Here is a 72,089-nt window from a genome sequence, read left to right on the forward strand (position 1 = left end):
ATGTCCTGAATTACTTAATCTTTGTATGGCTTGTGAATGGTTTCCTAGTAATTTCATGAAGGGATACTTAACAACTGGACACTGTTTTTATCTTCAGTTGTTTCTCCTCTTCGTTCTCCTCTTCCTTCTTCAATTTGTTTTCTTTATGTGTCCTAAATTGAATATTGAACTTTTTGCTGACTTGATGATTCAATACTGAGGCACAGGTAATAATTGGGAAACCCTGGACACACTTGTTTCTTACCTACTTGGAATTGGAAGATCTCTTAGAAGAGCTTAAAACTGTTTAGATGAAACTTACCATACTATCTCCTGGTAAGAGAATTGAGCTGCATAGACTACTGAGTTTTACAGAGAATAAATATACATTTTTTTATTGTAATTGTTTTTGGAAATAATGCAAGTTATTCCTGAGAATAATAATTCCTGTTCTTGAAGAACAATCTCTGTCTGACTATCTTCAACATTTTAATGAAAAAGGCTGGGTTGGAAGGAGGAAATAATTTTTTTTCTTTCCAATGGCAATTAAAAGCATATTTTCAGCTCCTTTTCCAGAGTTCCGGAAAGATTTCTGGAATCTTTTTAAAACTCTACTTTTTCTGAGCTCTGAGCCTATAATCTTTTACTATGTTTCTTATTATCTGCTTATCTTTGGGATTGCTGGTTTGGGGGAACTGATCCAATTCTATTACTGTTGTTTCCAATTATTCCCGGAGCCATCTCTTATGCTAGGTAGATACTGTAGAAATAAACAAGTTTCTTTTTCCCTTTTAAAACTTTTAATCAATGTATGATATCTTGTAAACAGCTTGCCAACTGCATTTGTGAATTCTTGGTTTTTTAAACCATGAGATACCCCATAGTATCTTGGGGCCTTAGGGGTCAGCCATTTCAATGAAGAGGCAGTAAAGCCAGGAGCCAAATCTCAGTTTCTACAACAACTGAGTAAACAAAGATTTAGAACATTTTAATTAGCTAAATGAGAAAGTTAAGTTATGAATAATGCTTCTATTTTTGAAGCCTCATCAGTTGTGTTTGGTGCTAACTGCAGTGGCACAGCAGTTCCAGTTGTTAAACGTTGAAATGCATTTGTATTGGTTAAGTAGTCAGCTGAGGCTATGGAGCCCAACAAGTGTCAGTTTAGGCTGTGTTCAGCTGGGTGTTTCTTCTTCTGATATAACCAGAGTTCCTGCATATAGCCACAGTCAGCTGGGAGGTCTGCTCTTGGCTATTCTTCCCAAGGTGGCCTCAAACACATGCCCGGAAACTGATGAAGTGACCAAACCACATATCTCCAGCATCCAACAACATAACTTGGGCTGCTTCACAGGGCAGCTGGGTTCCAAAGGCAGCAAGAGAGGGTAAACATGTTCCAAGTACTTTTCAAGCCCCTGTCTACATACTGTTTGTTAATGTTCCATTAGTCAAACAAATTACACAGCCAATTCCAGATTCAAGGAGCGGAGAACTAGGTTTCATTTTTTTGATAAGAGAAGCTGTGAAATATTCGTTGACATTTTTCTTCAGCTCACAACAACTTTTTGTGACCATTTTTCTTCTCATAAAGAAACTAACCCAGAACAAATATTTTAAAGATAGCTATTCTTGTATGGGGAAAGTATGCATGGGAAGAAGGTGAAATATTTTAATTTATCCTGGTTTTCAAACTTTCTTCTGCCTGATCAATCTTGGGACATTTATGGACTCTAGATTATATGTGTTTGTGAAGGTATTATTTTATAAAATATATGTTAAAATTATTTCTCTCTATTAGGTTTTTCTTTTTAAATTTCTTTCCTTCCTGAACAAATTATAAGTTTCAAGAGACAAAGGATTCACTGTTTCTTTTGGTGTTCTTCCCTAGCCTGGGGCCTGAACATCATTGTTATTTGCTAAACTCTATGCTCCACTGGCTGTATGTAGATGATAATTTCACATTAAGCATGATTCTATCATTTTGTTATATTTGCTTGTGATTCTTTGTACTTTTGAGTAGTTGTTTAAAGCAAGTATTTGAAAAATATAAATCTTTGCATTAATACATCTCTACTACCTCTTTGGGCCTTGAATTTTGGTCAGTAAGATTGCTTTCTCTGGTGAATTTAAAGCTCATCTTGCATCAAATTTTATTAGGAAGTATGTATCCAACTTTGGATCTATTTTTTCATTGGTGGAGCACAGGAATTTCATCGACCAGTAGACTGGTTCTAGTCTACTGCCTATGAAACATCTAACAATGCTATATCACACCCTACAAGCCATTTGATATCTATTAACTGTAGTATCAATCTTATAACAATTTTTTAGGTGATTCCAGAGCATTCATATTGGCTAAATGCTGATGTTAATAATAGCTGTGTTATACTTGGTACTTCTCTTGCCATGTTCATTATATATGTGTTGTACTTATAGGACAAAAAGGCTGGTATTTTTTTCTAGTGTACCTATGAGGAAATGACTTGAGAATTATTATGTTCTTTCTCCTTCCCATGGTGTAAAGTTATTTTTCCAAATGCATTTGATAGTATTATATATTAGCAAATTATTTATTTTTCAGGAGCTCTGGAAAATCATTGGTGGAACAGACAGATCCATTTATTTAGAAAGCTTCTTATCATTACCCATAGTCACGTAGTAATAGTTGCTTAATTACCTCCTTTGCTGTGGTTGTATCAACACATATGTGATTGTTTCTTGTTCCCCATGGCTCAAAAGTCTAAATTCTTTGTTCCTATCCATAAAAGTTTTTGAATGCTTCTTTTGTTATGTTTAAATTTCATACCTGAGAATTGCCTATTTATTTCCAAATAGCTATTCGGTGGCAAAGTCAGTGCTTTGGGTAGCGTCAGGGTTATTTAATAACCAAAGGAAATCCTTTTTTGTGTATACTTTCATCGGTTAAATTTCTCACAGAACCACCTCTCTATACATACAATGTAACAGAATTCTCTTAGTGTTCTCTGGATGTCTATAAAGTTTGTTTATTTTATTTTTATTTTTATTTTTTTGAGACGAGTCTCCTCGCTCTGTCGCCCAGGCTGGAGTGCAGTGGCGCGATCCCTGCTCACTGCAAGCTCCGCCTCCCGGGTTCACGCCATTCTCCTGCCTCAGCCTCCCAAGTAGCTGGAACTACAGGTGCCCGCCACCACGCCCGGCTATTTTTTTGTGTGTTTTTAGTAGAGATGGGGTTTCACCGTGTTAGCCAGGATGGTCCCAATCTCCTGACCTCGTGATCCACCCGCCTCAGTCTCCCAAAGTGCTGGGATTACAGTCGTGAGCCACCGCACCCCGCCATAAAGTTTGAATAATAGTTAGAATAAGTATGTTTTCTAAACACTTGTTTACTAGATAATATGCATACTCATTGCTTGGTGCGAGTGGCTTCATTTAATGTTCCATTTTCAGGGATTCCTAGGGGAAGATAATGAAAGTGTAAATTTTTATTTAATGAGAGAAGAGAGTAGTAGTAAAAAGTTACTTCATAAATTTCCCTTCTGTTTTCTTCTTGAACGTTTGTTTAGCTTTTTTTTTTTGTTGCCCAGGCTGGAGTGCAATGGCACTATCTTGGCTCACTGCAACCTCTGCCTCCCAGGTTCGAGTGATTATCCTGCCTCAGCCTCCCTAGTAGATGGGATTACAGGCATGTGCCACCACGCCTCGCTAATTTTGTTTTTTTTAGTAGAGATGGGGTTTCTCACTGTTGGTCAGGCAGCTCTGAAACTCCCGACCTCAGGTAATCCGCCCGCCTCAGGCTCCCAAAATGCTGGGATTATAGGTGTGAGCCACGGCACCGGGCTGTTTAGCTTTTCATAAAGAAACAAATAGCATACTTATAGGCCACTTCTTGTATGCTCTTTGCCCAGTGATGTGGCAGCCAATATTAGTCAGAGGAAAAAAAAAATCCAGGAACAAGAAGCGGTGGGGATGACAATTGAGGGATCTAGAAGACTTTGCAATATGAAGTATTTGTCAAAAACAAAACAATTGGCCAGACTTAGACTTCTCTTCCGTGTCCTTTACCATGTTGATGAAACCTTTAGTTATATCTCTTTATATCACTGTAAAATGTGAATGATCACATTCTACAAGTAAAACGGGAGCAAGAAATTGTTTTCTTGGACTGCTTATTGCTTATAGGGCACTCATCTGCACTGATTGTCCTGATTATGAGGTCTTCTATGCCTTGGTTTCCTCCCTTCTGACAGTAGGGATCAGTGATACTTGATCCTCCCACTTCCCCAATGGGTGTGAAGTAGTAGAAATGACAGTTGAAGCTCTAGAAATACTGGCCACACCATGCAAATTCAACCTATTAATTCTATTATATTTACGTTTCTTAAATAGCCTACTAATTTTTCTTGGAAAATATGTCAACATCAGATCCAAACCATGTTTTAAAAATTATTTCTTCTTTTAAAATCATCTTTATTGAAGTATAAATTATGTACAATAAACAATATCCATTTAAAGTGTATGATTCAATGAATTTTGACAAATGTATACACCCATGAACTAACCACTACAATCAACATACAGAATTCTGTCATATCCAAAGTTTTCTTCTCAGTCCGTTCCTCCCTGGCTCTCAGATCTCTGGCTCTAGCAATCAATGAAATCTTCATTTTGTCACTTTAAAATAGTTTGCAATTTCTACAATTATGTATAAGTAGTTACATGTTCTGTAGACTTTTTTGTTCCTGGCTACCTGGCACAATGTTTTTGACCCATCCAAGTAGTTATGTGTATCAAGGGTTGGTTTCTTTTTGTTGCATAGATATACCACATTTTGTTTATCCATTTACCTTTTGCTGGACACTTAGTCCATTCTGTTTTCATATTTTTTTTTCCACCAAACCTTTCTCTATAGTACCACCTGCTAATAGTTCTATGTCCTTAAGCCTACTTTTATTTATATGTTGTCATTTACCATACTACATTGATATATAGTTTCACTACACACTACTAAAGAACCAATATATTGTTAAGAGTTTATATAAGGCATGTATATTTATGTGGAATTATTTATAATTAAAAAAATGAGTTCTTGATTTTTTGTCCCAAAGTAAATAGTTTCTAATCAAGAATGTATGATCTTTTCTTCCAGAGAAAACTTTTTTATCTCTGGCCCATTTTGCCACTTTGATGGCAGCAATGATGAGGATTCCTGTAGAAATGTATGCTGACATCTAAGTAAATCAGCAGCCCTTCAACATAGCACTTTCTTGGTTCAAAGAAACCGTACATGACAAGTAGGGAGATTTCTGTTATAAAATTTGGTAAATGAAATGAAAGGTTTTTTATATTCCTAATTCAAAATTTAAGCTTTTTGAGACTTTTGTTACTGTTCCTAAGGTGACAATCATTTGAGCTGGGAGTTGCATTCACCAGGAGAGCAGCAGCCTCTTCACTGAGGCAGATTTAAGAAGACCGGTTTTATCCCTTCCAACCATAGCACTGCTACTGAAGTTAAAAGCAATGCGAGTTTAGGGAGTTGTTCTTTTAAATCTTCAGACTTAACCTCCTAAATCTAATATTACTCTCTAAGTACATTCACATTTTTAATTTCTCGGAGGCAATTTTCCTTTCTGTCTCCTCTTTTCTGTCTTCAGTTTTCTTCCTCCTTCATTTTCCATCTGCATTTGCATTTTTCTCTTCCTCTAATCATAAAGATCCTCCAGGGAAGGATTGGCCACTAGAAAAGAAATTCTTTTTTCAGCTCTGCTTTGACTATCTTGCTTATGAAATTTTGCTTTCCTAACACAGAAATCTCAATGATATTGCTGAAGCAAGTTCTGTATCCTATACCCTGGCAAGGTTCCTAGAACTGGTCCCAGTGGGATTTCTGTTTTAGAAGCTGCCTTAAGATCTTTGTAGCATCATTTAGTTTGCTCTCCTAAAAGAATTCCAAATGCATCTCCTTAAAATGTTTTGCTAAACTACTTGACCACTGCATCAGTGTAAAGATAGTGTATATACACACACAAACATATATATGTACACACATATATATATTCTGCACACACACACACACACTACACACCTCTCTAAATAACTAATTAAGCTTCTGAAAGCACCTTCCTCTTCTACCCCAATAGCATTTCCTTCCTCCTACTCATAGATGCTTTGACTGCACTGACTGTATGAGACTCCTGGGATTCTATCTCATTCCATCTCATGCTAAACTAATCACAGCATACCGTGGCTTAGTCATGATGACATACCAATTAGGCGGTTCTACTTGTGCTTCTAAATACAGGCTGGGCCCCTGGCGAACAAGTTGGCTAAGTGGGTGAGTGCATGAGCAGTGGGAGAGGTATTGAGCAGAGGTATTGATAGGCTGTGGTGAGTTGATTTTGAGCATTAGTAACAGAAAATTGCCATTTATTATTTGATTCATACCGTATTAATAGTGACTCTTCCATTAGGGAGAAAATACATCAGATGGGCTAATGGACAGTTATGGGTTTTGTAAAATTATTATAATTTGATATGTGTCACTTATTTTAAAATTCAAAACACCATTAATATATGGTATAATCATTTCTTAATTAGGTCTTTAACCAATATTTAGTGAGCCTGTACTGTATATATAGAATACTCTACTGTGCCAGTGATGATGATACATTTTCTTGATTTGGGTATCATTTAGGTCTTTGGAATCAATTTATTAATTTATCATTCAGAAAACTCAGTGAGTACCCATACCACTCCTTTATGAGTCAGCAAATGTTCCGTATTGTGAAGATAAACACAAATCAAGAAGACACTCATTCCTACCCTTGAGTCTTGCAAGGAAGACAGACATGGGAACAAATCATGATAGTACATTGTGAAACACACTAATGAGAGTACATACCCAGTGCCATGGGAACCTAAATTTCATTGTTACTTGGCATGCCTTTTATACCAGACCCTTCTGGAAAACTCATGGGGGTGTGGGGGAAAGAAAACTAATTTAGTCAGCTAGACCAATTTCATTGCTTTAGGGGTCCTTCTCTTTAGGGGAAAACACACAAAGTTTGATCTTATGCTTATTTTTCAAAATATTGTTGGAAATATGTATTTAGAACTGTTGTTTTAGTATTCCTTAAATAGTGTTAATTGTGTTTTGTCATTTGTCTTTGGAATAATGTTTCCTACTGGAAAAAAGTATTTTATAGCCCATATTTATAAAGATGCTGGGGAGCAATGAATTAGAATAGAGCAAAAGCAGGGACATTCTGACAAATGATGATATATTTTCTTTGAGGATTATTCTAAATTCAGATATTAGTGTTTACAATTGGGTTGTGTCTATCTTTGCTGGTCTTCATGATTTCTTCATGCTATCACTAATGTGGTATTTTCATGAACTGACAATTTTGTTGCTCATAGTGGGTTTTGGTTGTTTTCCAGCATCTACCTCTTGCAAAGAATAGCCTTGCAGAAAGTTAGTAATTGATCATCTTAACAATAATGGAATTCCACTTACAGCATTTTGCTCTTCTGGGTAATTGAATTAAGTGAGACAGTACCTAGTTCATTCCTGTGTTCTCTCTTTCTCAAAACTATGATAGAATGGACCCCAGTTAAGTAATAATATAATTCTTCTCACAGGAGTCCCAAGGTAAGCAGATATATTAGTCATTTATGTCTACATTTCTGCTTTTGGCTTATGAGGGATGGCTTTCATACAAAGTATTTGTATGTTTGAGTCTCAGATGGAAGAGTAATTATCAGATGCATTGTAGACTAGTGTCTGATTGGTCTAAAGTGAGTCCAATAAGAGGGCTGTCTCATATTTCATGGTTGTAACTTGAGTATTCTCCCTGAAGTACTGCAGAAAAAAAATAACCTCAGTCTTTTTTTTTTTTTTTTTGAAGAACATTACCTAGTCCTGACTAATCTTACCTTGCCTTCCTACTCCATGGTTTCTATCTGCTGGTGTTGAAGGCTGATTTTGTGGAGCAGGTGAGAAGGCAGGGACAGAAAATCAATGAAATTAGAGCAAGCCACAAATACAATAACACATGTTAAGTGCCTACAATGGTACCTGGCACATAGTAAGTGCTCAATGTTTGGTCATGATCATGATTATTATTCTCATTACTCCACTTTACTTTTGCATGAATGTCTCATGATTATGTCAGATTGAATAATTGAAGTATTTCTCACCATTCCCCATAATCATTAGCAACAGAAAATGTTTACCTTTCAATATATCAAATTGACAAATAGAAGAATGATAACAGAAAATCTTTCCAGATTTTTCTTTTTGTGATTAATCTATGTATAAGTCACAATGAAACATATTCAGGCATTAGTTTCCTATTGCTACTTCTAAAAAGTACCACAAATTTAGTGGCTTGAAACAACACGATTTTATTACCTTACAGTTCTGGAGGTCATAAACCCTAAAATCAAGGTGTCAGCCAGGGCTACATTCCTTCTGGAGGCTCTAGGGGAGAATCTGTCTTTTGCTTTTTCTATCTTCTAGGGGCAGACTGCCTTCCTGGGCTCCTGGCCTTCTTCCATCTTCAAAGCCAGCAGCCATATCTCTCCAACCCCTGCTTCACATCTCCTTTTCTGACTCTGACCCTCCTGTTATAAGGACCCTTGTGATTGCATTAGGCCCATCTGGATAATCCAGGATAATCCCCCTTCTCAAGATCCTTAACTTAATCACATCTGCAAAGTCCCTATCACAGGTCCTGGGAATCAGGACATGAACATCTTTGAGGTACATTATTATGCCTGATGCAAGATCTGGTGAAAATCATGATCATTACATGTTGGATGGAATGATAGAACTTTAGACCTAATAAATATTTCAGATCATGCCTTTGGGGGATTAAAAAAAACTAAAACAATGGATAAAGATTATACCACCTAGGACTAAAGCCCAGGTCTTAGATCCCTAATCAAATGACTTTTCCACTGTCTTTATGCAGCATTTCTTTAAACTATGCCCACTGGCTAATTTATCAGTTTTTATTAAGAGTCCACATTATACAATTCCAAATAGTATTTGAAAACTGAATTTGAGGCCACTTTGAAATGTGACAGTCTACCCTCTTGGACTTCAATTTTGACACACTTAACAGAGGAGCTGGATACTTCAAAATTAGGTCAGTGACATTTTTTAAAAGGGAAAAGTACCTTAGGGCTTCCCCAAGAAACCTATAAAATTTATAACTGTGGCTCCAGTTGAAATTGTGCAGCCCAGAATTCTTCCTCCTCAGAGGGGAAATATAATCCTTGTGAATAATTCTCATTCAGGCCCCAATTAAGAGACATTCATACTAATACTAAAAATGGTAAACAATTGATTTTTATGAACAGAAAGCATGATTAGACTTGTGCCTTGCTTATTTTGAGAGACTATTTAATGGGCTGTTGAGAAAACTTCTGGTACCATTTGATTTCCTACGTTTCATCTGTGTAGTGTATCAGGATGCTATAGTCAATTAGAACAGCATGTTTTTATGTACAAACATATGTGGTTTTTATGGAGCTCACCCAAGGATAAGTTAGAAACTGGCTCACTACCTCTATTTCCTTTTACTTTTTTACTCTTTTGGCAGTTTGAATTTGTACAGTCTATAGAGGATATAGTTGGTCACTTTGATGCTGCTTTATTTTCTGGGGTGCCTTTCAGGTGACCTGAAATGTAGACAAATGATCTTGTCATTTGTATTCACAAAACATTTGTGAATTAGCTAACCCAATAAGTACATTTTTATTGAGCATAGTCTATGTTCAAAGAACCACGCTGGGGATACCAAAATGAATGAGACACAACCTTTCGTAGTAGGAAAGCTATCAACTTAGGATTCAACTTTAATTCTTATCTCCCTTTTAGCCCATAGCAATAGTGAGACTGTGGCAAATACTTAACCCCTTTGATTTTGTTTCCTTGACTTCAAAAGTGGAAAAATGAGACACACACCTCACAGGGGTGTTATAAGGATTACATTGAGGTATTATCTGTGCAAATATGAAATACAATGTGTGGACAGAGCAGGTGCTTCCTAATTGTTAGTTTCCTAGTTCAGAGATCTCACTGTCTAGTAGGAAAGATGAGATGTCTATAAATAATTGTAGTACAGGGTGAAGGTGATGAGTGGAACAAGAGCCATCCAAATAAGGAGCTGTTGGAGTTCAGAGATCAACTATGTTATAGGGATCAGAGAAAGCCCCTTAGAGCATCTTCATGGCGTTTTAGCTGGCCACTAAAAAAGGAAAAGGATCTAGACTTGTAGAGATGTAGGACCTGTATGCTACTGGTCCTATTTATGCTACTGTTTCCTGGTTGATCTCCCCACTGGATTACCTTCTATGCCATATTGTGTGCATTGCCTAGTGCTTGGATTTTCTGGTTTTGTCTCTTTCAATATAGCTTCTGTCTATGCCTTTGTGTCGTCAAAGATTAATTGCCTTTCCTGCAAGGGCACTCTGGGTTATTGCTTTTCTACACTTCTCAAAGGTATATGTAATGCAAATACAATAATTTTATTTATGTTTTAAGAGGCAAGTAATTTTTTCCCCAAAATAACTTCTGGTAGTGAGATGGATCCAATTAATCTCTTGTGCGTGGTTTGCAGAGATTTAGGGCTAGTTTTGGGGTATGCTCTTGCTGGGAATTATTCATGGCCTGTGGAATCAAGATTTTCTGAGAAAATAAGCTATTGTCTTTTTTTTTTTTTTTTTTCTTTTGGATTGTGTGGTGCTGGAAATCCTGCCCCTGACGTTTGCCCGCACAGCTGGCTCCACCTGTGTGACTCGGCATCACAGCCCATCTTAATCACAGTATGACCTCCATTGGCCTCAGCAGACCTAATTTAGAAAATTGACTCATTTTGCACAGGCTACCGAGCAGCTATTTGGAGCTGCTGTCTTTTAGTGACTTACAGCTTGAACTAGTTGAGAATCTCAAATTGACATTTTCCTCTTACTTACTTTAAAAAACATACAACCTTTACCAAATTCTATGTATTTCACATACCCACACTTTTGCTAATGTTAGAATGGCCACATTTTCTGAATCAAACTTGGAATATATTATTTGACATAGGATACAATTTTGAGGCCTAATATATCCAATGTGTATGTGTATATACATACATATATATGTGTATGTGTGTATGTGCATATGCATACATATATATGTATATGTATGTATGTATAAATATAGCTTAAACCTACTAAATTGTAGCTCTATTACTAATAAATATATCATTTTCTCCTCTTTGGGATTTAAATTTAAAAAAATTAGTATCTTTTAAATTTCAGCACTGACTCTTTGGTACCAAGATGGGTAAATCTGATTACAGCATAAAGTATTAAGGGTTCTTAATAGTTATTTATAGCTTTTAATAGTTATTAATAGGTCTTAGTGATGTAAGAGGATGAGGATGTGTTTATATTTGGGGGAAACTTCGGCAATGTGGTTGTGGTTTTGTTTCTTCCTGGCTCATAATAAAACATTCCCAGGGCCTCTATTTTTGATTTGGGACATAGCAATTGTATGCTGACATGGCTTAGTCCTCCATTCTTGGATGGGAATTCTCATTAAAGATATCCTCTACCATTAACTCACTGTTTGTAAGATCTTAGTGATGAAGATTCAGAGAGGAAAATCTGCCTTCCCAGAAAGGAACCCATGTCATTGTTTTGTTTCTGTCTCTGCATTTGGACTTCAACAAATAGAAGTTTGTGAGGAGAGAAAAAGAGTTTATGCATGATCCTATGATCAGGTGTTGCTCATCTGAGCAGGCAGCTGAGTGATGCATGGGTTACAGATACAGAATTCCCCTGGGGGCCCTGGTTACTCTTAACAACAGGCTGAAGTTTTGCTTTAGGCTAAATGTCTAGAAGATAAAAGTAAAAGTCAACAAAATATTGAAGCTTTGTGAAATTTTAGAACCTACTCAATATGTCTTTTGGAAGACATGGAAACTGGGAATATGATAAGAATATGTGTGAATCCATCTAACCAAGTTTTGACATGCGTTGGGGTGGGATGATTTGTTGGGAGTATAAGGACCTGGAATTTTTTTTCATACTATTGTCAACCCAGTTTCTCATTCAGCTGTGGCTTTACCCTGTTTAAGTTCTATCTGCTTTCTTTAAATATATGAACGTGGGTGTTATGGGATGGTTAGTCCAGGTGAGTGTTGGATCATACCCTGTATTTGACTTATTTATTTATTGCAGTTTTCAGGGAGTAATTGATTATGAGTTGTATCTGTGTCCCCACCCAAATCTAATCTTGAATTATAATCCCCACATGGTGAGGGAGGGTCCTGGTAAGAGGTGATTGGATCATGGGGACAGTTTCCCCCATGCTGTTCTCGTGATAGTGAGGGAGTTCTCACGAGATCTGATGGTTTTAAAAATGGCAGTTTCTCTCACGTACACCCTCTCTCACCTGTTGCCTTGTGGAGAAAGTGTCTGCTTCCCCTTTGCTTTACACCATGATTGCAAGTTTCCTGAGGCCTCCCCAGCCATGTAGAACTGTGAGTCAATGAAACCTCTTTTGTTTATAAATTACACAGTCTCAGGTAGTATCTTTATAGCAATGTGAAACAGACTAATACAGCAATTATGTTCTTATTGTGAATGATAAAAAAGTCACAAGGGCAGAATTCTGTTCTCAGTATTTGTGAATCATCTTGAGCAATACAATCACTCCAAGAACTTCTAACTCTCAAGCATGAGCTGAAGGCATTAAAATCTTTTTTTAGGATGTGCTGCTATATTAAAATGAGTCAGTTTCAAACTCTAGGTCCCTGTTTGTACTTTGACTCCAGGCAAATATACAGGAGCCTTGTGAATACCATCTAATGTAGCAAAAATTGTTTGATACAGGTAATTCTGGAGCCCTAGCCAAGATTTTCATTTTTCTTTTGCCTTTTTAGTTTTAACCAGATATAGCAAAAGGACTTCACTGTAATTCTGTCTTTTTATAATATGGATCCCATGGATGAGGTAGTACAGGTCTCTGTGTGCTGTGTGTGTGTGTGTATATATATCCTGTTGTATATATATAAAATATATAATTATATATATTATAATTATAATTATATATCTATATATAATCTTATTATAATTATAATATATATTATATATTATTATATATAATATATAAAATAAGTATATTGATTGTAGAATCTCCAAATCATTTCTATATGTCTTTGGGCTATAAGTAGGCATAAAATCAGATGATAAATGAGGACTATAATATGAAATATATAATTATATATATATAGGCTACAAGGAATTAGTCTGTAGCAGTTTTCTCAAAGGATCTCTGTATGTAGTTAATAGTAGTTGAAAAAAGGAACTGTTTTTGAATTTTTGAGTCAAACAGTAAAACTAATTTCTTTGTGGTACCTCTCAGAGCCTACAATCTGCTAATGTGTGTAGTGAATTTCCATGAGGATGATGTGCGGACTTTCTCACATTTTTAAATATAACCCCTCCTCCTTTTATTTTTTGGCAGAGTATCTTATTGGATTTTTGTTTCACAGAATTTGGTCAATGATATTTACAGGATTAGAAATAAGTATTTTTGAAATTTTTTGTTGAAATTCTATGAAATAACTCTTGGATCTGGGCTTCTAAGAGTACAGTTAATGCTTCTAAAACTTTCGTATGCCTGCACATTTGCTGGGTATCTTGTTAATATGCAGAATTTGCTTCACTTGCTCTCCACGAGGGCAGTGATTTTGCATTTCTAACATGTTCCCAGGTGATATTGATGCTACTCGTGTTTTAGCATTCTTTGAGCAGTAAGGCTCCAGATGTACTTAAGTGCATTCCTAGGTGAAAAGTGTTAAAGATGGTCTGTGCCACCTGGAGCCTGGAGTTAAGGTGTTTAGAGAGGCTTCACCTTAGGGCGCTGGAAGTTGGAGCTGAGTAAGTAGTTATACAAGCCAGATGATCTACTTGTATATTACTAATAATCTGTTTATTTTTCATTATATTTTTTCTTGGCTATGAGAGATACACAAACATATTTTCAGAATAAAATAGCAAGTACCTATATGCTTTGACACTTGCTCTGTGTGTCCAAAATATCCCATGGCCTTTTGAGAGGTCCTTGGTAGGAGAGTTTAGATCTCTGTTCCATAAGCAATAATATTGAATGGGAAATACACATGTGGAATGCTTAGTTAGACCTCATTTAACGCCTTGCCTATCTCAATATTCATGTCCTCAGCTGAAGACAAAGATTTAACTGACTTTCTATGTGAAAATGTGTCAGTGATTCAGAAGAGGTTTTAATTGCTTAAGGCTGGGATAACAATTAAGGGTTGCTTTTTGTGTTAACTATATACACTTGTTCTTTAATATCTAAAGGGATATCCATAGAAAGATTCAAGGCTGTGGTCTGAACTTGATGAGAAAGAGTGACACATTAGATTAACAATCTCTCTCCTGGGCATGGGAAGGAAAATATCCTCACAGGAGCTGAGCTGCTTATTTGACATCCCTGATAAAGCATTAGGTTATGCTGACACCACATTGTTAACAGATGATCTTTGCACCTTCTGATTTGCTTAGTATCCATTGTCAAACACTTAAATATGGGGTAAGGCTACTATAAAAATTATTTGCTTAAAATGCCATTTTATTTTTTTAGTACTAAAATTGCATTTTAGGCTGTGTGCTCAGAGTAATTGGGCCAAGATTCCAGTGAAATACCTGAATGGTGCTAAAATAAATTCAATGAAATTCCTTTAAGTCTTTTCTCAGTGGTTAGATTGTTTACTCCTCAAATTCCTTGCTAACAAATTCTTCCTAATAGTGGTCCCATTAGAGTCAATTAGTAAGACTTATTTATAGTTAGAAACTCCTATTTGCATGCAATTGAATCATTAAAAGTCTTTCAGTCGGTTGTTTTCTGCAGTTTTGATTACAAATACTTTCTTCATTTTTGTTACAAAGTTAAGCTTTAGTTTAATTCTTGGTCATATCAAAAATTTTAAATTCACTGAGTCTAAATCATGAGTTGATTATATAAGAATTGTATAATAAAGCATTAACAATCATAACAGTTAAGATGCTTCTTTTATGTGTTAGTTCATCGGGGCAGAAGACAGTCAGCATAATACAGATGCCAGTGTAAAAAAGTTAGCAGATTCAAATTATCCAGTGGTTCACTCAACTATAAACTCTAATTTTTAAAGAATGATGTCAAATTTGCTGGGCACTTGTGTGTAATCTTGTGCATATGTGTTGTTGGTGTGTATCGTTTTGCTTTGTTTTGTTGTTCTTTATATACATTCAAATAAGAGCTTTTCTGACTTGGTAGTAGTAGGTCAGGATAAAGAGCTGGGCTGTCCTATCCCCCACTTGTGAGTTGTATATAATTTGTTAGGCTTCTTTTGTGTCCACCTTTTTAAAAATTTAGATGGCTGGCTCTGACTGCTATAACAAGGTATGTATCACAGCTATGTAATATAAGAATGCAAAATCTACTATAGTTGTCCTACTGTAAATTCAGCACCTGTTACTGTATAATTAAGATACTGCATTTGAAGACAATAAAAAAGCCAATTCAAATATGTGTACAGAATATTGTTTTCTCATTATATTAGGAAAGATGAGAATGTAGATTACTAGGTAGAAAAATAATAGAGAAATTTGTGTCAGAGCTATTGTAAGCTTATTTTTACATTTTTAACGTTTGTGTATTTGCCTTCCTGTAGCTTTATACAAATCATTGTCATTGTCGAATGCATGGGACAGAAGAGATCATAGCATGATGGATAATCCTCTTTGAGAACAGGGACTGGGTCTTCTATATTTCTTTCCCTGCATGCCCTGCGCTGTGCTCTGTACAGAGCAAGTATATTGATTGTAGAATCTCCAAATCATTTCTATATGTCTCTGGGCTATAAGTAGGCATAAAATCAGATGATAAATGAGGACTATAATATGAAATGATTAGAAATGTCTATCAAAAGCCATTTATGGGGAAGGAAGAGAAGACTCAAAAGCATTAATTCAGTCAAAACAGGTGATAAATCAATTATTATAATAAAGTGTTGGTTATTTTGAGTTTCTTCAGATTTTTTTTTAACGTACATATAATTCCATTCTTGTTAGTTTGTTAGCTACTGATACATAATTTTCTCGAGTGTGTTTTTCCCGTGTTGTGAGTCACTTTTCCAGCCTTAACCTTGCTGCTGCTTGGGAAGCACAGAGAATTAAGTTTAGGACAAATGAACTATCCTCTTGTGCTCTCAGCAGAACTGGCTCTGTTACCCAGAAGTCATTAGCAATTGTCAACAACATAGGAGTTTTTAGCCTTAAAGAGAAATAAGAGTTTTGGAATTAAGTATCAATATATAATACTTTATACAGATAGGAAGTTATTTTCACAACGCAGCCTGATGCCAAACAGTTTATCATGTATATATAATTGGTGCCTGCTGTCAATGCATAACATGGCTGTCTTCTGTTTGCTTCAAGAGCAGGATGGGACAATAAGATTAGAATGTGGAACTTTAGCCATGAATCTGAATTGAGTTAGTTTTTGCAGTAGACTTCATTTGCAAAAATGAAGTGCCACTTATTGAAACATAAAACTCAGTCATTTAAGCATCTTTTTCCAAGGTCAGAGAAAGATTTTAATGAGTTAAAATATGCATTATTCACCATGAGTTAGTGAGGATTATGTATTTTACTCTATGTACAAAATAAAGAGAATACAAATTGTGATTATGTGCTGTAAAGACATTATGCTGGACTTAAATTTACCAAGCGTAGACTTTTCTTCTTGATTAGTCACCAAATCCCATTTTGTGGAGTGAAAATTAGTGTCCTGGGAGACTTCATTAGTTTGCCCCAAGTCAGTGAGTGAATCTGTGTTAGTAGAAATCAGATTCGGAATCCTATGCTTGGATCAAGCTGTTCCTCATGGCCACAGTGTGGTTATCAAGTTACTAAAAATAGTTAACATTTATTAGTGCTTGTTGTGTGCCAGGAACAGTGTAAAACCCTTTGCATGCATTATATCATTTCATTCTCACAACAATATAATGTGGACTATGTTATTAGTATTTACATTTTTAAAAGATTATAAACTGAAGTTCAGTAATTATAAAGAACCCATCTGTATTAGCCCATTTTCACACTGCTTATAAAGACATACCCAAGCCTGGGAAGAAAAAGAGGTTTAATGGACTTACAGTTCCACATGGCTGGGGAGGCCTCACAATCATGACAGAAGGCAAGGAGGAACAAGTCATGTCTTTCATGGATGTAGCAGGCAAAGAGTGTTGTGCAGGGAAACTCCGTCTTATAAAGCCATCAGATCTTGTGAGACTTATTCACTATCATGAGAAAAGCATCGGAAAGACCCACACCCATGATTCAATTATCTCCCACTGGGTCCCTCCCATGACACATGGGAACTCAAGATGTGATTTGGGTGGGGACACGGCCAAACCATATCACCATCCAGAGTCACATAGGTGAGAAATGGGTGGAGATGGGGTATGAAGCCAATGTGTCTGCCTCCAGGGTCCTTGCCCCAAAACAATATGCTATATATCCTCCAATATATTCATTGAGAGCAAGCCAAAAATTTAAATTTTCCTCACAGAACCAAAGGACTTCGTTTTCATTGTGGTGGTATTGAATTGTTTCATAACATGATATGTGGCGGTGTAAAATACAAAATATTGCATCTATTAATATATTAGGTAAAAATTAGTTTTAATCCAGAAAGTTTATGAATTAGTAAAGAGAGGTTTTTTTTTTTTTTGTTTTTTATTTCAGCTTCTGATTCTCTGGTGGAAAGTAGTAAAAACAGCTTAGTTGAAGCTTTCCTTAGAACATATTTCGATGTACTTTACAAATAGAAAAACAGATTTAGTTCCAAATTCAATTCATATCCAAATAAATACCTATTTGTCTCTCCAGATGAGTTCATGGAATATATATTCAAAAGGAAACAAACTATTTTGAAAAATTTTTATATATTTTCCCAGAGGAACCCAGAAAGCAATGAATGTCTCAATGAAATACGTTTTTTTTTTTTCCTTTTTCTATAAGCAGAATGTCTTAGTGGGAAAAGGGGGCTTAATTAATTTGAGAAAATGCTGCAGCACATTTACTGAAATGCCACTATAAGTAATTAAACCAAAATTGCTCTTGTCAAAATAAATGAATAAATTTGATGAGGTATTTTCCTTTACTTTGCAGATTTGTTCCACTTTATCACTAATTCATAAAATCCACAAAGGGTCTCTAGTCATTAGTGTGATTAGTTAAAATCTGCTGCTGTTACATTGTCATGAAAGAGAAATAAAAGCCAGAAGTGCGTATCAGGCCACATGAATAGGGTGATAGCATATTTCTATAAGTACTTTAAATGAGAACATGTAAGCCCATGTTACATCTGAGGCCAAGGCAGGAGTCAGTAGTAAACATTTGTATGTAAATACTGATTATGGTGATTTTTTTTTTTGGACAAAAGGAACATTTAGAAAGTATTCAGAGCAATACTTTCATAATTAGAAAATAAGAGTAGCCTGTTGTCTCATAGTACAAACTATAGAAAATAAAGCTTGACTACATGTTGTGTTCTTTGGCAGGATATATGTGGGCACTAGGGTGAGCACTGAGTGAAGGCAGATCTGTATGGAATGAAAATATATCACATATTGCATATCAGATTTGCTATGTCAAAAGAGCTTCAGTTAAAAATGATGATAATGTCACCGAAACTATAAAGAAAAGAAAATAATATTGAGGGGGTCATCCTATAACTAGTAATTTTAATTTAAAGCAAAAATCCAAGCTGAAAATCCTCTGTTGAGTACCTGCTATGTTCAAGGCACTGATTTAGATATAGGTGAAACAAAAACGAAACATCTGTGGGCTTGCCTTCAAGCATTCTGTATTCTGGTGTAGTTAATAAGATATTTAAATAATTGCAGGAAGATACCAGGTAATATTTGTTGAGAAAAGTTCAGAGATTTCTTCTGGGAGATTAGATTAAGACTTTGCCTCTGACTATGGAGATTAGGGTGGTGCCTAAGCCTGACTATGAATGACAGGCAGGCTGATAAGATTTCCAGAGGTGCAGAATCATGCTTAAGTTTGGGGAATATTAGATTTTTCTCTTTGGCTAGAAAATAGTTATAGAAAAGGGTATAGACTAGCCTGTTAGTTTAGAGCCTAAACTTGGGAGGCAGGAGGGTCTTAGATGACAGGTTAGGAGTTTTAACTATTTTTGCAAGATAATTGGTTGGCAGGGATCAGGGGCATGTTAATGAGCAGAAGAGAGGCATTTTACTTTTGTTCTTCAAAGAGAAATTGAGCAGTGAGATAACAATCAGTAGGGAAGGTGTTTAGAGTTGAGGACAATGGGGAAAAGCTATTGCAATCATCCAGGCAAAAAGCATTGAAATTCTGAAATAAAGTAGTGATAGGAATGGAAAGGGGGTAGGTTAAATGAGGGGGATATTGGGTCATAGAATGGACAAGATTTTGCATGTGATTTAGTGACAGATAAATGGGGAGTCAGTTATAATTCTAGATTCAAGTCTGGATCATTAGGAGCATGTACATGCCATTGATTGTAAGAGAAAGAAGGCGAAAACCATTTGAGAAGGAAGATGGTGAATCTCTTTTGGACATAATGAATTTGAAGTGCCAAGGGATTTGTAGATGGGGATCTTCAGCTAACAGTTCCAAAGGCAGTGTTTGGAGTCCAATAATGTACATGTAAAAGGTTTTATAAGTATTAGACATCAATTTATAAGCTTGAAATTGAAAATAGGGTATTTGTTTTCTTAATCCAGAAATTCTCTGCTGAAAGCCAGGGCTTTATTCTTGAATATGGGGCAAAATCTGTTGAATTAAAGAGATCCATATTACTATGAAGCAAAGGAAACAACGTTTTAATAAATAGGCAAATAGCCCAAAATCTTACGATGTTTAAAAGCATTTCAGGCCATTAGAAGACCATAATGACAATGGTAGCTACTCTATACTGATATTTCCAACATTACTATTACTTCTATTAGGAATATTAAGAGCTATTACACTTGTTAACAGCTCCATAATATTTCATAACATATTTCATTAGTCTTCTGGTGCTTGTTTGTCTTCCTGTTTCTCATTATTGTAAATACTGCTCTGGCAAACATCCTTGAAAGTAAGCCCTTGAGTATGTATGTATGCAAATATTTTTGTAGGAAAGTTTCTAAAAACTGGAATGGATAAGTCAAAGAGTATCCCATTTGAAATTTAATGGGTATTGTCAAATTGTCCTCTAAAAATGTTGGTACAATTTTTATTCACATCAGAAAATGTGTAACCGGGTATTTCCTTCAGAACTTCACTAACAACAGTTATCGATCTTTTAAATTTTGACCTATTTGAAAACCAAAAATCATATTTGCATATTGTTCAATTTGCTTGAGTCCCTTTTCACATTTAGTAGTACTTTTATCTTTTTCCTGTTGGGAATTAGGAAAGAGTCTTTTCTTTCATTTTCCTTAGAATTATTATAATTATTACCATTTGTTGATTGGGTACATGGGAGCCCAATGAGCAAAGAAACCTTGAAACTGGCAATAACAGCAAAGTTAGTGATGTTATAATTAAGAATTCCTAGGTAATAGTAATTATTGCTGGCTAGTAAGTTCTTGTGATACTGAGTTCAAATCTGGGTTCAACCATTTCCTGATTTGGTAAGGGACTGAGCACCCTGAATATCAATTTTTTCATCTTTAAAATAGAAGCAATGCTAAAACCTTCCACAGGGTTTTGTGAGTATTAAAATTCAACAATAGGAACAAAGTAGGTTCTCACTAAGCCAAAGACTGATTATGTTGAAATTGTTTGAAGTTGAACTTCAGGTTTCCTATAAAGCTTTTATTGTAGTCCTGAAGTTTTCACTCATACTACCATCCTCTGTGCATATAGGCCAAGACAGTGATATCTCATGAGAACAGAGGCAGTATTCTACAACCATGTCTCTGGTCATCCCATTTTTAAACATGACCCTGGGGCGATAGGGCCAAAAAGACATAGAAAATGCAGATGGTCTCTAAACTAATAAACAACTACAAGAACAGAATTATTTAAAAGATGTGTGGATTTGAAACTCGTGTCTCCAAGAGGCCACTGAAGTGCCAAGCTAAACATATACTTTTCCTAGTACAGAAATTCATATGTCAACTTTAGAGATTACTTGTTTTATGAAATAGTCATAGGAAATCTGTCATTTTGACCTGAATTTCTCAAGGTAAATAGAATGCTTTAGAAGCCCTACAAAGGGATGTTTTAAAACTCATGTCTAATTAGGAAATATGATAAACCTGTAAAAATCCATATCATGTATTTTGAAGTTCAATTTAAGCATTTCCTTATTCATTCCAGTCATGTTGTTGAACAGTCCATTGGGTGGCAGGCACACTGCTGATTATTGGTAGTATGAAGAGGAAGAAAACCAGTAGAGACCTTAGGAACAAGAAGATGCTAAACATAGGTGATAAGGGCTAAAATAGAGGTATAAAACATCGTGGAAGCAGTAAGGAGTGATTGTTGGATAAAGCATCCTGGAGGAGGTGACCTGTGATTTGGGTAGGCAGTCCACCAAGGAGTAAAGAAGGCAAGAGAGGTTCAGACGAAGGGAATAACCCATCTAAAAGTATAAAAGAAGCATGATATTTTCAGGGAACATTTTCAGATGTCGGAATTATGGAGCACTGGAAGTGAATACTAACAATGCACTAAGTGATTTGAATTAAGCGCTGTATTCTATCTCTTTTCTGCTTCCCTTTCCAGGCCCACTGCCATCAAGTTAGTTCAGACACGATTTACTCCAAAAACTGACGGTGGTATAAAAGAGCATAGATTATTTCCTCCCAAAGCTGGCACTATTTCAGAGATTATAAACAGCTATCTTCCCTTTTAACATTCCTAAACACAGTATTGATTAAATTTGGGTCTATTTTCTTTTCCACTGTTGCCTAGCACAGAGCTTGATTTGATAACTTGTTCTGGTCAAACAGTCGACTGTGAGATGTAGAAGGATAAGCAAAAATAAAACAACAAAACACTGGACAAAGATTCAAACTTCACATTTAACTCAGTGAGATTGGCAGTGGCTTCCTGGAATACTGTTTTGAGATGGCATTTTAAGTCATGTAGAATCAACAGAAAGAATGGTAGTCGATTATGGAATTCTGCTATGGACAAAGAAGAAGGCAATGGTGTCATCTGCTATTCTCAGCACTTTCCTTGCCACCTGCAGCTGCCACCAATCTCTAACAGCTTTATGATTCTACAATTCTATGCCATGTGTATACTGCGATGGTGACCCACCTTTGCCCATAATATTAGGCATAACATATTTATTGTAGTAATCGAGATTTTCTAACTCCTGGACATTATATAGTTTTCAAGTGTCTTGCGTCAGTTTCTCATATGGACATCTAATAATAAAATTTCTGTTTTGACCCAAACTTCTGAAAAGTCACTCATCCTTTAATATTTATCACTTTGGCTACCTACTTTGGTAGCCATCTCCAGTCATCCAGAATGATCGCTAACTTAGATGTTCTATTGCCTTTAATGTCCATATTATCAATGTAGGATACAACACCGTTGTCTTTTTTATATGGTTAGTTGTATGTGTATTTGCCTTACCCCCCACCCTCATTATAAATTCCGTGGGATTTTGAGATCCATGCTGTAATCACTTTGTATCTTATATTATCACTGGACACAGGTCCAACACAGAGATGCTCAAGAAGTATTTGTTGAATTAATGAATGCATGAATGGTTTTCTATGCTTTTGTTTTTATTATACATATGATTTTGTTACATCTACTTTGTTGATATCTTACATTTTCATGTGGGTAAAATATGTTTTATAAAAATTAAAATACCTGGGAAGTTTTTCTCAAAATAGGTATTTTTTTTTTACTCACAATATGAGAATTCCTAACTTATAATAATCGTTTTTTCTCCTTCATTTTTAAAAATTAGATCCTAATTAGCTGAATTTTATCTTTATTGATCTTTTAAGAACTTGATTTGATTTTAAAATATACATATTTACATGGAGAAACTGATAATTTAAATTTCAATATTTATCTTTGTCTTCAACTATTTCTCAAAATCTTGGTTATATTGGCAGCCTATTAGCAAAAACTTATTTCTGAATGTAAAATTCTAGAGTTTTTTTTATATTTTATGAATGCAAAAAGAATTTTTGAGGGTAATTGGTTTCCTGTAATTACTGTAATTGCTGTTCATGTTACATACATTTTATATTTGGGATAAATTTATCTTTACATTTTTTTCTATTTGATACTTATCACCGGTCAGCACCACTATAATAATGATCATTTGGGTTTAGGCAATGTTTGAAGTTTTAATCCTACTAACACTTGGATCCCTTTCCCCCTTTTTCTAAACCAAGGCCTTTTGTTCTTTTTATTTTGTCATTGTGCTCCAAGAGAATTCCATTTCCTGAAAACATAACCTTCCAATTAAATTCAAAATTCATCTCTATTAAAATGCACTGTTTATATTAACTTAAGCAACAAAAGTCAATTCCTCTCGAATTTCCCCCAATATTACTAATTATAATGTCTGAAATATTCTAAAACTTTCCATTGTCTAAAATATTTTTATATTTTTATTCATAAAAAATAAATTGATTGGGTACAGTGACTCACACCTGTAATCCCAACACTTTGAGAGGCCAAGGAGAGAGCATTGCTTGAGGCCAGGAGTTGGAAGCCAGACTGAGTAACACAGCAAGGCCCACTCTACAAAAAATAAAAATAATTAGCCAGGTGTGGTGGTGCATGCCTGTAGTTCCAGCTACTCGGACTAAGGCAGGAGGATCGCTTGTGCCCAGGACTTCCAGGCTGCAATGAGTCATGATTTTGCCACTGCACTCTATCCAGCCTGGGCAACAGAGCAAGATCCTGTATCTATAAGTGAAAATTAAATTTATATTTTACTTTGTTTGACTTATAGAATAAGGCAGTGGCTAAATTGAAATTATATCTTATATGAGAAATACATACTTTGTTTCATCAATTTGATCTATAGTAATCTTACAATTAGATAATATTCTTATCGAGGGCAGGGATGATGTTTTCTTATTCTGTGTGACTTGCTCTACCTGAGAAGGGATTAAGCCTGTGGGGAATGTTTAATAAGCACTAATTAAATACAGAATCAGAATTGTACAGGTCTTGAGGAGGTCTACAAGGTTTTCTGCTTCAACTTTTCATTTTATAGATGAGAAATCTTTCATTTTCATATTCTTCCCCAAACATCCATAACTTGCTGTTGAATATGAAATCATGCTAACACTATTTTTTTCAGTATGTTAACTGTTTTTGATAATGTAGCATTTTTGCTGCTTATTGAGGTGCGTTGAGACACAAAACAAATACATCTCTCTTGTGTATTTAAATTGAATTTTAATTCAATTATTTTCACTGAGTTTTCTGTTGATGGAAACATATCCCTAAATCTTTCTATTCAACTCCAACTACCACTTTAATCCCAGCTAGCAGTTTCTAGCTGGGATTTTGTCTGCTAGCGTTAATTTTTAATTATCTACATTCAGAACACAATATTGTGATCTGTTATGGCCAATCCAGGAACAGTTACCACAAAGCACAGGTTCTGGCAATCAACATCATATCAGAAATATTTGTTATATGAAGCTATTTCTTAGGCCTGGTGGCACATCTCTAAGTTACATAAAACACAACAGTATGCAGCTAGTTCCAGCTCCAGTTTGACAGGTAAAGAATCTAAGACCAAGTAAGAGGTGAAAGATTTACTATGGTCATATAAATAATAAATGGAAAAGAGGGGGTCTGATTCCAGTGTCCTTGACTCTGCCCATTTTCTTTCCATACTACTCTGGCTGCCTCTCAAGAACAACTCCCAGACAGCACACCTGGGTCATCTTGGTTGCTTGGTTACATTGAGAAAGATACTCAAATTGCATATCTTCACATCACTTACTCTTTTGATACAATTTTCTCCATATCAAAACTAAATATGTCAATTTCATTTTCTTCATCTGTAAATGGGGATAATTGTGTATCCCACTGGGATTTTGTGAGGTTTCAAATTACTTAGACACACACACGCTTAAGATTGTGTTCAGACAGTAAGTAGGTGGTCAGTAAGTTTTGGCGATTCTTTCCTGCAAATTAAATCGCCACACAATTTCACATGCTTTTGGCTTGCAGGTCCTGGAGGTGGAGTTGGAAAGATTTATAGGCTAGAAAAAAAAAAAAAGAACTTTCTCAAGAGTTTATCTTATGCCACAAATATTATATGGAAAGTTCATTGTGTGTTTGCCACTGTGGTGGGCTCTGGGACATAACAGTGATCAAGATGGAGATGGTGGTTGCTCTTAAAGGACTCACATCCCAGTGTAGGAATCCAGCAAAGAACAGATAAATAGGAGTATAAATAAATAGATGCAACTATAAAATTGGAAGAAAAAAAGACAAGGAACAAGAGTTAGAGAGCAACAGAAGGAACCTACTTTAAGTTTTTCAGAGAAGGTATTTTTTAAAGCTGATTTCTAAAGAAGATGGTAGGAGCTAGCCATGAAGTGGGTGGGTGTGGGGGTGGGTAAGCCTTCCAGGCAGAGAGTAATGTGTATCGGCCCTAAGGTAGGAAAAAAGCTTGCGATTTGCAAGGAACTGCAAGTAGAGCAGGGGGAGTAGAGTGTAATGCACAAGTGAGAGAATGACAAGCAACTAAGTAAGAGGACCAGGCTGTGGGTAGGTTATGTAGATTCTTGTAGGTCATAGTAAGTTTGTTTTTTATTCTGTAAGTTTTGTGGTAAGTTTTTGTTTTGTTTTGTTGTGTTTTAATTCTACAAGTTTCATAAATCAGGATGATTTCTAAACAAGGGGCATGATCTAGTACAGTCAGGTATAAGGAAGAGGGGATAGACCCTTCACATCATTATTTTCTGAGTGAGGCTCATACTCTTTTTTCCCTCTCCCGCCCTCCTCTCAACTCTGTTTACATCTTTTTCTCTTTGCTGAAAGGGAGGAGAATCACTTCTTGGCTCAAAATTCTTCTCACAGGTTTCCTGCAGAATAAATCCCTGTTCATCCCTAAGAGAATGTTAAACTCTCCATGGAACAGCTTTTTATAAATGCTTTTCATTGTGAAATTATATCCATTTTGTTACAATTTAAAACTACCTACCCCATGTTATATATTCTCGATTTAACTAAGGGTAGATTTGTTCCCTAGAGCAATGAGGTATTTTGTTTCAACATGTATTTATTTTCTCTTGCCTGTTCTAAAAGTGACTCACTTCTGATGAGAGTTCTTTAAAAATGGCATTCCATGTGTTGGGGCATTCAGGCTTGTGTTCTTAGAGTCTCACAGACTTTTTTTTGTGTGTGCTCCTATATTTTTCTCCCTCAGAAGATAAATATGGGCCTCTTCCCTGTGCTAAATAATCGTTTGGAAGTTGACTGTGCTGAGAAAGATTCAAAGTAGGTTTTTCAGCAAGAAAGAAAACTATTATCATATAGTGATGTCTACTGCTGGCATAGGCTGAGCAAGTAGGTCCCATGTGTTGGCCAAACATTCTTAATTTAGTATGTTAAACATTGCACATGGTGAAGATGAACTGGCATACTAAAGGTATGTAATTAAAATGTTAGAATTGAGTATTAAAACACAGACCCTCAATGTTATGTATATTAGGACAACTATATTAAGGAAAACATGATAACTGAGAAATTGGAAGTATTTCTGAATATTTTGAGGCATCCTTCTCAATAAGTTTATAGAATAATAGACAAAACATATTTGTGGATTAGTGGAGAGGAATCATATTGAATACTACATTTGTCATCAAATAGTTACATGGTTTTAAAAATTCTTGGAATGCTGAATGCCACTATGATCAAGATCATAGCTTTGACCTATAGATATCTGGATAATTCTTGCTCTGGCACTAGCTCACACTATAGCAGATAACTTCAGGTTTGCCTTTTCATATCCACGTTCTTCTAATTTCTGTTTTATTTAGTAAGTACTCCAGGAGGCTGATCTGTATGGAATGCATTAATAGGCTCTCTTGGCTGATTTCTAGTTGTTTCAGCCAATGGAAGCCCTGGCAGGAGATCAGAGAGAAAGTGAACAAGGATCGTGTGTGTTTTCCTCTAGCTCCCTCCTTGTAAGGTTGCCTAGGGCTAGCTGTGCCTTTCATCTATAGATTATATTTTCTCTTAAGGTGGTCCTTTCTACATGATTCTCTTGTTACAAGTTTAGGCCCTTTCTCAGGCCTAAAAAACCAAGTCCACGGTACTGCACTATCCATTATTGGTTTTGGAAACCCTGCCCTTACCTTTGTAAATAGTCTCTCTATTTACTCCTCTTTAAATTATCCAAATTTGAGTGTGCCATCTGTTTTCAAAAGAGACTCCAACTGCTGCACTAGCTGTATAATCTTGGCAACAGATTTTAAATTGTGCTTCAGTATTCTCGTCTATATAGTAGAGGTAAAATCATTTTCTTACCCTTTGCATATATAATATCAGGGTGTGGATTAGAATAATTACGTTCAAATGTTATTTTCTGAAGCTCTAGATATTCTGTCTCTACTGCTTTCCATACTTTCTCCAGGAGTAACTTTTACTTGCTCAGTTATACTGAACGCCTGAAAAATTTTTACTTGAAGCAAGAACTCCATGACTAAAACAGGTTGAGAACCACTGGTCTTAGATGATTATAGGGTTCTTTTAGTGCAACAAATTCTGTTATTCTATCTGGCTGTTATATACAGAAACTAGTGTTCCTTGCATCATAGCCTCTGGCCAGTGCTGGAAATTTGGTAGGTTTAAATAGCTGTAGGCCATCTAGTCACATGATTTACTATCTGGCCATGGGGAAGAGTCTAGTTAATTTTCCCGGATCATGTTCCCTTTTATAATTTTTTTTCAAGGCTTAAGATAGAAGGCTGTAGGGGCCAATAAATACACTGCAAGTAGGGGATCAAAAAGCTATCTTCAGTGGTTTCACTGTGGCCATCTCAGTTCTCAGAGCCCTTGGACAGTAATTGCTTCTCAGTGTGCTGGGTGGGCACTAAGAACCCAGTTCAGAGTAATTGTGAAACTTTGCAATTTGTCCAAGTGTAGCAACACTCTTGAAACGTTCTCCCTCTTGGCTTATTGTTTCTATCCTTGTAGCTAACATCTTTTACTTCCTTTTCTATATAAAGGAGTAGAGGAAAGGCATCAGCAAATTCTTGGGTGTGCTATAAGCTATACCTGTCCAGAGATTTATTGCAGCATTTACTGGAGTGATGACGCACTCAGAAGCACTACTGATATAGTATGCCAAAACAAAAAAGTCTGTGAAGTATAGACAGTAAACTGTGAAGTATAGTAGTTTAGAGTTGCCCTTTACAACCATGCAAGTGTTGGTTTATTCTTTCATTTAACATTTGTTCAGCAAAAATTTGAGTACCTGCGATGTACCCAAGAGTGTTAGACATTGTGGAACATGAAATTTGACAGGACCCCTGCACTTAAGAAGCCTGTGTTCAGGATATATTCAGATAACTGCAACATGATTGGCTGGTAAAGGCAGCTTCCTAACTTGCTTGTTTCTTAGAAGTAGTCCTGAAAGTCCATCTGAGTAGGCTGCATTGCCTAGTGGCTGGTCTTGGAACTGCTTGTTTTTGCATTTCTTCAGGATTCTTCTGACTAGATCAATACTTCTGGTTTGATCTAAGACTCTAGTCTAGATCAAGAGTCTACCCCCTTATGCTTCCATTTTCAGGTAACTTTCATTGCTGCAATCCAGTTTATTTCATTTAAGGCAACTTTGCTGTCACAATACACACGTCTGCTTTTTAGTGTTCTTTTCTCTCTCTGCTATTCAAATTACAAAATTCTTCTACACTCTTCTCCCCTTTGCAATCTAGTTGTGATCTAATATAAAAACCAATATACGGTGTAGTAGGGAAGTGAGAGTCAGATGTTTTGAAGCAAAAATAAGCAGAAACAATCATTGCTTTTCACCACTAGAATCCTTGCAATTCACACTTAGACTTAGGGCACATTTATTTTCTGCTTCTGACTTTTCTAAGAATAAACTTTCAAAATTTTAAAATAAATAAAACTCATTTAATGGGAACTTTCACTGTATTTTTTAGGAAGATACATATGCATGATTATGAGGCAAAATCTTGTGAAGGAAGTTGCATTTGTACCCAATTCTATGGGATCTAGTTAGATGAAGATGGAGCTGTGGGTTGTGAAAGGCATACCAGACAAAACAAAACAAAAACACTTAAAGGTGAAAGCTCAGTGCTCACCTTGGTTTCCATCAAATTTTGAGCAGCTTAAGGTATGGTAATCTCTTTGCTTGACTGAAATCACTTGTTGGAATGACTGACTATAACACGCTAAACTTCTTTAAGGGGAGTCTCTTTTCTGTTTGTTTTTTCAATGTTTAACACAAGGCTTGACACATAGTTGGTACTCAGTAAATGTGGAAGAGTGAAGAATAAATTGCAAGATATGTTATATATTAAGGATAGGAAGTGACTTTGATTAACAAGAGAAAGGATTTGATAGAAAAGGGATCTAATATTAGAAAAGTAGATTGGGACAGATTAGGGAGGCTTTATATATCAAGTCATTAAATAGACTGAAGAGCCGCTTAATGGTTTTGTCACACTAATGTGTGACACACACTTTAGTATTCAGAAAGGTGAATGTGGTAGCAGTGTGCAGTACAGATTGGTGGAAGGAGGGACTGAACAGGAGATGCGGAGATCAATAATGGGGGTAATAAAGTAGAACAGGTGTCAGAGTGGTGAAAGGTTATGAAAAAGTGTTATTTCACAGCTAAGTATGCTAAACAACTGGCTTTAATCTGCTTCTCCCTCCAGAGTACTGTCAGTCGACCTGGGCTTGAATCCTAGACTGTCACTTAGTAACCAGGTACCTTGGACAAGTTACCTAAGCTCTCTAAATTCATTTCCATGTGTTTACTGTGAGGACTAATATCCCCAAAACCAAAAACAAACCATGAAGTATTTATCATGGTGCCCAAAGAATGAGGAATATTCAACAAATGATAATAATTATTAGTGTTATTACTATTATTACTTGTGAAGGCTACAAGTAAGAGTTTCCTGCTGTAGGATGGAATGAGGCTTCTGTACAACTCTTGTGCCTTGCGTGTTCTGACTCAAGAACTGTGTGCCCTTATCTCTTCAACAGATTTGATTAAAATCTAAGTAGCAAAAGGACAAGCTTTCAAGCAAATATTACATAAGAAGGAATCGTAAGTGGTAGAGTGTCATGGAAAAATTCTAGTCCAAAACTTGTTTCAGAAGAGCAGGGTGACCTTGGGGAAGTCACTTCATCAATCTAGATCTTCCGTTTTTCAGCTATAAAATAAAGGGGTTGGATTAAATGTGTTTACACGCGTGTATGTGCATACAATAGGACATTTTAGATAGGTCTAGGGTTCAAACTTTGTTGATGAAGACAATTGCTTTATCAGTTTTCTGAAATATCTCTAAACTCCTGTAGCTTGGATGCCTCAGGGTAAAGTTGGGTGACATCACTCTTGCTAGAATTTATTTGTGCCACTAATTTACATGGGAAAGAAGAGTTTCCAGGGAAAAAAGAAATAGGATTTGAGTCTCCTTTTTTTAAGTTTCAAAGATATTCAAAGACATTGAAATATGTCTGATGGATTAGGATGGCCTTGATAAATTCCAAATTATGAGAAATAGCAAGGAGGTGCTGAAAAAAAACAACTCATCTTTCTTGGAGACATAAGGAATTCTGATGAGGGAGGCTGTGTCTCTCTTTAGGGGCTAAACTTCGAAGGAGGGGTAGTCCTGATCCCATGCCTAGGATTACTGACACACTGAAACCATCTTGATGCAACCACCCTGACACCTTGGATATGCCTTGGGATAAACATTTACATATGGTTGAATCGAAAGAACTTGTCTAAAACATGGAAATTCTTAGGCATTTAACAGTTTTGCTACGGGACTACTAAGTGAGTGTAGCTCAAAGGTAACAGCATTGTTTCTTTACCACGCAGCACAGAACCATGTTTGTCTGGGGAATCCATGGAAGTCTCTACCAAAAGCAATGCGAAAATACATACAGCAACTCAGTGACAATAATGTTAACCAAAACTAGCAAGCAGGACTGTTGGGGGCCAGCAAATGTAAATGCTAATTTCAGTAAATATCAAGTTCAGTCTTAAGGGCTGTGCCCTTTTCAGGTGCAAAACAGTGACAAGCAATGACTCTTGGACACATGAACAATCTTAGAGATCCTTAGATATATTTGAGGGAAAAAAATTGTAGAGCAAGTTGGAGTTAGTGTTCAAAGGGTAGGTGAGAATGCAGAGACATCACAAATTATGTATTAATGTATATGGGACTTCATTTGAATGCAGGCATATATTTATATTAATGCGTCCACGAAGCATAAAGAAAGGTTAATCTATTTTGAGGGTCACTTATATTTATTGTAAACTAGTAGCAGGATATTCTGGTTAACAAAGCAGTCTCATGAACTTAGTTAACGTGAGGCTACCCCTGAGAGAGAGAGAGAGAGAGAGAGAGAGAGAGAGCGCCTCTCTATGCACACTGATAGGCCAGATTTTTGAGTCTCCTCTATAAGGCTAAGAAAAATGCCATAGCAATCTGTCTGAATGGCTGGCTAGCGTCTATCAGATGATGTCCAGATAGTTGCTACAGCTTTATTTTTATCTGCATCCATTTTAAATGGAAATAAACAAGGGCTTAGATCATTCTGACAGTTTCCCAAAGTCACCTTGAGGGTAGTAGTGGAATATGGGCTCGAAATTTGGTCTTTTGACTCTAAGTACTATGTTATTTTATCTGTTTCCCTCTTCTGTGGTGTGATAATCTGAAGAGTAGAAATATAGGTGAAAGGAGGGAGTGGAGTTTTCTTTTCATCGGAAAGGGGTAGTAATTCTGGACAGATTGTTGAAACTAGAATTAAGTCTTTAAAAAAGAGACATTCCCCCCCCCACAAACTATCCATAATGTTGGAAATCTAATGGTGTGTGTATGTGTGTGTGTGTGTGTGTGTGTTGGATTGGGCAAGGGAGAGATCTTGAGTTATTTCTTTGATTTGATTCACAGTATTTTACAAGTAGCTTTGATAAGCACAGTACAGCAGTATGACAATAATAATTCTTATGTTGATTCTAAATGCAAATGATAATTTTATGGTCTAGGTTATTTAGTTCTGAAGCTTGGGGATTTAATTTTCTATTTTTTTGGTTATAATCCAAGTGGCATGTTATTAATTTTCCAATGTATTTGTAACAGTTTGTGTTACATGTGAGTTTTAACTGTCAGAAATCAAGCAGTGCTGAGTTTGGGTGCTCTCTGCAGAATAGCTGACAAGCAATATTTGGATTAGTGGATCCAAGTATCTTTGAAAACATAAAATGTAGAATATATATATTATATATTTCTAAAGTTTGTCTTCTTAAAGCTCATTTATTTCCATGGCATTTTTGTGGATTAAGGAAGTATATGCTTGTTTGACTTGCTGAAAATAAATGCCCTTGAGAAGGAAAACATATGAACCCTCTATCAGTCTTTTATTTCATGAGAATTGGCTCTTGCAATTAACTCATGGTAATTTCAGGAGGCACTGGGAAAATCAAATATAAAAAAGCACAATTCACTGGGAGGGTTACATCCAGAAAGTAGGTACTACCCCAGGAGTCAACATGGCAGAAGAAAGAATACGTGTTGGGATCAGAAGAACTGGATTTGAATCATGTCACACTGTGCTGAATATGTGACTTTGAACAATACGATTAACTCATTCAGGCCTCTATTACTTTCCTGGAAATTGGGATCGATAGTACCTCCCTACCTGACTTCAAAAGATTATTCTGGGGCCAAGTTAAGTAATAAACCTTAAAGTGTTTTTAAAAAGCTTGTATCATTTTAGGGTTCTTTGGATATAAACATCACAGATGCCATTTAACTTCAGCAAAAAAGGAACTTACTGAAAGACCTTGGTTAATTTTCTAACGGAAAGGACAAAGATGGGATGCCAGGTATAGAAAGCACAGTAACCGGGGCTGCTGGACCAGGAATCCAAATGATAACAAGTGGGCAGTCTTGTCTGGATGTCATCACCAGGATGAATCAGCCTTGCCTTTCTCTTTGAGATCTTCTCAAGATTCAGTATCCTTGGAGAGAAGGAGGGGGAAGCAGGGGCAAGGAGGGGCGGGGTAGACAGAGACACCGGGAGAAACCAGAAACCGGGACCAAAAGCCCTCCACGTGGATTAGGGATTATCTAGGGCGAAGCAGCTTGATTAACAGACCCTCAAGACTAACACAGGGAAAGAGGAAATGCTCTCAGGGGAAAACTGAATGGAAACTGGGTGACGAAAATACTGATGCTCGCTGAAAAGGCTCTACAATTATTTGTTCCTTTGGGAGAACAGGCTGCTGAGAAGATGCAATGGTGGCTGTCTGGGGGAGTGAGAGGGAGGTGGAGCTCTGGTTAGCTAGGGCCCCTCTGGCAGGGGTATATACCTTGGGGAAGAGGGTAAGAGTGATGGAGGAGGAGGATAGGGTGGATAAAAAAATGGAGGTGGGAGGACACTCAAAAGACAAACACTGGTGATTTTGCTTACAGAATGTTTTGTGTTCTAATGATTTCATATAAAATATCAAGATAAACATAGACATCTGTTCAGTTTTTTGAGTTAGGTTTTCTAAAGTGGGCATTTCAGCCTATCTTGTATGCATCCTAGGGTTGCACGAAAGTGACTGAAAGGACTTGAAATAGATATTTGAAATGGCTGGGCCTTGACCACATCACTCGGAAATGCTCCAGGTCATATTCTTTATGAATTGGGATTTCTTGTGTGAATCTCATAAGGAAAAAAGTTTCATTGCTAAAAATAGCACCAGAAAATAATTGTCTGCTAGAGGAAATCATGAAGAATTTTTTCTGAATAGCATATTTAGTCTCTTCAAATTGTCTTGGTCTCTATCAACAGCTGGGCAGCTGGGTACACAAGCATGATATTGCTTTATTGTTTGATTTATATTAATATTACCTCAGTGTTGTTTACACAATTCATTTTGCCATAGCCAGAAAGAGCCTCAGTCTGCAGAAAATGTTTACCTGCCAAGAGGGTTTGTGAGGGTTTGTTGAAATAATCCTGAATTGTGCTTGATCCATTTGGTCAACAGTGGAATTAATAGGCTCAAGCAGATTGGACTTCTTTGCTCAAAAATACCTCCTTCTTCCTTCGTGTGTGCCCTGAAAGGCCAGAGTTCAGCTGCCTTGGAATCCCTAATTTTCTTTGACATCAGGAAATTCTCTTGGCACATTCATTTGTCCCCCTGGTATCCATTAACATTTTCATGTGCTTTGTGGAGTAAATGAAACTGTCTTATGTGGACTGCAGTGAGGTTAGAGATAGTATGTGTTAGAGGGAGATGAGAGGTTTCAGGGTGTGCGTTTTCTTAGTTTTGCTCCAAACAAAACAAATTGTGTGGATATTCTTAGATTGTTCAAAATAAGCTGAGCAAACAGTTTCATGTATGGTGAAGTCAGTGACTGAAACAATAATGCTGTAGACCTACATTAGCCTACCATTTAGCTTTGAAGATGCTTTTATCACATACTTGTTCAATTGCCTTTTTTTTTTTTTTTTTTGAGACAGGCTCTCACTGTCACCCAAGCTGGAGTGCAATGGCTCGATTATTGCTTACGGCAGCTTTGACCTCCCCAAGCTAAGGTGATCCTCCCACCTATCCTCCTGAGTAGCTGGGACCACAGGCATGCACCACCAGGCCCAGCTAATTTTTTGTATTTTTGTATGGTTTCGCCATGTTGGCCATGCTGATCTTGAACTCTTGGGCTCAAGCGATCCAGCTGCCTCAGCCTCCCAAAGTGCTAGGATTACAGGAATGAACCACTGCGCCTGGCCCAACTGCATATTTAGTCTGATGTAGCTAGATCTTTAGGGCCAAAGGGGAAGCAGTGATAATCTGTGTATCTGTGTCTCTATAGATATATAGGTATTTCCCAAATACACCACTGTAATTATTTTTGTTTATATATCCTGTTAGCCTTATAAAATTCTTTGTAGGACAAATATAAATATGTATGTCCAGATATATGTATATGCAGATGCCACTGCTATGGTGCTAAAAGAGGTTTGTGTGTTTTCTACTTGCTTGATAAAGGCTGCCTGGTGGAGAAGACAGACCAAAGTATATAACAGAAGATAACAAAAAGGGCAGAGTGGGAAAATTTGAGAATAGATAATATTACAGGATATAGAATACTGTTTATATCAAATATTAATTTTTACAGGCTAAATTAAAAATACATGCTTATTTTCAAAAATGGTGAAAATATTAGATGAGGAAAATGTGAAGGGGCATAAAAATCCTGACATTAATCTTAGCATCCTAAAGCAACTAACAGCATTTCTCTACATTTCCTTCCAGGCTATTGTTTCTCCCTTTTTTATTTCCATTTTTCCATTGTTGTATTCATTCAACATAAAGTTATGTGCTTTCCTTTTTTACTTAATAGCATATAATAAGATGAGTGTCTTTGTAACTGTTTGTCAATATTTTATATTTCTAGATCTAGGTTTCCCAAAATGGACTTAATGAGTTAAACATGTTTATTTTTTTCTACTATGAAGTTGCATTTATTGGGACTTTGTTATAATTTTCATAATTGTATTATAAAACATAGCTCCATCATGTACCTAGCCCAGCAAGTTTCCTAAAGGAGGTTCCAAAACAGCTTGATCTAAAATATTATTTTCCTAATAACACAGCTTTACTGCATAGAACCAAGATAGGAGTTAGACCAAGATGCAATAGAACCTGTACAGAATTTTTTTAAATTTCTACTTCAATAGAAATTACTCTTTAATGACTATACATCTTTGTTAATGATTTTTTTTGAAAACCAGAATTTTAAAATGAGCCCCAAATTTTTCTGCTGTATACATATATCCATTTTCTTATCAATTATATATAAAATATATCCTCATTATTCTTGTTTAAACTTTTAAGTTCAGAAGTACATGTGCCAATTGGTTATATAGGTAAACTTGTGTCATAAGGGTTTGTTGTACAGATTATTTCCTTACCCAGATATTAAGCCTAGTACCCATTATCTATTTTTCCTGATCTGCTGCTGCTTCCCACCCTCCATCTTCCAAAAGGCCCCAGTGTGTGTTGTTCCATTCTGTGTCTGTGTCCTCATCATTTAGTTTCTACTTATAAGTGATAACATATGGAATTTGGTTTTCTCTTCCTGCATTAGTTTCCTAAGGATAAGGGCCTCCAACTCTATCCATGTTCCTGCAAAGACCATAATCTTGTGCTTTTTTATGACTGTAGTATTCCATGGTGTGTATGTACCACACTTTCTTTATTCAGTCTACCATTGTTGGGAATTTAGGTTGCTTCCATGACTTTGCTATTGTGAATAGTGTTGCAATGAACATATGCACATGTGTGTCTTTATGGTATAACGATTTATATTCCACTGGGTATATATCCAAAAATGGTATTCCTGGGTTGAATGGAAGTTGTTTTAAGTTCTCTGAGAAATTGCCAAACTGCTTTCAACAATGGCTGACCTAACATTCCCATTAGCAGTATATAAGCATTCCCTTTTCACCACAACCTCACCAACATCTGTTATTTTTTGACTGTTTAATAATTCTGATGCCATTCTGGCTGATGTGAGATGGTATCTCATTGTGGTTTTGATTTGGATTTCTCCAACAATCAGTGATACTGAGCTTTTTTTTCATGTGGTTGTTGGCTGCATACATGTCTTTTCTTTTGTGAAGTGTCTGTTCATGCCCTTTGTCTACTTAATGTTTTTTTTTTTCTAGTAAATTTAAGTTTTTACATATGCTGGGTATTAAACTCTTGTTGGATACATAGTTTGCAACCATTTTCTACCATTCTGTAGGTTGTCTCTGTTGATAGTTTTTTTTTTTTTTTCTGTGCAGAAGCTCTTTAGTTTAATTAGATCTCATTTGTCAAGTTTTGCTTTTGTTGTGATTGCTTTTGGTGTTTTCATCATGAAATCTTTGCCCATTACTATGTCCAGAATGGTAGTGCCTAGGTTGTCTTCCAGGGTTTTTATATTTTAGGTTTTACACTGAAATATTTAATCCATCTTGAGTTAATTTTTGTATATAGTATAAGGAAGGGGTCCAGTTTCATTCTTCTGCATATGGGTAGCCAGTTCTCCCAGCAACTTTTATGGAATAGGGAATCCTTTCTGCTTTGTTTTTGTCAGGTTTGTTGAAGATCAGATAGTTGTAGATGTGTGGGCTTATTTCTGGGTTCTCTGTTCTGCTTTTCCTTGGTCTGCATGTCTGTTCTTTTATCAGTACCATGCTGTTTTGGTTACTGTTGCCTTGTAGTATAGTTCGAAGTTGGGTAACATGATGCCTCTAGCTTTGTTGTTTTTGCTTAGGATGGCCTTGGCTACTCAATGTACTGTGGTCCTGGAGATTGTTTGTTATGATTTTTTGGTTCTATGTGAATTTTAAAAGTTTTTTTCTAGTACAGTGAAGAATGTCAATGTTTGTTTAATAGGAAGAGAATTGAATCTGTAAATTGCTTTGGGCATTATGGTTATTTTAATATTAATTTTTCCTATCCATGTGCTTGGAATGTTTTTCCATTTGTGTCATCTCTGATTTCCTGGAGCAGTGTTTTATAGTTCTCCTTTAGAGATCTTTTACCTCCCTGATTAGCCATATTCCTAGGTATTGTGTTCTTTTTGTGGCCATTGCTAATGGGATTATGTTCCTGATTTGGCTCTTGATTTGTCTGTTGTTGGTGTATAAGAATGTTAGTGATTTTTACACATTGATTTTTTTATCCTGAGAATTTGCTTGAGTTTATCAGCTTAGGGAGCTTTTGGGCTGAGACTATAGGGTTTTCTAGTTACAGAATTATGTCATCTGAAAACAGGGGTAGTTTGACTTCCTCTGTTAGTATTTGGATGCCCTTTACTACTTTCTCTTGCCTGATTGCCCTGGCCAGGACTTAATAATACTATGTTGGATAGGAGTGGTGGCAGGGCATCTTTGTTTTGTGATGGTTTTCGAGGAAAATGTTTCCAGCTTTTGCCTATTTAGTATGATGGTGACTATGAGTTTGTCATAGATGGCTCTTACTATTTTGAGGTATGTTCCTTCAATACCTAGTTTATTGAGAGTTTTTAACATGAAGGAATGTTGAATTTTATCCAAACCCATTTCTGCATCTATTGAGATAATCATGTGATTTTTATCTTCTGTTTATGTAATGAATGACATTTATTGATTTGCCTATGTTGAACAAACTTTGCATCCCAGGGATAAAGCCTACTTGATCATGGTGGATATGCTTCTGGATTCGTTTGCCAGTATTTTGTTGAGGATTTTGGCATTAGTGTTCATCAAGGATATTGGCGTGAAGTGTGTGCATGCGTGTGTGTGTGTGTGTGTGTGTGTGTGTCCATCTGTTCCTGATAGGTTTCAGCATCAGGATAATGTTGACCTCACAGAATGAGTTAGGGAGGAGTCCCTCCTCAATTTTATGGAACAATTTCAGCAGGAATGGTACCAGATCTCATATATACTTTTGGTAGAATTCAGTTGTGCATCTGTCTAGTCCTGGGCTTTTTTTGGTTGGTAAATTATTTATTACTGACTTAATTTTAGAACTTGTTATTGGTCCATTCAGGGATTCAATTTCTTCCTGGCTCAGTCTTGGGAGGGTGTATGTGTCCAGGAACTTACCCATTTCTTCTAGATTTTCTAGCTTCTGTGTGTAGAGGTGTTCATAATATTCTCTGATGGTTATTTGTATTTCTGTGGGGTCAGTGGTAATACTCCCCTTGTCAATTCTGATTGTGTTTGTTTGAACCTTTGCTCTTCTTTACTAGTCTAACTAGCAATCTATGTATTTTATTAACTTTTTCTGAAAACAGCTCCTGGATTCATTGATATTTTGAATGGGTTTTCATGTGCAGTCTCCTTCAGTTTAGCTCTGATTTTATTTCTTGTCTTCTGCTAGCTTTAGAATTTGTTTGCTCTTCACTCTTCAGGTTTTTTGTTTGTTTGTTTGTTTGTTTGTTTTGCCTGGGCTGGAGTGCAGTGGAGCAATCTTGGCTCACTGCAACCTTCGCCTCCCAGGTTCAAATGATTCTCCTGCCTCAGCCTCCCAAGTAGCTGGGATTGCAGGTGCCTGATACTATGACCAGCTAATTTTTTGTATTTTTAGTAGAGATGGGGTTTCACCATGCTGGCCAGGCTGGTCTCAAAATCCTGACCTTGTGATTTGCCTGCCTCAGCCTCCAAAAGTGCTGGGATTACAGGCGTGAGCCACTGTGTCCAGCCCCTTTCTCTAGTTCTTTTAGTTGTGATGTTAGGTTGTTAAAGTGAGATCTTTCTAGCTTTTTGATGTGGGAATTTAGTACTAGAAATTTCTCTCTTCACACTGCCCTAGCTCTGTCCCAGATTCAAGTATGTTGTCTCTTTGTTCTCATTAGTTTCAAAGAACTTCTTGATTTCTGCCTTACTTTCATTATTTACCCAAGACTTATTCAGGAGCAGGTCAATTTCCATGTAATTGTATGGTTTTGAGTCAATTTCTTAATCTTGATTTCTAATTTCAGTGTGTTGTGGTCCAAGAGATTATTTGTTATGATTTCACTTCTTTTGCGTTTGTTGAGTGTTTTACTTCTGATTATATGATTGATTTTAGAGTATGTGCCATGTGGTGGTGAGAAAAATACATACTCTGTTGTTTGGGGGTGGAGAATTCTGTAGGTGTCTATCAGGTTTATTTGATCCAGTACTGACTTCAAGTCTTGAATATCTTTTTTGATTTTTTGTTTCAATTATCTGTTTAATATTGTCAGTGGAGTGTTAAAGTCTCTATTATGTGGAAGTCAAAGTCTCTTTGAAGCTCTCTGAGAACTTGCTTTATACATCTGGGTGCTCTTGTGTTGGGTGCATAATACTTTACCATTAGGTAATGCCCTTCTTTGTCATTTTTGATATTTGTTGGTTTAAAGTCTGTTTTGTCTGAAACTAGGATTGCAACCCCTGCTTTTTTGTTTTTTTGCTTGGCAGATTTTTCATCTTTTTATTTTGAGCCTGTGTGTGTCCTTGCATGTGAGATGGGTCTCTTGAAGACAGCATGCCAATGGGTCTTGGTTCTTTATCCAGCTTGACACTCTGTTCGTTTTGATTGGGTCGTTTGACCCATTTACATTTAAGGTTAATATTGTTATGTGTGGGTTTAATCTTGTCATGTTGTTAACTGGTTATTTTGCAGACTTGTCTATGTGATTGCTTTATAGTGTTACTGGTCTATGTACTTCAGTGTGTTCTTGTACTGACTGGTAAAACAATCTTTCCTTCTCATATTCAGTGCTGCCTTCAGGAGCTCTTATAAAGCAGGTCTGGTGGTAATGAATTTCCTCAGCATTTACTTTTCTGAAAAGGATCTTATTTCTCTTTTGCTTATGAAGCTTAGTTTGGTCAGATATGAAATTCTGGGTTGGAATTTCTTTAAGATTGTTGAATATTGACTCCCAATCCCTTCTGATTTATAGGGCTTCTGCTGAGAGATCTGCTGTTAGTCTGATGGGCTTCCTTTTGTAGATGACCTGACTTTTCTCTCTAGCTTCATTAACATCTTTTCTTTCATTTTGATCTTAAACAATCTGATTATGTGTCTTGGGGATGATCTTCTTGTGAAGTATCTTATTGGGGTTCTCTGCATTTCCTGAATTTGAATGTTGACCTCCCTAACTAGGTTTGATGATGTTCTCATGGATGGTATCCTGAAATATGCTTTCTAAGTTGGTTCAGTTATCTCCAACTCTTTCATGGACTCTAATAAGTCATATATTTGATCTCTTAATATAATTCTGTATTTCTCAGAGGTTTTGTTTGTTCCTTTTCATTCTTTTTTATCCTCTATTCTTGCCTGTTTAATTTCAGAAAGCCAGTCTTCAAGCTCCGAGATTCTTTTTTTTGGTTGATCTATTCTGATACTGATACTTGTGATTACATTATGAAATTCTTGTAGAGTGTTGTTTAACTATCAGGCTGGTTACACTATTTCTACACTGGCTATTTTGCTATTGGCTACTGTATTGTTTTATCACAATTTTAGCCTCCTTGAATTGGGTTTCAACATGTTCCTCTAGCTAAATGATCTTTGTTCCTATCTATATTCTTAATTCTATTTCTGTCATTTTATCCATCTGAGCCTGATACAGAACCCTTGCTGGCGAGGTGATACGGTCATTTGGATGAGAGAAAGCACTCTGGCTTTTTGAGTTTTCAAGGTCATTGCACTGATTTTTATGTTTGTGGGCTTATCTCTTCAATTTGTGAGGTTGCTTATTTGTGGATGGGTATTTTTTCATTTATCCTGCCTGATGACCTTCAGGATTTGATTGTGGTATAAGGTGGATTCAGCTCACTGGCCTCATTTCTGTAAGATTTTAGGGGGCCAGTCCTTAGCTCCCAACTCCTTGACTGTGTGCTCCAACTCTCGGGAACTTGTATTGGACCCAACTTTTCTCTGGCTCCTTAAGGTTAAGAATCCACTGTTCTGTGGGGACTGAGATGTTCCCAGATCACTGATCACTACACTCCAATGAATTGTGTCAGCCAAAGCATTTCATAGTGTAGTGAAAGCAAGATCCACCCTCCTTTGCATGTGTCTTCAACAGTGCAACAGCAGCTACAGTAGAGTGCTAGTGGGCACCGGGGTGCCTATCTCCCTGTGGGCATTCACCACAGTTGTGGAGGCAATGCAGCTCAGGGGGTATGGGTGGGGTCCCCCGGTGACAGCTGTGTGTGTGGTCATAGTGGAGGGTGGTGATGGGTGGGTGGTGGGGTATTGGTAAACACAGGTCTGGGTGCCTTCTTTGTACCCTACAAGCAGGAGTGGTTGCTTAGGGCAGAGGGGTGTCTATTCTTCTCTGTGCAGTGTTAGCACAAGGTCAGGGCACTAACAGAATTGGACCTGGCTGGTTCTGTGCCCACCAAAGTTCCATCTGCATTGGTGGTCAGTGGTGTGGGGGGAGGAAGGAAAGAACTCTGTATGCCCACACACAACTGGTGCAAAACAATCAAAACCCATTGATGCAGATATTTGCTAGCAAACTGCTTTGGGGAGCTGCAGTGGGCCCATGGGGAGCTGCAGTATGGGGAAGAAGTGTATGGGCTGGTGCCTGCCCATAGGGGTCACCCCACTGGAGCTCTTCACTGGTCAGTCATGGTCTTTCAGTGCATAAGCTATGGTAAGTGTCTCCCGGGTACCCAAGGCTGCCCTGCAACAGGTGTGACCAAGGGGCCCTGGGACAGACTAGCAGACCAAGGAGTGCTCAGGTCAGACTGGTCCCATCTGATGGACAAGGCCACACTGCAGAGTTTAGGACCAACAGTTTCCCTAAAGCAAAAGTCTCCTGTGAGAGCATGTGGATCTTAGGGGGATGGCCATCTCTGGTCATGCTCCGCTACCGGCACTCCCATGCCAAACCCTCTGTGCTCCACATCAGCTGGCTTGCTGCCCCTACTACTTCTCTAAGCAGTTCTCCTTGCCAACTCAAGTGTCCTTGATCTCTTTCTGCTGGGGTTCCAGAGGCTCACAGTGAGAACAGTTTGTTCCTTGATGGTTCAACTTACCCATTCTCCTGGAGCCATTGGAGACCAGGAACCACTGTAGGTACACTATAGCCTCATGTATGGTTCCTAGCTTTCTCCCCCTTCAGTCAAGCTTCTGTGTCTTTCCTCTGTCTACTCTCAGTGCCTTCCCTCCAAAGATCTGTTAGGAGCATGCCAGCCATCTAAGTTCCTTGGTGGGAGCTTTCACCTGGTTGCATCTAGTCAACCATCTTGCCTTCCCCTCCTAAACATGTTTAGATTTTTGAGGCCCCTAACTTCTAGAAGGGCCTGTTAACTTACATTTCCTTTTATATTCAAATTTACCCTTAGATTTACACTTTCTAAAGACCTCAGTTGGAATGCATATCCCATTTGGGCAGCATAATTGACTTTTATCAACACTGAATTTATAATTTTTTTGAATTTATGAATTTGATGATCAGAAAGTTATATTCCATTTTTTACTTTTGCATGTTTTTGATTACTAGTACAGTGATAACATGTTGCATGTGTTTATTGGTTATCACTATTTCACTTTTTGTAATTATTCATGTATTTATATATTTCCATTTGTAGATTTGTATTTTTTCTTCCTGTGTTTGTATTTTAATTTAGATTTACTTATTTTTTACTCAAATAAGTTATTAAACACGTTAACACTTGTTAACTAAATTGCACATATTTCTCAGAGCTTGTAATGTTTTCTAACTTTCTTTTTAATGTGTGTTTGTGGTTGTGTGTGTGTGTGTGTATATATATATATGTATATATATCATTTTTTGAGATGGGGTCTCGCTCCGTCACCCAGGCTGGAGTGCAATGGCATGATCTCGGCTCACTGCAACTTCTACCTCCCATGTCCAAGCGATTCTCCTGTCTTAGCCTTCCAAGTAGCTGGGATTACAGGCATACACCACCACAACCAGCTAATTTTTGTATTTTCAGTAGAGGCAGGGTTTCGCCATGTTGGCCAGGTTGGTCTTGAACTCCTGACCTCAGGTGATCCGTCCACCTCAGCCTCTCAAACTGCTGGGATTGCAGACATGAGCCACCATGCCCAACTTATTTATTGTATTTTTAATGCATGGGAATTGGAAGGTGTTATGTGTTCATATATAGCTGTTTATTCCATTATGATTTGTGCTGTTAATTGTATGCTTTAAAACATTTTCACCTTTCCAGAATCATATAAATAATCCCCTACAATTATTATGTTTTCATATTTTATATTTAATCTTTTGATTTCTCTGGAAGTAATCTTGGCATGTGACATAGAGTTAGGGGTCTACTCTGGTTTCTCCTCACCTCTGTCTCTTTATCTGGTTCTTGCCTATCTAGCTATATCTATTGGTCTCCCTTACTCTCCCTTGAATCATTATTCACCAATCACATAGAGAGTAATTCTTAGTCTTCATTTACTCTCCAAGCTGGTTCCTCTTATGGTTTTAACATTTGCTTCCCCTGCTTGGAAGGCTCCTTCCCAGAACTCCATATGGCTTATTCCTTATGCTTTGTCTGTTTCAAAGAGGTCTTCCTGATCTGCCTATCTTAGATATACTTTCCTATCAATCGGGTCATTTGACCTTATTAATAGTTTCTTTCTGGGATTTAGCAGTATCCAAAATTGCTTGTCCATTTAATTGTATTGTCTTCAACATTGGGAGTATAGGCTCCGTGAAAACATGGGCTTTGTCTGTTTGCTTTACCACAATTTCCCCAGCATCAAGAATTGCCTGGCATATAGTATGTATTCAGCAAATATGTTCCTTGGGCAAATGAATAAATAGATTTGGTGTGTATCATTAGCCAAGTATTATGCTGTAAAAATAATGACAATAGCTACTAACTTTTACTGAGTACTTATTCTTGATAATCTGTCTGCTAGAAATTGCCTTTGCAAAAAATGTAACAGTGAGAGAAATGTAACATCACTGACTCCATCTGACTTATAATTTCACAAGCTAATTGCCCTTGTTCATTCCTGGGCATAAGCCAAGTTAACTATGGGAGAAATTTAGCTTATAGTTTAACTTTAAATCAAGGATGATGATAGTCATTTTCCAAAACTAGCCCCCGCCTTGTTTGGGAACTGAAACTGCCTTTGTAAAGCTAATGAAAGTCTTCAAGGTTAGAATTATGGGAAGGGGCTGAATTCTGCTATGATGTAGGCTTACTTAAATGATAAACAGTCATTGCTCCCTAGTTTTCTTTTCTACAGTTGCTGCTCAGGAGTCATATAGTCAGAAGTCACAAGATTTGTAACTACCCCCAATTGCTCCCGTATATAATGTCACTATTGCAAAACCTAAGACTCGTCTTTGAGATATTTTTCAGACTTTTGCATTGTGGCAGAACAACTGATGCCACCCAGACCCATGACCCACACCACAGAATTGACTTGATTAGTCCTGTGAGCCCTACCTGGAAACCGATTCAGCGCACGAGGACACTTGATTTCATAGTTTAGACATCACTATGATTTAGACATCCCTAGCCCCTGCCTGTCAACTTATCCTTAAAAACACTAGCTGCTGAGTTCTTGGGAGGCAGATCTGAGCAAAATCTCCTGTCCTCCTCTCTCGGTGCTCCATGATTATTAAGCTCTTCTTCTACTGCAACACCTACTATCTTAGTGTATTGGGTTTTTCTGTTCAGCAGGCAAGAAAGACTTATTGAGCTTTAATATACTTGCTTGGTATTTTATGAACATTATTTTATATAATCCACCAAACAAGATTTGCTTATTGACGACCTAATGAACCTTATTACTGCAAATAGCTCTTAATAATAATAGATGGTATTCCTCACAGGTAGAAAGCAGAGGCATTGAGAGTTTCAGTAAATATGTTCAGATCAAATAACAAGGAAGAATGTTGTAGCTTTGTAATATGTTTCACATATTTACCTTCTCAATTTTCCTGGAAAAAATGTTTTGACTTCATTTTAATTAGTTTTTTCTACCAAGTGAACTTTTAGATCTTCCTTTTAGTTTCGTTCTGGCTAATCTTATTGACCTTTTGATTAGAGTTGAATTAAACACTTCCTTAATTTGGAAAAAGCTTCATCTATTCAAAATTGAGTTGTTCTTATCTGGGAAGATTGCCTTTCTTTTTCTATATTCCTTTATGATCCCAAGCTTCATGGAACATCTTAAGGCTTTTTAACAGGTACTGCATATTTTAAAAATGTTAAGTTTACATTGAGCTACTTTATATTTTTGCTTGCTGTTACAAATAAGACATTTGTTACACTGTTCAATTATTGTTACACATTTTTAAAATTATGTGTTATATTGTTACACATTTTTAAAAAGGATAGATATGGGGGCGTGCCCAAGATGGCCAAATAGGAACAACTCCAGCCTCCAGCTCCCAGTGTGAGCGACACAGAAGATGGGTGATTTCTGCATTTTCAACTGAGGTACTGGGTTCATCTCACTGGGGCATGTCGGACAGTTGGTGCTGGTCTGAGGGTGCAGCCCAACCAGCAAGAGCTGAAGCAGGGCGAGGCATCACCTCACCTGGGAAGTGCAAGGGGGAAGGGAATTCCTCTTCCTAGCCAAAGGAAAGTGAGACACATAATACCTGGAAAATTGGGTAACTCCCACCCTAATACTGCCCTTTACCAAGGGTCTTAGCAAATGGAACACCAGGAGATTATATCCCACACCTTGCCCAGTGGGTCCCACACCCACGGAGCCTCCCTCATTGCTAGCACAGCAGTCTGAGATCTAACTGCAAGGCGGCAGCAAGGTTGGGGGAGGGGCGCCTGCCATTGCTGAGACTTAAGTAGGTAAACAAAGCCACCAGGAAGCTCGAATTGGGTGGTGCTCACCACAGGTCTAGGAGGCCGGCCTGCCTCTGTAGACTTCTCCTCTGGGGACAGGGCAGAGCTAAACAAAAAGCAGCAGAAACCTTGGCAGAGGTAAATGCCCCTGTCTGACAGCTTTGAAGAGAGCAGTGGATCTCCCAGCATGGAGGTTGAGATCTGAGAATGGACAGACTGCCTGCTCAAGTGGGTCCCTGACCCCTGAGTAGCCTAACTGGGAGACATCTCCTGCTAGGTGCAGACCAACACCTCATACCTCACACAGCAGGGTACACCCCTGAGACGAAGCTTCCAGAGCAAGAATCAGACAGCAACACTTGCTGTTCAGCAATATTCTATCTTCTGCAGCCATCGCTGCTGATACCAGGCAAACAGGGTCTGGAGTGGACCTCAAGGAAACTCCGACAGCTGAGGGTCCTGACTGTTAGAAGGAAAACTAACAAACAGAAAGGACACTCACACCAAAACCCCATCAGTATGTTGCCATCATCAAAGACCAAAGGCAGATAAAACCACAAAGATGGAAAAAGCAGTGCAGAAAAGCTGGAAATTAAAAAAAATCAGAGTGCATCACCCCCTCCAAAGGAATACAACTCATTGACAGCAATGGAACAAAGCTGGATGGAGAATGACTTTGACAAGTTGAGAGAAGAGGACTTCAGTCCATCAAACTTCTCAGAGCTAAAAGAGGAACTACATAACGAATGCAAAGAAACTAAAAACCTTGAAAAAAGAATGAATGAATGGATAACTAGAATAATCAATGCAGAGAAAACCTTAAAAGAACTGATAGAGATGAAAACTGTAACATGAGAACTATGTGACAAATGCACAAGCTTCAGTAACTGTCTCGATCAACTGGAGGAAAGAGTATCAGTGATTAAAAATCAAACTTATGAAATGAAGCAAGAAAAGTGTAGAGAAAAAAGGGTAAAAATAAATGAACAAAGCCTTCAAGAAATATGGGATTATGTGAAAAGACCAAATCCACATCTGATTTGTGTGCCTGAAAGTGAAGGGGAAAATGGAACCAAGTTGGAAAACACTCTTCAGGATATCATCCAAGAGAACTTCCCCAACCTAGTAAGGCAGGCCAATGTTTAAATTCAGGAAATACAGTGAATGTCACAAAGATACTCCTCGAGAAGAGCAATTCCAAGACACATAAATGTCAGATTCACCAAAGTTGAAATGAAGGAAAAAATGTTAAGGGCAGCCAGAGAGAAAGGTCGGGTTACACACAAAGGGTAATCCCATCAGACTAACAGCAGATCTCTCGGCAGAAACTCTACAAGCCAGAAGAGAGTGGGGGCCAATATTCAACATTCTTAAAGAAAAGAATTTTCAACCCAGAATTTCATATCCAGCCAAACTAAGTTTCATAAGTGAAGGAGAAATAAAATCCTTTACAGACAAGTAAAAGCTTAGAGATTTTGTCACCACCAGGCCTGCCCTACAAGAGATCCTGAAGGAAGCAATAACATGGAAAGGAACAACAGGTACCAGCCATTGCAAAAACATGTCAAAATGTAAAGTCCATCGATGCTAGGAAGAAACTGCATCAACTAACGAGCAAAATAACCAGCTAATATCAAAATGACAGGATCAAGTTCACACATAACAATATTAACCTTAGATGTAAATGGACTAAATGGTCCAATTAAAAGACACAGACTGGCAAGTTGGATAAAGAGTCAAGACTCATCAGTTTGCTGTATTCAGGAGACCCATCTCACATACACATAGGCTCAAAATAAAGGGATGGAGGAAGATCTACCAAGCAAATGGAAAACAAAAAGCTAGGGGTTGCAATCCTAGTCTCTGATAAAACAGACTTTAAACCCACAAAGATCAAAAGAGACAAAGAAGGCCATTACGTAATGGTAAAGGGATCAATTCATCAGGAAGAGCTAACTATCCTAAATATATATGCACCCAATACAGAAGCACCCGGATTCAGAAAGTAAGTCCTTAGAGACTTACAAAGAGACTTAGACTCCCATACAATAATAATGGGAGACTTTAACACCCCACTGTCAACATTAGACAGATCAACGAGACAGAAAGTTAACAAGGATATCCAGGAATTGAACTCAGCTCTGCACCAAGCGGACCTAATAGACATCTACAGAACTCTCCACCCCAAATTAATAGAATATACATTCTTCTCAGCACCACATCCCACTTATTCCAAAATTGAACACATAGTTAGAAGTAAAGCACTCCTCAGCAAATGTACAAGAACAGAAATTATAACAAACTGTATCTCAGACCACAGTGCAATCAAACTAGAACTCAGGACTAAGAAACTCAATCAAAACTGCTCAACTACATGGAAACTGAACAACCTGCTCCTGAATGACTACTGGGTACATAATGAAATGAAGGCAGAAATAAAGATGTTCTTTGAAACCAATGAGAACAAAGATACAACATACCAGAATCTCTGGGACACATTGAAAGCAGTGTGTGGAGGGAAATTTATAGCACTAAATGCCCACAAGAGAAAGCAGGAAAGATCTTAAAATCGACACCCTAACATCACAATTAAAAGAATTAGAGAAGGAAGAGCAAACGCATTCAAAAGCTAGCAGAAGGCAAGAAATAACTAAGATCAGAGCAGAACTGAAGGAGATAGAGGCACAAACAACCCTCCAAAAAATCAATGAATTCAGGAGCTGGTTTTTTGAAAAGATCAACAAAATTGATAGACTGTTAGCAAGACTAATAAAGAAGAAAAGAGAGAAGAATCAAATAGACACAATAAAAAATGATAAAGGGATATCACCACTGACCCCACAGAAATGCAAACTACCATCAGAGAATACCATCAGCTCTACACAAATAAACTAGAAAACCTGGAAGAAATGGATAAATTCCTGGACACATGCATTCTCCCAAGACTAAACCAGGAAGAACTTGAATCTCTGAATAGACCAATAGCAGGCTCTGAAATTGAGGCAATAATTAATAGCCTACCAACCAAAAAAAGTCCAGGATCAGACGGATTCACAGCTGAATTCTACCAGAGGTACAAGGAGGAGCTGGTACCATTCCTTCTGAAACTATTCCAATCAATAGAAAAAGAGGGAATCCTCTCTAACTCATTTTACGAGGCCAATATCATCCTGATACCAAAGCCTGACAGAGATACAAGAAAAAGAATTTTAGACCAATATCCCTGATGAACATCGATGCAAAAATCCTCAATAAAATACTGGCAAACCGAATCCAGCAGCACATCAAAAACTTATCCAGTATGATCAAGTGGGCTTCATCCCTGGGATGCAAGGCTAGTCGAACATACGCAAATCAATAAACATAATCCAGCATATAAACAGAACCAAAAACAAAAACCACATGATTATCTCAATAGATGCAGAAAAGTCCTTTGACAAAATTCAACAGTCCTTCATGCTAAAAATTCTCAATAAATTCAGTATTGATGGAAAGTATCTCATAATAAGAGCTATTTATGACAAACCCACAGTCAATATCATACTGAATGGGCAAAAACTGGAAGCATTCCCTTTGAAAACTGGCACAAGACAGGGATGCCCTCTCTCACCACTCCTATTCAACATAGTGTTGGAAGTTCTGGCTAGGGTAATCAGGCAAGAGAAATAAATAAAGGGTATTCAGTTAGGAAAACAAGAAGTCAAACTGTCCCTGTTTGCAGATGACATGATTGTATGTTTAGAAAACCCCATGGTCTCAGCCCAAAATCTCCTTAAGCTGATAAGCAACTTCAGCAAATTCTCAGGATACAAAATCAATGTGCAATAATCACAAGCATTCTTATATATCAGTAACAGAGAGCCAAATCATGAATGAACTCCCATTCACAATAGCTTCAAAGAGAATAAAATACCTACTAATCCAACTTACAAGGGATGTGAAGGACCTCTTCAAGGAGAACTACAAACCACTGCTCAGTGAAATAAAAGAGGACACAAAGAAATGGAAGAACATACCATGCTCATGGATTGGAAAAATCAATATTGTGAAAATAGCCATACTGCCCAAGGTAATTTATAGATTCAGTGCCATACTTGTTAAGCTACCAATGAGTTTCTTCACAGAATTGGAAAAAACTGCTTTAAAGTTCATATGGAACCAAAAAAGACCCCGCATTGCCAAGACAATCCTAAGCCAAAAGAACAAAGCTGGAAGCATCAGGCTACCTGACTTCAAACTATACTACAAGGCTACAGTAACCAAAACAGCATAGTACTAGTCTCAAAACAGAGATATAGACCAATGGAACAGAACAGAGTCCTCAGAAATAATACCAATATCTACAGCCATCTGATCTTTGACAAACTGAAAAAATCAAGAAGTGGGGAAAGGATTCCGTATTTAATAAATGGTGCTGGGAAAATTGGCTAGCCATAAGTAGAAAGCTGAAACTGGATCCTTTCCTTACTCCTTATATGAAAATTAATTCAAGATGGATTAGAGATTAAAATGTTAGACCTAAAACCATAAAAACCCTAGAAGAAAACCTAGGTAAATGCCATTCAGGACATAGGCATGGGCAAGGACTTCATGTCTAAAACACCAAAAGCAATGGCAACAAAAGCCAAAATTGACAAATGGGATCTAATTAACCTAAAGAACTTCTGCACAGCAAAATAAACTACCATCAGAGTGAACAGGCAACCTACAGAATGGGAGAAAATTTTTGCAATCTACTCATCTGACAAAGGGCTAATATCCAGAACCTATAAAGAACTCAATCAAATTTACAAGAAGAAAACAACCCCATCAAAAAGTGGGCAAAGATATGAACAGACACTTCTTGAAGACATTCATACAGCCAACAGACACATGAAAAAATGCTCATCATCACTGGCCATCAGAGAAATGCAAATCAAAACCACTATGAGATACCATCTCACACCAGTTAGAATGGCAATCATTAAAAAATCAGGAAACAACAGGTGCTGGAGAGGATATGGAGAAATAGGAGCACTTTTACACTGTTGGTGGGACTATAAACTAGTTCAACCATTGTGGAAAACAGTGTGGCGATTCCTCAAGGATCTAGAACTAAAAATACCATTTGACCCAGCCATCCCAACACTGGGGATATACCCAAAGGATTATAAGTCATGCTGCTATAAAGACACATGCACACGCATGTTTATTGCGGCACTATTCACAATAGCAAAGACTTGAAATCAACCCAAATGTCCATCAGTGACAGACTGGATTAAGAAAATGTGGCACATATACACCATGGAATCACTATGCAGCCATAAAAAAGGATGAGTTTGTGTCCTTTATAGGGACATGGATGCAGCTGGAAACCATCATTCTCAGCAAACTATCAGAAGAACAGAAAACCAAATACCACATGTTCTCACTCATAGGTGGGAATTGAACAATGAGATCACTTGGACACAGGAAGGGGATCATTACACCCCAGGTCCTATTGTGGGGAGAGGGGGGCAGGGATAGCTTTAGGAGATATACCTAATGTAAATGACGAGTTAATGGGTGCCGCACACCAACATGGCACATGTATGTATATGTAAAAAACCTGCACGTTGTGCACATGTACCCTAGAACGTAAAGTATAATAAAAAAAAATATTTGAGTCACTATGTGCGTTACTGACATCTCCATAGAAAAGTGCTCAGTGGCGAAGTAGATGGGTAAAAACAAATATCAAAGCCAGAAAACTATCAATAATTCAGCAGGGCAGTCCTGGGCTCAAGTCCTAATTCTTGAATCTGAATAAATTACTTAGACTCTCCGAACTTAATTTTGTCCGTAAAGTGAGTATAATGATAGTTTTTACCCATAAGGTTGTTGTAAGGATAAGCTAGGTAATGATGTCAAACACTTAGCACATTGACATATACTAAATGCTTAATTAAGGTTAGCTATGATTAGTAGGGCTACTGAACTATAATTTGCAAATATTTTTCTCCAGGTTTTTAAGCTATAGAGGGACTATCATATTGTGAAATTTCATGCTCCTTGGTCAGGGATGGTGCAGAGAAGCCTAAAGGAGAAGCCAGTGATTGTAGAGTCACTTTTACTGTCATGTCTTTGACTATAAAGTCAAATGGAAATCTAGGGTTTCATCTGTATTTTTATTTTTTCTGTATTTATAACCATAAAATATAGACATACAACACACAGTCATCAATAAGTAACTGTATTAGTCAGGGTTCTCTAGAGGGACAGAAGTAACAGGGTATATGTATATATGAAAGGGAGTTTATAATTAAGGAGAATTGACTCACATAATCATGAAGTTGCATGATAAGCCATGTACAAGCTGAGGAGCAAGGCAGCCAGTCCAAGTTCTAAAACCTCAAAAGGAGGGAAGCTGACAGTACAGCCTTCAGTCTGTGGCAAAAGCCTGAGAGCCTCTGGCAAACAACTGGCTTAAGTACAAGAGTCCAAAAGCTAAAAAACTTGGAGTCTGATGTTTGAGGGCAGGAGGCATCCGGCACAGGAGAAAGATGAAGGCTGGAAGACTGAGCAAGTCAGCTTCTTTCACCTTCTGCCTGCTTTTTCTAGCCACGCTAACAGCCAATATAGGCTAGTGCCCGCTGACATTGTGGGTGGATCTTCCTCTCCCAGTCTACTGACTCAAATGTTAATCTCTTCTGGCAACACCCAGAAACACTGATACACCCAGAAACAATACTTTGCATCCTTCAATCCAATCAAATTGACACTTAATATTAACCATCACAGTAACTTTTTTTTTTAAAATTTATTTATTATTATACTTTAAGTTGTAGGGTACATGTGCATAACGTGCAGGTTTGTTACATATGTATACTTGTGCCATGTTGGTGTGCTGCACCCATCAACTCGTCATTTACATCAGGTATAACTCCCAATGCAATCCCTCCCCCCTCCCCCCTCCCCATGATAGGCCCCTGTGTGTGATGTTCCCCTTCCTGAGTCCAAGTGATCTCATTGTTCAGTTCCCACCTATGAGTGAGAACATGCGGTGTTTGGTCATATGATATAGCAGGATTTTTTCATCCCATATTTTTTTTTTTCTTTCTTTCCTTCCTTTCTAGATGGGTTAATGCTATGTTGTCCAGGCTGGTCTCAAACTCTTGCCCTCAGTGATCTGCACATCTCTAACTCCCAAAGTGCTGGGATTACAGGCATGAGCCACTACACCAAGCCTCATTCCATAAAATTTCTATTGCTCCCTTGTGGACCCTCTCCTCTTTATGGTGATTATCTCCCATCTCCTTACCTAATCTGAGAAATGTACCCAAGCATTGTTCTACAAACATAGATCCATATAAAGGAAATAAATACAAGAAGAATTTAATTTAAATCTGACACTCTTCCATCTCTCTAGGTATGTCTTACTTCCTTTTAAGCTTCTAATACTTTGATCATAAAACCATGCTGTTGTAGGGGAGGGATATGGTGGTGGTTAGATTATGGTTAACTCAGTCCTTACTAAAAATTCTTCCTGCCGGGCGTGGTGGCTCATGCCTGTAATCCCAGCACTTTGGGAGGCTAAGGCGGGCAGATCACAAATTCAGGAGATCGAGACCATCCTGGCTAGCACAGTGAAACCCCGTCTCTACTAAAAATACAAAAAAATTGGCAGGGCATGGTGGCGGGTGTCTGTAGTCCCAGCTGCTCGGAAGGTGAGGCAGGAGAATGGTGTGAACCCGGGAGGCAGATATTGCAGTGAGCCGAGATCATGCCACTGCACTCCAGCCTAGGCGACAGAGTGAGACTCCATCTTTTTTTTTTTTTTTTTTTTTTTTTTAAAAAACCTCTTCCTGCTGCTTTTGATCTTTTTAGTTGTTGGTTTTGTTTAAATTTTTTGTTCTATATTAAATGGGTGGGTCAGTTCAGCTCTTTCTCCTCATAAACACTAGGCAGTGTCCATAATTTAATCTTTAAAACTTGAAGCCATTTTGTTGTCTGAGAGGATCCTTTCCAATATGTATTCCTTACTACATGCAGACACCCTAGAGTTAGAGAAGGTGGTAGTGTAGGGCTAGGATATTTGTGATGAGGACTTGAAGAGGCCTAAAGTGTGTTGAGTGGGTTATAGTGAAGTGAGGGTCATCCTAGACCTGCGAAACAAACATAGGATTTGGAATCAGACACCCCAATGTATGAATTCTGCCTCTAGCACTTAATAAGCTTACCTTAAACAATTTAACCTTCCTGAGCCTTAGTTTTTTGCAGCTATTATTTGGGAGGTAAGAGTACCCACCTGAGTATTTGTCATGGGAATCAAGCCAGGCCATGTGTGTAAAGTGCTTGACATGGCACATGGCCCATGTGATGTCAAAGATATTGCAACACTCATGATTATTACATTCATTTATGTCAGGTGCAGGGAAGAAAGCAATCAGGTTGCAATGAGGTGTAGTTTGGCTAGTTTAAAATTTGCTCTGAAGTGGAGCTATTTTCCTTAGAAGGAGATTCATCTCACAAAACTGTGACTCTACAGTGTGTGAAGAAGGCAAGGTGACTTTCAGCCTTCCTGGAATCTGGTGGCTTTGCTTGCAAATGGTGGCTGGCAAATGTTTTCCAGATTTTATGGACACACTGTCATTTGATGGTTTCTTAATAATTTTCCATTTCCTCAATGTGTGAAATAATAAACTATATCTATTTGTTGGTCCATGGCAGGCCTATCTGTGATGTTGAGTAATTGCTTGGCACCCAGAAAAGATTGCCTTCTATATTTAAACATGTTTATCAATCATGCCTTCCAGACACCATCTGCCCAAGGAAGGCCACAACAAGTGGAGGTCCAGAGAAGAATGACTTTGGGAGGAAACCTTTCCCAGGAGCATAGAACAGAACCTATTTGGCTCTAATGATTGTTCAAGGTGGATAAGGAGAGGAGAAGAGAAAATGTGTGATCAGATATAACCCTTACCTGCTTATTAATTGAACAAGGCAGGTGCCAGGCTGCTCTGAATTCTGCTGGCAGGCTGCAGAATGAGCCATTTCCCCTGTTAATAAGTCCTTCAGTGCAGGAGACATCTCTAGCAAGCTTTATATGAAGAAATAACAAAAAATTCAATTAATATGAACCCTGAAGTTAACTTAAAAATTTCCTTAGCCTATTCTAAAAGTGGAGGGTTGAAAGCAAGGATAAGAAAAGGAAAAACAAACAAAAAAATGAAACAAACAAACAAAAAAGTAGAAAATTGAGCCCACTGATATTAGGAATTAAAGAGAACATTTTCTGGGTTTTGTCTGAATTCCTTAGCCTGGTATTCAAGGTTACTCTCATGTCCACATGCCCTACCTGGGACATGGCCACTGTAGCCTTGGTACCAGTTGCACCTGAACCCCTGGAGTGAGGCTGGTGGGGCAGCAGGGAGGGGAGTTGGAGGCTTATTTCCCATTTCTCTGATTCTTTTCATAATTATCCTCACAGATATTCTCATTTCTGTTTATCATCTGAGACCCAAAGAAGGTGTGGAGAACTTGCCCAAGAAATAAGTTAGTGAGTGACTGAAGTAGGACTTAATCCCACTCACAACCTATTTGCTTTCATGTCTTCTTTCTCCTGCTTATCTGAAAGATCCTTGAGGGCAAGGTTAGCTATTTAAGATTTACTGCTTATTCTTTCTTAAAAATAATATGCATACCAGACAGAATATTTGATAATAAAAGCCAAAGAAATTAAACTTTCATAGACTTTTCACTAATATTTGGTTTATGTGCTTCTGTGTGTGTGTACATCATTACACCATTTGAAAAGTTACATAATTGCTAAGATTATGTTTACTTGATTCAGACAGATCTAGACCTCGGTCGGAATTTCTTACTGTAGTGTTACATAGGGCATATTGACCCTCAGTTTTCTTCTCTGGGGAAATGTGTTTCTCACTTGGTATTTCTTTGCTTATGATGTGGGAATAATACCTATTTCACAAGTACTTTCTGAGAATTGAATCATATTGTCTATTTAAAGCACATAGTGGCCCATTTGATTAGATATTGTTATAATAACAGTGATTACTGTGGTAATAATTATCAAGAATATTTTCCTTGTCAATAAATATTCCTCTACAATAGTATTTCTCAATGTTTGGTTCGTTATTGCCTACAAAAGAAGCTGTCTAAAACATTTTCTACCTAATTGCTTCCTCCATGGAATTTTAATACCACAGATACATTGTATATCTGTTTGTGCACTTATTTATATCTGTGCATTTTATATAAAAAGAGCAGGATTTTTAACTCCCCCAAAGCATCAATTTTAGTGCCTATTGAGAATGCATGTGGCATAACATGATTTATAACAGTTACATGATCTTCTGTTAAATAGATAAGCTGTAATTTAGATAATCAAGACTAATATTGAATATTTGGGTTATTTAAATGTTTCACTATTTTTAGCTACATTGTAATTAACATTGTACATAATATATTTGCAGATAAAAACATGTTTGTATGTCTGATTTTTCTTAGGATAAATTCCTCAAAATAAAAAATCTTGACCAAAGGTTATAGATTTTTAAAGTTATCTTTGAAATATTTTGTTAAACTACTCTTTAGAAGTGTTGATACAAAACTACACTTTAATTAGCAGTATCTGAATGTGGCTATTTCACTAAATTTTATTTAAATGGACTATTAAAATACATAATTTTTTATAATTTCTACAAATGTCAGCAAAGTTTAGTTTTGAATCTAATTGCATCCCTACTGCACCTGATGTTCGTCTAACCTCATGGCACGGCTCATATGACCTGTCAGGGTTCAACTCCAGACTATTACTTCCTACAGGACCCTCCAGACCCCTGAATGATGAATACAAAGCAGCTCCCGATCCAATCCACCCATTTAATTTCTTTCATGTTCCTTCCTGTGTGTTCTACTCGGTGGTGGGATGTCAAGGTTAGACACCAAGAGTCCTAACTGATTCAATAGAAACAGCCATATTTCTATCCAATGGCACTTCCATTTTCAATTTGTGTTCCAGTTCCAATTCAGACCTATTTCTTCTAGCCACAAAGAACAAAATGTAATATTTGCCATTGACACAGCTCTGAAACTAGATTAAAGAAAGATATGGAGTAAAAGACTGCGCAGAGATAAAAAAATTTTTTTTCTATCAAGTTCAGTGTTTATTTTTTTGGGGGGAAGCATTTGTTCCTACGTCAAATGTTTGTTGTGCACCTAAACACACAGTAGTTCTAGTTTCTGCAAATATAATAAGCTAAGTAAATGCTGTCACATTCATATCGATTGAAAAATCTTATATAGTAGCAACAACCCCAATTCAAGAAAGTAATACCAGCTTAGGCTGGCAAATAAAAAAGGAAAGAGTGGAACAGAAAAATGTGGATCATACAAGAAGAAAAATGGAAACCTTGCTAAAACATTGGTCTGCTAAGCATTTTCATTAGTTCCTTAGAGAAGAGAGAAGTGAAATTTGACAGGATCACACTGTAAATCTTTTGTAGCTTGTTTTATTCGTTTTTCTTTTTCAGCTCTGGTAAAATGTAGGTCATTCTTATTTCACAGTGAGAACACAGTCGTTCTTAACAAAACCTTTTGTGGACTTCATAAATCTCTGAATTAAATAACTTTTTCATGTGTTTTTATACTTAGCTACCTGAAGTACCGGGAGTACTGACCTGACAATCTGATAGTGAAGATTCTGGTGCTCAGTGAGCCAAATCAGAAAGTAGTTCCTCATGTACACGTGGCCTTAAGGCTCATTTTATGCTGAGTGTGTCATGTGTTGAATAGGCAGAAGCTTTGAATATCCATGTGTTTTGGCTGGGTTCTTCCTAATTATCATTGTTGAGAAGACATCCCTCAATCTCCCGATCCGATTCAGCTGACCTCCCTTTGATGTTTTAAAACACCTTAGAACATACCTGTCCTAACACTGATTTCCTAATGACCACCATTTGACTTCTCCCTTTTCCCAGCTAGATGGGGACTTCCCTGAAACATTAACTATAATATTGTTTCTCTATCACGAGCCTATAGCACAATCTAACCACAGTAGTTACTCAGTGTAGATTTTTATAAAAGGAAGGAAAGAATGAGGGAAAAGAAAAACAGGTAGGTTCTGGGGCAGATATTCAATCTGGTATGGTATCCTGCTAAACCTGTAGCTCTGACTTAGGTCGATGCTGAAAAGTCACTGTGACCCTCAGCCACCAATATCTTCTACTTGCCAAAGCAGAAAAAGGATATCAACAGATTTTAGAAATCTTCCTCATATTGCATTTACTTGTTTCCTTTTTTTTAAATACAAAATTTATTGAGCAGTTATTACATTCTAAATATAGGGTTCTAGATGCTGTGATACCACCATCTGCAGCATACCTCACAATCATGCTGCAAGGTAAGTATCATTGTCCTCACTTCACCTAAGAGAGAATGAATGCTTATAGAAGATAAAGAACTAGCCCAAGTGCACATGACTGTTAAATGTGATGGCCAAAATGTCTCACCTTGTCCTAATTTGAGAGTCCACTTAACTACCAAACCTGTGATTCTATCTCGAGTCACATACACATTCCGTTCAATCAGCATTTCAGTGAGCTTCTAAAGGGCTGTGGAACTTCAAACCTACATGACTTATAGGAAGACATCATTATCACCTTTATGACTCTCTGTGTGGCTGCACATGGCTCTTAAATTATTTGGCTTCAGAGAAAAAAAACATGTGAAATAATATCTGAGCTTTTGTGTCTGAGAGTGATAAATGAGAGAAAGGCGGGGAGGGATAGAGAAAGGTAGGGGAGGAAAAAGACTTTATACTTTTCTCTTTGGAAACGTTTACTTAAAATGAGCTTAAAAACTCCTTTCCTATCTTTTCCTTTAGCTGCATTTATAGTAGAGGAATCAATTATTGTTGTGGATAAGTGAGTCAGCAGTTAGGGGGCCAGCAGAGGTCGGATCATTGCAGTAGAAGACCTCCTGGCCCCTGGGAAGAGTCCACCCAAACCGTGTGAGTAGAGAACTCTCTGTCTCTCTGTTGTTCTCAGCAGGAATTCTTCTGTCCTCAACATTTTCCTGCTTTATGAGATCACAGATGTGGGGGTCAGATATTTCAAGACCCTGTGTTCTACACAAAGGTACTGCATTTTTCCTTTACTGACAGATTCCTTTGTGGATAGACACATTTTCTCTTGTACTTTTAATGGAAATTCTGCAGGAAAATGTAATAGAATATATTTAGTCTGCCCTTTGTTGGTATTCAATATATATATATCATTTTATCATTTATAAGGATGATAAAATTAACCTTTCTGTTTTTCCCAGAAGCTACTTTGTGTATATAATATTGGTAGTTTCTCCATGGGGTGGGGGGAGTTTGATCAACAAAGGGATATAATTCTAAGATATGAGGTTTAGAGATCCTCTTTCATCACTCTATTTTTATATATAGCTCTTTGCAGGCGAAGCCCATGTTCAGATCTGAATCTCTCAATACGACTTACACAGGGGCTTTCCACATCCAGTGCTTACAGTTTAAAAAATTTAATTTGGAATGAAAATTTCGAATTTTAAAACGATGTGGCAACTAGAGGAAGTTATATATTTATGTGGGGGAGGGGGTGGGTGGTTTGTAAAAGAGATTGTTTTGTTTTGTAGTATGCAAAGTTAAGTTTCTCCAGATAGAAATGGTTGGAGCTTCTGTAACCATCTTTAAGTTTTCTAGAAATTCATATTATATATGTTATTTTTGTTATAAATTATAAAATGAATTATACATAATTTATAATCTTCAAATGTAGGAGGAAAAGTAATCTAAAAGGGAGGCTTTGATATCATGAAAAGATTTAGCATTATATCAAACCCTGAGATTTTTTTTGTTTTTCTGGTAGAGAAAGCGGCAGACAATTGTGTGTAACTTGGCATTTTGGTCTGATAGCAAAACTTGGTAATAAGTTTTTCTGTTGCTGCCTGTGAAAGCTTTGATGCCTTGGGGGCTATTTTCCTCAGGGAATAGTAACACCTGATAGTAGGAAACGGAAACAGATAAAATCCTGGTTTAAAAAAAAAAGTCTTCACACTGGAACAAGTTAACAATTAATTCAATTCAGAAAATCACATTAAAACAACATTAGAAGTATGACTCAACCAAGTAAGGTCTAAGGTCAAAGCCGTGACACATTATCTTTTGCTAATTTGTGAATGCAAAATTCCTCAGGCACGAGGGACATTTCTACCAGTGAAAGGCTTTCTGGGCTTGCGTGTAGCATAGACTCCAATGATTAAGTTTGAGTTCCTGATTAAGTGACCCCTGTAACATTATGTTAGTGGTTGATTTAGACTCATTCCTTCTGTTTGTTTTCATTCACAACTCTGTGTGTGTGTGTGTGTGTGTGTGTGTGTGTGTGTGTGTGTACGCACATGACTCTGTGTTCTACAGATGTTCATGTTCAGAGGCATTTTTGATGTTTCATTTTCAGTTGTGATAGCTAAGTTGATGTCTTGTACTGCTGACCCAGAGGCTGGCATTGCCCCAAAAGTAGAGGCGGGGAATTCCCACAAGTGAGCGCTCCAGCCATCTTGATGTGGTGCTGATTGGGGTTCCAGAGAAATAAATGTGAAGCCCCAGGATGATTTATCAGGGGAACTTATGCACAGAATGCTGCTGAATGTCCTCGTGATGGACGACAGTGAGAGGATAGGAATGTTCTACCGTGGTCTGCCCCCTATGAGCAGGTATGGAGTATATATGAAGGCTTAAGGAATTTGGCTCAGGGTTGCGGCCAGTTTCTTTCAGTGTTTTGGACAACAATCTGGATACCTTTATGAGTGCCTGGGAATGTTCAAGGCCCTGGTTTGAGTTCAAGCCTACTGGGAAACACCTGCAGCTGGCTGGGCACTTTGCGATTTTTTAGTCATGACGTAGAAAGAAAGCAGGGGGAGCTAGGGGACCCTACAGATATGACCAGGATGACTGCTTTAGTGGAATTTTGTGTTCTCAGGATAATATAAAAACTCAACTCACAACCAAGGAAACTTGAAATGACCTGCGAAAACATGTGTCTTTAAAAAATTGTATCAAAGGAAGAAAACTCCAAATTCTAATTCAGAGGCTTTCTATGTTGAAGTATAGACTTTTATGTCCACATATCTCCTAAGAAGATTATATGATGGTTTAACTATTTGAGAACGAAGATATTTTATTTTTTCTTAAGAGAAGAATTATGACACTGTATACCACCTTGTGAAGCTTAAAAGCAAAACAGAATATATATTCTCCTAACCATTTGTAGTTAGAGATTGGTTTTATAAAATAATTATTTAAAAATTATGACTATTTGTAATAGAATTTCTATTTTCATATGAGGAATAAATACTTGTTCCTCAAATTCTTAGTTGAAATATGAAAGTATAAATGGCAAATTATATACTTTTTATGAAAGAAAATTCTGAGAAGTCAGGTGAAGTTACCCAAACAAATTAGAACAAAACAGTTATTGTAGGACTGGGAACAAAATTAAAGTCTTGAATTAGCCCTACTGGGGATGGATTGAAATATGTTTTTGCTGTTTTCTGTGCTAGCCTGTAGGGTCTGCATATAGCAGTCCTACAAAATGGGCTGTGTAATGGAGATGGGAGTGAATAATTCAATCCCATCAAATATGACATTCATAGAGTTTGAAAAAAATTAACAGTCCTTTCTTTTAGCATCTGCACCATGTAAATGTTGGAAAGGCAACAGAAGGGGGAATGAAGCTTCGTATTTGCCTTTATGTAGTTTATAATTTAGGCGATGAGAGAAAGGAACTGATATATATTAGGTAATATGCAGTAGACTGAAGATGTCTATATTCTTATTCCTAGAACCTGTAAATATGTTATGTTGCATGTAAAAAAGACTCTGCAGATGTGATTAAACTATGGGTCTTCATTTGGGATGTTTATCCTGGAATATTGAGGAGAGCTCAAATGTGATCACAGGCTCCTTATCAATGAAAGAGGGAGACAGGAAAGTCAGAGGAGATGTGACTGTGGAAGCAAGGTTTGCAGTAATGTGGGACTGTGAGCCAAGGAATGTGGGCAGCCTCAGGATGATGGAAAAGGAAGGGAAATGGATTCTTCCCTAGAGCTTCGAGAATAAGCATAGGCCTGCCAGCCCTTTTAAACTTCTTACCTTCTAAGATAGTAAGTTTGTGTTATTTTGAGCTACTACTGCATGTGAGGTTACAGCTGTTAATTGTTATAGCACCAATAGTTAATTAATCACTATTATATATCAACTATATTTCCCATTAATACTGTGAAAAGGTATCCCTTTGAAGAAACTCAAACTACTCAGAAGTAAAAATTTCTGCAAGCCATGCATTTACTAGACAGCAAAGCAAAAATTTAAACTCTAGAAACAAATTCTGAACTATACCAAAATGGAGGTATTTTGAATTAAGGATAAATAATAATCAAGGATATCACTATTTGCTAAATTACATCACAAAGGCAAAGAAGTTAAAGGAAAATGACATTGGGTTGCAGAATATATCTGAATGTTCCATAAAAGAGAATGCTTTTGGTTAATTCTAGAGGGGTGGCAAAACTTCACTAGGCAGAGGGAGCGAATATGCAGAAGTAAGTATGGCCAACAAGTGAGTGGGCAGGAGGTTGATTAACTGGATAATTAAATGTAAATTATATCTTGGGGAGAAATAGGTAGATCATAGGTAGGGAGGGTGATTTCAGTTCATAAAAAATGTCAGATCCAGATTCCAAAGTTTTTATTTGATTTAGAAGACAAAAGTAATTAATGGATCTGAGTTGTTCATGAAACATTTCTGTTGTAATCATTTCTAATCATTTCAACTTAAAAAAGGCTTACAATTTTTAAGTCATAATATTGAAGATTGGTCCTCTAGCAGCTTATAAGAAAGACTGAAATCTGTACAACTGAGGGCTATTGAAGTAATCCAGCCATGATATGTCGAGGGCCTGAGTGAGGGTGGAGTAGGTGGGAATTTAGGCTCCCTAAATATTTATGAATATCATGTTGAAGAACTAACAAAAATAAATCACAGATGAATTGATAGTTTTGAGTCCAATTTCCCAAGCAAATAGTTGGATCAATGAAAAGGTTATGGAGATGAATTTGGGGAAAGAGGAAAAATTAATGGGTTGGATTTTGAAAATGTTGTTTTTGATGTTGACAAAACATGTAAGTGAAAATTTTCACTAGTCATCTTAAAAAAAAAATAAGTTTTGGGAATCAGGCCAAAGGATACAAATGGAGGTATGGTTTGAAAGGTCATAGGCTACCCTGAACTGACATTTCTAGGACAAGACTGTAAAGAAACAAGGAAATAAAACAATGCATTGAGTATTGGAGAACGGCAGAATTTAGGTGTAGGACAAAAAAATGGAGTGATACACAGAGAAGCTGATTGAGATGAAGAGGAAGAATCAGATTTTGTGAAGGGTAGATGCCAAGGTATGGGGGAATTTCAAAAATGATGGGTAAAGTCAAATACAGCAAAAACTTCGCAGCAAATCAGCCTGAAAAATGCCACTGGATTCTGGGATTCTACAACAGGAGAGTTGTTGGTGAACCATGAAAAGGAAATATAATTAGGTTGGAAACAGTACACTAGATTAAGGAGCATAGGAGGGATTTGAGAAAATTACCATAATTTACTCAATTTGCAAGTAAAAAGAAGACAGAAGAGTAGTAGAGAAGGCACTAGAGTTAATTTCCAATAACTTCTTTCTCTCACCTTCCCTCTCTTTACGTGTGTGTATGTATGTTTATAGATACATAAACAAATATGTATTTGTGCAGATATTGATATGTTTTCAGGTGTTTGTGTATATGTGTATACATACATAAATACATATAGACACACATACTTCAAAGAGCAGTTAGGAGCTGTAGGAGAAGCTAGAGGGAAGAGGTAAATATAAATGAGGTTTAATGGCAATATAAGCAACAAAAATGCCTTTTATAGTATGAGTATACCTTGAACACAGTCCTAAGGAATTTCCATGACCTAGAAGAAAATCTGTTATTTTTATCTCTTGTCTTTACTATATTTTCAAAGGATAAGAATGTAGTATTACAAGTCTTGGGGCCTTCTGTTCCCTATACATTTAATGCTCATTAAAAATTTGTGGTCTATATGAATAAGCGAATTATGTTTATTTCAAGTATTGCTTTAAAGAAATACAAAAATACATTCTCTGGTAAGGGAAAATAACCTTAACTTGTACTCACACCATTTTAAATAGAGTTTTGAAACCCAGAGGATTTATAATAACAGAATGTAGACCACTTATTGAGAAGTCGCAGAGCCATTTTAATCTAATACAAAGGGCCACTAGTGGGCCAGGAGTTCTCTGGCAAAAATATTTGTGTTTATATTTCTCATCAGGACAATATACATGGACTCCCCTAGCTTCTCTTCCTTTCTCTTTGCCAATGTAAAATAACTCCACATTGCTTAAAATCATGTGTGCTATTCTCTATAAAGGAAAGGAAAAGGAGTTGGGGGTGAGTTGAGTTGCATTTGTCAGATGCCTATTTGTGCTAGTATTTTAAAAGATAGGCTATATAATCTTCACAACTCTTTGAGGCAAGCGTCTTTTTATTGTTGTAAATTACATGTAACATTTACTATTTTAACTATTTCAAGTGTATAATTCAGTTGCATTAATCATCACTCTCCATTTCCAGAACTTTTTCATCATCCAAAACAGAAACTCTTTATCCATTAACCAACTCACCACTTCTGCCTTCCCTCAGCCCCCGGTTACCTCTATCTTATTTTCTGTCTCTATAAATTTTTCTACTCTAGTTAGCTCATATAAGTGGAATGGTACAGCATTTGTCCCTGTTTGTCTTGTTTTATTTGGCATAAAATTTTAAAGTTTCACTCATGTTATAGCATGCATCAAAATTTCATTCCTTTTTATGACTTAGCAATATTCCATTGTATGTATATACCAATTTTTATTCATCTGTTGATATTTGGACTGTTGTCACCTTTTGGCTATGGTAAATAATGCTGCTATGAACACTAGCATACAAGTATTTGTTCAAATTCCTGCTTTCAATTCTTTTGGTTATATAACCAGAAGTAGAATTGTTGGAGGCAGGTGTATTTGTCTCCATTTTTTCCTCATTAAAAAAATGAAAAATATTAATGTTCCCAAAGCCACTGTATTAGTGTGTTCTCACAATGCTACTTATACAAAGAAATACCTGAATCTGGGTAATTTACAAAGAAAAGAGGTTTAATTGGCTCATGGTTTTGCAGGCTATACAGGAAGCAGGGATAGCTGAAGCCTCAGGAAACTTACATTCATGGCAGAAGGTGAAGGGAAAGCAGGCATGTCTTACATGGCCAAACCATGAGGAATAGAGTGAATCAGGAGGTGCTACACACTTTTAAGCAGTCAGATCTTGTGAGAACTCACTATCATGAGAACAGCAAGGGGAAAATCCGCCCCCATGATCAATCACCTCCTCCAATATTGGGAATTACAATTAACCATGAGATTTGGGCAGGGACACAAATCTAAACCATATCAACCACATTACAAGTAGCAAGGCTGGGATTCCAACCCAGCCAGATATGTCTGATTCTAAAACTTATGTGCTCTTTTTTTCTAATATCATGTTGACTTATGAGTTTTGATATATTTTTACTCTGTTATTATGAAAAGCTTTTGCTTTTCTATAAGACATTTTTACTGTTCAAATGGCCCAGAATGCATTGACATGACAAAAAATGATTTTGCTAAAGTTGTAGTTATTGCCTTGTTGTATTCATCATGTGTTCATATTACCAAAGTTGAAAGAAATAGAAAAAATGGAGAGCAACATTTCAGGCATTTAATTCTCTTAAGATTTACATAAATACAAATTTACACTAGACTTATTACCAACCCATTCATAGTACTTCCCGATGGAAATTGCTTGACAATAACATTTATGTACACATACAAGTAATTAAATCAGATTAACTTTAAATCCTATAATTTACATTTTGCTTAGTGTTAATCACTGAATTTTTTATACGCAAGAAGAAACAGGTAAACCAAAACAAATGCTGGCAAATAAAGCAAAAGAATACAAATAAGCAATAATTTTCCAAGAGACCAGTCAGACACCAAAGTATATTGTTACATACAACAGCACCTGCTTTCATGAGATGCATTTTTTTTTCAAATACTCCTACAACCTTCCAGCAGTGACAGTGAGATGATGGGTGTCATACTTGTACAGTACATGTGCTAACTCTTAGAGCAGAAAATAACATTCACTCCTACCCTTCTGAATTACGAGGAGTCAACCTTGGAAAACCCTCCCATAAAAGTAAACTTTCCATCTGCTTATCATGAAATGCAGTGCTGCTGGAGGGCTTCTTTATCTCTACAAATTATTAGAAAAATGTATGCTTATTTTATGAACAATAACCTCAGTGAAATATATATATATATTTAAATACATATTAGATGAACTTAATTCAGACAAATCTGACTGATGTGTATATAAAAGAAAGTTGGGTTTTGATTGCAAAATTAAAATCCCAATATACATTACTCATTTTAAAAATAATTCTGACCAACCTTTACAATGGTTGTGAATTTTATTTCTTCCATTGTTTCCCAAGAGACATAGGAAATTTCAGTATCTTTGGCAATATATCATATCACATTTATAGCTCAATAATTGATAAGGCTTATGGGACATCTATCTCTAGCCGTAGTAACTCTATTGCGTATAAAAGTTGCTACTGCTCAATTTGAGATGCTACAGGGACAATTGTCAATAGTTTCACAAATTGTCAGTAGCTTCACATTTTCTGTCTAGCTTGATTTCAAGGCTTCTTGTTCTTTATGGATTGTTCAGTAATAAGGCATTTTACTTGAGTGTACGTGCCCCAAATTCTGAGAACTCTCATTTCTCATTCTATCTGTGGAAACAAAGATAAAAATTTGTCCTAAACAAACCTGGTTTTTGTCCATTTATTATATTGTGTTCAGAGATAGTACCAGTTGATTCTATTTTACTTAGTCATTTCTAATCTCCTGGTGATGAAATTGTCTGGAATACTTAAGTACACTTACATAAAAAATACATTTCATCTCTTTTTCCATGGGATGTGTTAAGGATCTTCACATTAAAAGTGTAATGTATTCCCGTGTTTACTTAATTTAACTTTCTCACAATAGTGGTTTGCATCTTACATATTTTATATATCTCAGTGTTTGTAACTCTTTTTAAAATGGATTTTAGCTCATAAAACTCCTTATATGTATAGCAAGCGAGTTTTTACTTATAATTACTGCCTTTAAATATTTATCACAGAATAGGAGTTATATATAACATTGTATTAGACACCAATTCTGTAATACTTGCCTCGCAATTAAATATACTCACTGAAAGTCAGTATGACCAAAGAGTGTCTGTTCTATGATTTCTTTAAAGGAATTTAAACATGACTAGGAGAGCCAAGTATGATATTTTAGATAATTATCACAGCAACTAACAATAGCCTCAGGACTGGTACTTCTAAAAATTTAAGGGTAAAACCTGTCATGTTTAAGTAATATACCAGATACGAGAGAAAAATACTTTCCTAGAACAGAGTCTATCTACAAAATAGTTCAGGGACACTATTTGAGCACTGAGATTGGAGGAAGGTGATTTTGAGTGTCACTCTCTGTAGAATCTTGCCTGTTTTGCCTTTGGCCTAGTTCCTTAGGAAACATGCTGATTTCCATGCCAGGAAAGGTAGCTGTTGAAAATGACAAGAACAAGGCATTTAACTAATTGACAACATCAAGGACATCATAAGAACTCGAAAGAATGAGACTTTCCTGTTTGTGATCCTATGAGTCATAACAATGTTGGCAATTCTTTTCTTCCTTATGGAGAGAATTGATTGCTGTGGGAATGGGGTTGGAACATCAGCAACTGCAGAAGCCCTGGGGTTAGTGCAGGGGCCATAGAAGAGTGATTCTTCGAGGGAACAGCGAGCTCCAACACCCTGAAAGAGGTCAGCTGGTGCCACAGGGGAGAACACAGAGGCAGCCAACACCTTCTGAAGGTCGAATGGAAAGAGTGGCAACTTTATCTTCAAAAGCCCACTTTAATTAGTCATCCTGGACCCTATCAGGGGGAAATCTTGGTCTTGGAAGGATTTGGGTACCAAAAATTATGTTGATGAAGACAATAAAGCAGAAACTTTTATACCTTCTCTTGTGATATCCAGGTTATAGTTTTATAATACAAGTATTCATATCGCTATCCTTATATCTATCTCTTATACCCCCTTTTCTGTTTGAAATGCATTATTCATTTTAATTCGATAGTTAAAACTTTACCTCACTTTTGATAGTTGATGGGTTGCCATTTGGTAGGTGGAATGCATTAATTTCTTTAGTGTCTCTCCAAGTTTTTAAAAAATTTACCAGGGTTGTTCTGGAACAAAACATGTGAGCAATATTTGTTCTGTCTTTCTGATGCCCAGTGGACTACCTTGTTTATATTACTTATTTTATGATTTGACTTGAAGGCTCCTATGTGAATACTACTTAGATATTGGTATTTTCACTGTGTTCTTTATTCTTGGTTGTTAAATTATGTCTTCCAAAGCTGAATTATTTCAGAGAATGATCTTTTAAAAAATGTCTTTCTTTTTTTAACTGCATTAAATAACAAGTATGTTATAGATTTCTAGCAAATATTTGTTACTATTATCATTATCTTTATTAGTACTTGTATCCACTGCTTCAGCCCACTTATAGTCATAGATTAATATAGTTGATAATTGTAAGTGCTTCCCTCCTCTAGATTCACCAGATAGTAAACTTTGTATATGGCACTGTAACTTCCCTTACCCAACCCAAGTTTCAAAATCGTGGGTTTAAAATCTGTGATTTCTAGGATTTAGGTTTCACAGATACTATGATAAAAACTTTTTTCAGGAGATCATCCAGAAGGGAAATGACTGGTGATTGATTTCTACAGCTCTCATGCAACAAACTGAAAAGTGGCATTTCAAAACATGAGTTTGAATCCACAAAGGGAAAATACCAGAGAGGAAAATTGACTGACTGGTTTCAGTTCTCAGCATTCCAAATCTTACTCCTCTTGTCTTAGGCAGTTCAGTCTGTCTAACGAAACAAACATAACAAATATCATAGAGTGGGTGGCATAAACAACAGAAATTTATTTTCTCACAGTTCTGGAAGCTAAAAGTCCCAAGATCAAAATGCCAGCATGGTCAATTACTGCTGAGGGCTCTCTTCCTGGCCTGTAGACAGCTACCTTCTTGCTGTGTTCTCACATGGAGGCTGGGGATGGAGAGAGGAAGAGGGAGAGGGAGCGAACAAGTTCCCTTGTGTCTATTCCTATAAAGGCACTAATGTCATCATTAGGGGGAAGACTAATGATTTTCCAAAGGCCTCATCTCCAAAACCATCATGTTGGAGTTAAGGCTTCACTATACAAATTTTGGGAAGACACAATTCAGTCCATAGCACCTTTCTACAGTATCAAATGGCTCAAAACAATAATTATTCACTAAAGGGTATAGTAGGAGCTGAGGACTATGCTGGGTGCTATGGGAGCCACGAAGAAGGAAGATGATATAGATAAGAACTTGATTTGATGTTAGTAAGTTTTCATATCTCTTAGTAAGAAAACATAGATGTAGACACATAATTCTCTTTCTAACGTTTTTTAAATGGCAGAATGATTTTGAGGTTCTTCATTGGGAAGGAAAACTTTAAGATGCACAAGAAGAGTTGGTAGGAAAGTTGAGTAGCTCTTCCTTTAAGATGCGTCCTTTAAGATCGTGCCTAGGTGTTCTTTAAGAACAGCCTAGAGAGGCCTATTTTTCCTTTTTCCCTGCAGTTCTTAAGGGGTTTATGTAGTTGTGTAAACTTGAGTTTGAATGTCAGTAGCTTGAAATAGTATGTTCTTTTTAAGTTCAAATGGGACCATCATTTTATCTGTAACAACATAAAATTAAATGAGGAATTAAAGTAATCAGAAAGGAAGGGGAATATTAGTCATTTCATGCCTATAATGTGGAAGGCATTTTATATACTATAGCTTATTTAATTCTCATAACCACATTTACAAAATAGCTATTTTTATCTGTATTTTATACAAGAAGGAAGACAATAAAGCTTAGGGAGATTAAATGATCTTGTTTTAAAAGCACTTATTCTGCTAATAAGTGGTAGAAATAGAATTTTAGTCAGACCATTTTGACTCTGAAGCTCATAATCTTTTTTACCATTTCAAACTGTTTCCCTGAAATAACTACAATTAGCTTGTGTTCAGTAACTGAATATCTATTCAATTTTGTGTGTTTTCTTCTCAAACTCCTCTCCATGTTAATAGCATTTGATTTGCTTCTATATTTCCTCATATTCTCTAATAATCAACATTAGATATTTAAGCAGGTTGAAAAGGATAAAAGCTCATGGCTTCATTGTTCTATCAATTGATCCAAAGCAATTTGAAAGGAAAGAGAGTGGTGTTTGCCCTAATATATTACTTGAAGAGTTATATTTTACAAGAAACATGATGAGTATTAAGATAAGAGCTTATGGCCAAATAAATTTCAGGAATCCTGGTTTAAGTACAAACAGATTTGTACCTTGGATAATTTCCTATATCTTTAAAATGCTAATGTGCCAGTGTATTTCCAAGAAAGTAAAATGAGCTTCAGTGTTTCAGAAAATTATTTGCCTGCAAAACTCTATTATTACTGAATAACTATTAGCATCTTATGGAAAATAGAATACTCAAGTATAGCTTGAAGCAATGGCTTCCGGCAATGAACCACACCTGTTTCATTTGAGTGGTTATTCCAAGATCACTATGAAAGTACATTTATCTTGTGAGTTAAAACTTAGAAGCCCAGAATGCATATGTGGGTGAGCTAGTTCTTTCATTGCAATTGGTAAAGCAGTTTGGAGAAGATGGTAAACAAACCACACAAATATGTGCACAAAATTCCATTTGTCTGTGTAGTTCAGAGCAAGGTGAATTTAAGATTTAATTGCGCTGATGGAGCGTGAGTGTGGGCAGACTGGGGGTGTGGGTGGGTGGTATTCATTTTAGGCTACCATTATAAAAGTAGAACTCGCTTGGTTTTACTATTAGCACACTATGTGCCTTCGTAAACAGGACACAATCTGGAACCTTATTCCTGTATTAAATATACTTTTTCTGCAGCTCATTTTTAGAATTTTGAGCTTAGCTTCCGCATGCTGTTATAGAGAAGGTTTAATGTGTGCCTACAGAAGGCAGTTCTCTTGGAGTCCAGGGGATTATGGGGAAGTAATACATGAACTGGCATTGTTGGGAAGAGAAAAACTGGTGGCCACAGATCACTCTCTCAAGCTCTCAACCATCTGGAGGATGCCATATGGAGGAGGGAAGAGTTCAGAGAGGACCAGGACTTAAGTCATCAGAATATAGTTTAGTTTAGTCTCCATTGGACTAGCTCTGATCATAAAAAGCTGACTACAGTTGTCTTCATTCTGCCTGTTGAAATCATACA

At 36.9% G+C, this 72,089-nt stretch overlaps 1 long non-coding RNA gene across 1 annotated transcript; it reads right to left on the reverse strand.

Annotated features, from left to right (window-relative positions):
• Nucleotides 1-19,720: 19,720 nt before the first annotated feature.
• On the reverse strand, nucleotides 19,721-59,139 carry LOC105471477 (uncharacterized). The gene is made up of 3 exons (XR_011610727.1): nucleotides 59,031-59,139; nucleotides 55,481-55,597; nucleotides 19,721-19,851 (listed from the first exon to the last, which is right to left on the reverse strand). It is a non-coding gene; the product is annotated as an uncharacterized lncRNA (long non-coding RNA).
• Between the last annotated feature and the right edge of the window lie 12,950 nt (nucleotides 59,140-72,089).

This window comes from Macaca nemestrina, chromosome 12 (genome assembly GCF_043159975.1).
Source record: "Macaca nemestrina isolate mMacNem1 chromosome 12, mMacNem.hap1, whole genome shotgun sequence".
NCBI classification, from domain to species: domain Eukaryota; kingdom Metazoa; phylum Chordata; class Mammalia; order Primates; family Cercopithecidae; genus Macaca; species Macaca nemestrina.